General features: G+C 35.3%; 1 protein-coding gene across 1 annotated transcript; it reads right to left on the bottom strand.

Moving 5' to 3' along the window:
- Positions 1–21,906: 21,906 nt before the first annotated feature.
- Smp_166880 (hypothetical protein) lies at positions 21,907–58,179 on the bottom strand (the record flags this gene model as incomplete). Its single annotated transcript, XM_018791854.1, has 16 exons — positions 21,907–21,914; positions 23,292–23,856; positions 26,001–26,435; positions 27,920–29,080; positions 29,333–30,301; positions 31,249–31,538; positions 31,833–32,222; positions 32,361–32,568; positions 34,945–35,822; positions 37,491–37,889; positions 39,746–40,032; positions 47,029–47,892; positions 50,115–50,803; positions 50,954–51,156; positions 56,418–56,509; positions 58,061–58,179. The coding sequence occupies 16 exons, from the start codon at positions 58,177–58,179 to the stop codon at positions 21,907–21,909; spliced, it is 7,557 nt and encodes a 2,518-aa protein (XP_018647285.1).
- Positions 58,180–72,089: the final 13,910 nt, after the last annotated feature.

Here is a 72,089-nt window from a genome sequence, read left to right on the forward strand (position 1 = left end):
CAACATCGAGGTGTACAGGACAAGCTGTGAACCATATGTGGAGAAATTCAAACACTTCATGTCCACTCGAAGTTTGTACTGATGATGTCGTTCAGAAGAACGATGAAAGCTCCACGACCAAACCATCAAGCTTAGAGAACAAAACTCCATCAAAATCATTACTGTGTGAAGGATGTTTATAAATTTGCTACTTCACACTTTCACGTTTCAACAGAATATGTTTTACAATCATATTCAAACATTTTTCTACCAGACAATTCATAATGAACACCCCAAATACATGCAAATATCCAATCAATTCTGGGCTACACTACATTCATGTTTTCACACAACTTACTGTTGATTCGATGAGTAAACACTAGTTGGATTTCAAAGTTACTAGTCTTTTTTCCATTTGATCAATGGCTGCTTAAACCGAAAATGTTCAACAAAACGTTATGTCTCTGGAATATGTGTCTATTAATTACGATTCATAACGTCAACTAAGTATCACGCGTTAAATCCCCATACAGTGTATGGAAAACATTTAAATAGCCTCCCGTGTTGTAATGATCTAATATATTTACAGTGTGTAGTAAATTTCCCAGATTAAGAAAAATATTTTGACAAGGTTTACGTTTTTCAACCACCATTATGTTAAGTGAAATCTGACTAATACCGAAAACTAAGACTGAATGACTTTCTTCTGATTAGATTTTTCATATCGGAATTGAATATAAATGAAATTTCGAAGATATAATGTATGTTGTATACTGAAGATGAAATCGGTGATACACTGGCGTGATCAATTGCAGTCCAGAACATCAATGGGAAGATTCAAACAACCAACACAAAAATGAAAGTCTTTTAATTAGTTTTTCATCGTAGCTCTACACTATCGTACATATATATTTTCAAAGTTGAATTAGCTAGTCAATCTAAGCTAGGCCACCACTGAAAACCCTCAAACACTACACCGTTTGAAAATCAAACTTTTAGCGATCCATTGTTTTGTTTCAAAATAATATCAAGATTATATGATAGCATTATGTAAATTGGAAGTAGTGTGTACATAATCCTACTTTTTTAAGTAAAATAAGTTACCTTCACGAGATTGATCAGAGTGATCGACAGAGTAATGGGAGAAGTGGACAATTGTAAATAAGCATTATATATATATATATATATATATATATATATATATATATATATATATATATATGACTGTACAGTTTGATAATAGATTCGTTGAAAAGAGATCCTTTCGCTGAATTTCGTATTTTTTATTCTAGAAGATGTATTTGTGAATCAAGGAGTTAAGTTAAGATTTAAACTACTAACCCAGTTACATAGAACTGATTCATATTGCAGCTCGGTAAAAGGTAAAGCCAGATTATCAAATCACATTTATTTCCGAAAGTTATAGATCCTACTGTTCGCTTCAACTATTGAGGTTTAAAACTTGTTGAGTAACAATTATATATTTAAATTGACATCGCATGCTTGCTAGTGACTATCTGCGCAGTTTGAGTGTGAAACCGTCAACAGTGGAATTCAACCGTAGTATATATAAGGAAAGTATCCAACGAAGACAATAGGAGATAGTCGCATGACATTGCAGATTGATCAAAGTTAGACTTGCACACCATTAAATCCCTGTTCATTAGTTTGGAGATTCAGCTTTCACGCACTCGACTGAAGGTCCAAGGGTCCAAACTCTGTTCATTTATCATATGCCTGTTTGTTAAAATGCTATTCTTCACAGAATCGGTCTATAAAAGGCAGGCTGTCAAGTGTTAATTTTAGTCACAGTAATCCTACCTAATTCAACATCTAACTCTGAAGAACATTAAGGCGAATATTACAATCAGTGACGTGTAACCTAAAGGTAATGCATTCACATTGAATGTAAATATCTGAAATATAAAAAGAACAATTCATTCGTGTCCATTGAAGAAGACAACAGGATTGTAGAATTCAGCAAGACTTTTTCTTTCCATTTTTATATTAAACAAAAACTAAAAATACAATCAAGTACAATCATTTTTATTAATTCATGAAAAAGACTATCGATAACGGAGCTGAAGTGACATACATAAATACGAATTATTATTCAGTAGACGATGACAATCGTATATTATAAGTTGATTTGAAGTAATTCAATAATAATTGAGCAGTAAATGGTTTGTTTCATATAAAATTAAGCTTTGAAGTACAACATGTGAACATTCTGCATATCATTATAGGGTTGACATTCAACATGCTTTTCGAATTATCTTGTCTCATTCCCACTTTGTGTACTTTGATTTGTAAGTGGGGGAGGTGATGAAGCTGGAAGAAAGTGTAAGAAATACAATAAATATCCCACCAGAAATGATTACTATCATTCAAACTTTAAGATAAATTATTGAAAATTGAAATAACAATATACAATAGATTATTACTACCATTATACATTTTCATGGTGCTTATATGTAGTCAGTCATTTACGATTCATGAGATGAATGGATCCAATGGATGTTTTGCAATAATATAAAGACATTAATGACTGACTATCATGAATGAAAGATGGAGACAAATATGTAACAATGAAGAGCTATTTCACATTAAATTCCAAACGACATGAACTTACAATTACCGACGCTAGAGAAAAGAAGAATTTAACATCGTCAATCAATATGAAGTTGCAGATGAATAAACTGTGAATCTCATGGCTTAATCTAATATTCACATTTTGAACAGTTAACTGAGGTTGAATAATGCTGAATCAATGTACGACAGTTCAAATTTACCATTATTTTTTTTGGGGGAGGGAAGAAACGAAGAACATTGTCTTACTTCTAAAAACCACTATATGATATTGTAAAATAAACATTCTTAAACTGCCATTAAGTAACTTATGCATATGAAACTTGAAATCCTTGAATTTATACGTTTATCCTCTTGTTTATTTGTCGATTGATGGTTGATTAACATCCTTCCTGAATAAAATTGTCAGCTTAGTTGATTTTTTCCTTTTAAATTTCACTGTATCTCTGATCTACGACGTTGTTCTTTTCTAATAAATAGTGGAGTGGGAGATCATGACCATCGAAATATTGAACAGATATTTCGAAACCAACTAATCCGTTGAGTTAGTCTGTTCTATAAACACGGACAATGTTGTATGTATAAAAGGGAAAATGTACATTCACATGGGTTGTGAGATATGAATTTTGACAGAGATGTTCATCACCTACTAAAGTTAATAAATGAATTATTGGAAATCAGATTTTCAATTGTATTTTATATAATAATTATGAATGCAAAGTCTATTCATGCAAATGATTAACAAACGAAGATTTCTGTAGTATCTTTAGGGAGCATGGTTTACAGAAGTATAAGTTATATTATTGGACGAGTATCATGGTGATTAATTACAAAAATAGCTTACAGCTGTACATCATGACTCTCTAACAAGTATGTAAATGAAAACATTATCCTTATCATAAGTATCATTGAAGAAGGAATTTCCAACATTAATTATTCAATGATCGAATCATAATTATTTAAAAATATACTTCACAAGTATTTTTTTTAGGTAGTCAGTATACTCACTTATTCTCAGTCATCATGGTTATCTACCGGTTCAATTGTGATGATTATTTTGATTCCTCCCATCACATATAAAAACTATTAACTGCAATCCATTCGACTCGCTTTTCTTGAAGTGATAAATAACGAAGGAAATATGATAGATAGTACAATATTCTTGGTTGAGTTTCTCGTTGTTGTTTTTTTAATCGTTATAACTTGTACTCATAGTTCACATTCACAGCTATTTAGTTCAGATAAATCTAAAACAGACGACATCATTTACTTAAATTGTACAGTTAGAAAATAGGTGTCCTGAACGTTTAAGTGGTTTTGTAGTATAGTGCGAAAATATGAAATAATCTAAATTTTGTTATACAACCGTAAATGGATAATAAAATTTGTTGAAGTTAGACATTAACACCGTTGGATGCCAGATCAGTGTTCTAGAGGTTAAGCGTTCGAGTGCGAGACTAGTAGGTCTTAGGTTCGAATCCAGCGTGCGAGATCGTGGATGCACAATGATGAGTAGTTCCATATTAGAACGAGACGGACATCCAGTGCTTCCAGGTTCCCCATAGTAGTTTAGCTTTAAGTGACTCATGAATTCAACTATTGAATTACTATAATCTCCACAAAACTCCATTTCTGATAATAAATTTTGATTACTGAAAGTTGATGTTTCATTGCAAAAACTAAACAATGTGACTTCGTAGAATTTATATTTTTAGGCTTATTGATGTATCCACTTGGATAATTTTCCAGATATGTGATTGTTCACGTTAATTTTTTCTAACTTCACTCTCATGTACCAAACATCTGAACTAATTTCCATAGTAGACTAAAATGGTATCTCATACTGGATACTGTAAAAGTAAATTGGCTTGTTCACAGATCAACAAATGATATCGAAACATTATGATATAATAGAAAAAAAATATTCTGACTAATGAAATCAACACACCTCGGCAAATTGAACTATTTACCGCGAATTTACCTATAAAAATAGAAAACAAACACTCATTTCTAACTTATAAACTTTTAATAAATAGAAGTTAAACGTTGTTTTGCTGAACCTGCATAAATGGCAAACAATTTTTAACAAGAAATTTAAACATAATTTTTCAGTTTGATGAAAGAAAATCACCATTCTGACATTCGTTTATACGTGTTCTCAGGGGACATTCTGTATCAGGAGTTTATCACCAGTTTGTAATTTATGGTCATGATCAACATATGCTCACTAGTGACTAGCTTCAAGAGGTATTACCTGGAGTTCTAGTGAGAAGCAGTGACCAATGGAGTTCAACCAGGTCTATTGTGAGATAGTAACACACTGAAGACATTGGTGGATGTGTCGCTCAATTTCGTGGATCGGTTGAAGTTAAACATTAACACCATAGGATGACGGCTAAGTGGTCTAGAGGTTAAGCACTCACGTGCCAGAGTGGGTTCGAATCTCGCGAGGCGGGATCGTCGATGTGCACTTCTGAGGAGCCCCACATTAGGACGAAACGGCCGTCCAGTGCTTCCAGGATTTCCATGGCGGTCCAGCTTCAATTGACTAATGATCTCAACTATTAAAATTACTATTATATTCACAAAAACCCTTCTGATATTATGGTCATTTAATTTAAATGTTGTAGTTTGTAATATGATATTGAGATGATAGTGAATACTTATAGCTAAGGATGAGAATGTCAAGGCTATTGTGATCTCAGATCATAACAATATCCTATTTTGAAAAAGTAGCGATTATCAGTTTTACATATATTTATTGTTTCCTTTCAATAGGATGTTTTGAATACTCCAGATGATTATAATCATAATGAAACATTTCTACAAAGGTTAATAAGATACACTGCTTAATAGTAACACAATCGCAGCTCATGTTGTGTATGATCATATGCAAAAACAGATAATACTTGATTAAACATTGAATTGGCAGTTATCATTTATTTGTCACTACCCTTATTCTGATGAACAACAAATCAGTGTTCATGTATTGAAATAAAGAAGACAAAATCAATCGAAGGTAATCGAAGATCAAAAATAAATGATTTCACACTATAATGTTGTTTTCGCTTTCAGTACATTCATGCTTCATTTGTTCTTTAATAAAACATTCACCTAGTTACTAATTGGCATTTATAGCAACGAATATCATAAAAGACAGCTTCTTAATATTTTTGTTTCCAATGCTTTTCATTAAAACATTATTTCGGACCTATTCACACATTCAAATAATAAATAAAGATACATGGATCGAATATAAACCGTTTGAACTACAGGAAGTTCATAAACTTACAAAACCATTTTAGCAAAAATGATGCTTCAATTGTCTGCAAGTACACCAAATCTAAAAAATAAATAAGTCAAATACGGGGATGGATTATTGAATAAATATATTTTGTACACTCATTGATCTAGACAGAAAATGAAATGAACGAAGCGAACAGAAGAGAGCGAAGATAAATGACGAGCGGTTGAGAAGGCCTGTGTGCCAACTCCACTTAATCAAGCGTTAATCACTATTTTATAGCCAGATAAAAATAAATTACAGATATATGATGAATAGGATAAAAAGTGTACATACACATACGCTCATATAAAAACAGTCAAGGTTGATAAGTGAATAATTAACAAGGTCAAAACATTACTCAAGAAGAATAGATAAATTGCCCTGTTCAGAAACTAGAGTAAGGTACATGGGCTTAACATAGCAACCGACACTACAATATTACTGTAGTCAATCTCTCAGATACTTTCACATAGAATGAAACAATTAAAAAATATGTATATTAATCAATAAATTATGATTCCTTACTTAGGACAAACAATAAAGCTGCCAAATAGAAAATATTCATTGTGATGGTTCAATTTGAGTACAGACTACAATCTTCATATGTTCTATTTATATACCCCTTTTGTTACTCCAAATCTAATTTTGGTATCATCTTAATTGGTCCATTAAAGAAAGTCAACCTTTTTTCATCAACACCCAAGTTCAAATATGCTTAACAAGATTTTATATCTACTGTGAATGGATTTCCATGACATACATCCCTAATATAAATAATAAAATGTTTATTCGAAAATAAAGTTACAAGTTTATTATCTCAATGAAATTATTGCATGTGTGCCTGTGTGCAGTGTGTGTGTGTGTGGTAATATTAATTACTATCATTAGCATTACATTTGTTGTTACACTTTGGACAAGTTTTCATGGTATATGTGTATGTAACATCCTGATGTATGGAACATGATTACATTTTAGCTTACTAGTATATCGGAAATTATTCACCTGCAATCTTCAATCATTACATCAAGTTCTCTTTGATAATCATAAAGAAATTGAATTACTAAAAATACAAACATATACTACTTATAAATGTGATGAAATTAAGAATACTAAATTGTACAGTTTAAGTACAAATACAGTGTGATGGATTTCATGTTCATAAGATATATAATTCAACTCCGCCTGTAGCCCCTCCGGGGACTACTGCCGGTCCCAAGCCCGTATAAAGGAGGAGGGTTGGAATAGACAACACCGAATACGAATAGGTCATGGGACGACATAGACTGGGAGAAAGGAACGAAAATGGTGAGAGATTCGCAAACCTATGCGCCTTCAACAAACTGGACATAGGAGGCACTATATTCCCACACAAACGCATTCACCAAACCACATAGACTTCACCGGATCACACTACACAGAACCAAATCGACCATATCTGCATCAACAAAAAGTTCAGGAGGACGATCGAGGATGAGAGAACCAGAAGAGGAGCTGATATAGCATCCGATCATCATTTGATGGTCGCCAAGATGAAATTAAAACTTAAGAAGAATTGGACAACCGGGTGGACAACATCACAAACGTTTAATACGGCTTTTCTTCGGGATACTGACAAGCTCAACAAATTCAAGTTAGCCCTCAACAATAAGTTCCAGGCCTTTCATGATCTACTCAATCGAGAGGTAACTATTCAAATTATTTGGTTTATAAACAACTTAATTTATGAACAAATATGTTTACACTGGTAGAAATCAAACTTAGAATACGCCGATTTTATGCTTTGATATGTTTATTAAAAAACCACAAGTATTATTCAAGTGAGTCTGCTAACAACGGAGTTCAGTTCAAAGTGATTAAAACGTCTAAATTTGACAGTTTACTAATTACGTTTTACCATATAGTTTGTTAAACTTTCTTCCGACCTTCACAACTAGTGGACATTTTTTCAGACATGCTATGTAGGATTTAATTTGTACTACAGATATACTACTAGAACTGCAAACGCGGTACTGGCGATCTCAGAGTCTATGTGAAAGTTATAGCCAGAACAAGGACAATTTGGCTCTAAACTTTAACTGCTTCTAAACGTAAAAACAATTAGATTTGTACAATAATTAAGAGGATTACAGTCATTAAATGAAATGCACTAACTTACCGAACAGTATTGCGCGTCTCATCGAAATGAATAAAAATTGTAAGCCACCCTAGTATAGTAGGATAATAATGTCCTTCAATTGGTAGGTCACATGCAACAGCGATAGTTTACAGACACATCAGACCTGATTAACATGAGGGGAGCTCAGGCAACAATTTGATTGGTTAGTTATGGACATAACTGACATGCTACTCATTAGACCTTTATTATTATCGAGTTTATTGCTAAATCGATTCATGGAAATGTGCTTCTGATCTCTCAATTAGTTAGGATTTTATCAGTCATTGTGTGAGTAGTAGAAATGAGTAAGGAATTCGTTACACTGTGATACAGTCTATTGAGAAAACTATCATTCACCAAATGTGATTATTATAAAATCAGTTACATGGATAACTCCGCCTGTAGCTCCTCCAGGGGCTACTGCCGGTCCCAAGCCCGGGTAAAGGAGGAGGGTTGGGCATGGGGTTAGCGACCCCATCCCGTAGAAAATCAACTCGCTAAAAAAACGCTAACCAGAAAAAATCATTCAAACCATTCAAACTCTGCCCTGGGACTAGAAGGAAAAATGACGTCTCATGATGAAAGCCGAGTTCCTTCGGAAGTCATGAGGCCGATGCACCTTCTTACAACCAGAGCGACAATTTTTATAGGTACATGGAATGTCCGGACAATGTGGGAGACCGGCAGAGTCTTCCAAATTTCTGCGGAAATGAGGAAATACAACCTGGATGTGCTTGGAATCAGTGAAACACATTGGACGCAGGTTGGACAACAACGACTATCTTCAGGGGAACTTCTGTTATACTCCGGTCATGAAGAAGAAAATGCCCCACATACACAAGGAGTGGCACTGATGCTGTCTAGAAAAGCACAAAATGCACTTATAGGATGGGAATCTCATGGACCGAGGATCATCAAAGCCTCCTTCAAAACAAAGAGAGGGGGCATTACAATGAACATCATCCAATGCTATGCGCCGACCAACGACTACGATGAAGACGCTAAAAACCAATTCTACGATAGGCTGCAGTCAATCTTCGAGAAGTGCCCAACCAAGGACCTGACCATTCTAATGGGAGATTTCAATGCCAAGGTTGGAAAGGACAACACTGGATACGAAGACGTCATGGGACAACATGGACTGGGAGGAAGGAACGAAAACGGTGAGAGATTTGCAAACCTATGTGCCTTCAATAAACTAGTCATAGGTGGGACCATATTCCCACACAAAAACATACACAAAGCCACTTGGATTTCACCGGATCACACTACACAAAATCAAATCGACCATGTCTGCATCAACAAAAAGTTCAGGAGGACGATGGAGGATGTGAGAACCAGAAGAGGAGCTGATATAGCATCCGATCATCATTTGCTGGTCGCCAAGATGAAACTAAAACTCAAGAAGCACTGGACAATGGCGCGGACAACATCACAAAAGTTTAACACGGCCTTTCTTTGAGATGCTGACAAACTCAACGAATTTAACATAGCCCTCAGCAACAGGTTCGAGGCCTTTCATGACCTACTCAATGGAGAGGGAACCACCATAGAGAGCAGCTGGAAAGGTATCAAGGAGGCAATCGTTTCAACATGTCAGGAGGTTCTGGGCCAAAAGAAGCGCCATCACAAGGAATGGATCACTGTTGGTACACTGGATAAAATTGAAGAAAGAAGGAAGAAGAAGGCAGCAATCAATATCAGCCGAACAAGAGCGGAAAAAGCCAAGGCACAAGCCGAATACACAGAGGCAAACAAGCAAGTGAAGAGGAGCATCATAACGACAAACGTAAATATGTGGAAGATTTAGCGATGACAGCGGAAAAGGCTGCAAGAGAGGGAAACATGAGACAACTGTATGATACAACAAAGAAACTTGCTGGAAATTACCGTCAACCAGAAAGACCAGTGAAAAACAAGGAAGGCAAAGTAATCAACGATATTGAAGAACAACGAAACAGGTGGGTAGAACACTTCAAAGAACTCTTGAATCGACCAGCTCCACTGAACCCACCCAACATCGAAGCAGCACCCACAGACCTCCCAATCGATATTGGCCCACCAACAATTGAAGAGATCAGCATGGCCATTAGACAAATCAAGAGTGGCAAAGCAGCGGGACCAGACAACATCCCGGCAGAGGCACTGAAAGCAAATGTAACAGCAACTGCCAAGATACTCCACATCCTCTTCAGTAAGATTTGGGACGAAGAACATGTACCAACAGACTGGAAAGAAGGACTTCTCATCAAGATTCCAAAGAAAGGCGATCTGAGCAAGTGCGACAACTACAGGGGCATCACTCTCCTCTCAATACCAGGAAAAGTCTTCAACAGAGTATTGTTAAACAGGATGAAGTATTCCGTGGACGCTCAACTTCGAGATCAACAAGCTGGATTTCGTAAGGATAGATCGTGCACAGATCAAATCGCAACTCTACGTATCATTGTGGAACAATCAATCGAATGGAATTCATCACTGTACATCAACTTCATCGACTACGAGAAGGCATTTGATAGCGTGGACAGGACGACACTATGGAAGCTTCTTCGACACTACGGCGTGCCTGAGAAGATAGTCAACATCATACGGAACTCCTATGATGGACTAAACTGCCAAATCGTCCACGGAGGACAACTCACCGACTCGTTCGAGGTAAAGACCGGTGTTAGGCAAGGTTGCCTACTCTCACCCTTTCTCTTTCTCCTGGTGATCGACTGGATTATGAAGACGTCAACATCTGGAGGAATGCACGGGATACAGTGGACAGGCAGGATGCAGCTTGACGATTTAGACTTCGCGGATGATCTGGCTCTTCTATCACAAACGCAACAACAAATGCAGGAGAAAACGACCAGTGTAGCAGCAGCCTCAGCAGCAGTAGGTCTCAATATAAACAAAGGGAAAAGCAAGACTCTCCGATACAATACAATATGCACCAATCCAATTACACTTGACGGAGAAGCTTTGGAGGATGTGGAAATCTTTACATATCTGGGCAGCATCATTGATGAACACGGTGGATCAGATGCAGATGTGAGGGCGCGGATCGGCAAAGCAAGAGCAGCATACCTACAGCTGAAAAACATCTGGAGCTCAAAACAATTGTCAACCAACACCAAGGTTAGAATTTTCAATACAAATGTCAAGACAGTTCTTCTGTATGGGGCAGAGACGTGGAGAACTACAAAAGCCATTATCCAGAAGATACATGTGTTTATTAACAGCTGTCTACGCAAGATACTTCGGATCCGATGGCCAGACACTATCAGCAACAAGTTACTGTGGGAGACAACAAACCAGATTCCAGCGGAGGAAGAAATCAGGAAGAAGCGCTGGAAGTGGATTGGGCACACTTTGAGGAAATCACCCAATTGTGTCACAAGACAAGCCCTCACATGGAATCCTGAAGGTCGAAGGAGAAGAGGAAGACCAAAGAACACATTACGCCGAGAAATAGAGACAGACATGAGAAGAATGAACAAGAACTGGAAAGAACTAGAAAAGAAGGCCCAGGACAGAGTGGGTTGGAGAAAGCTGGTCGGCGGCCTATGCTCCATTGGGAGTAACAGGCGTAAGTAAGTAAGTAAGTAAGCAGTTACATGGATATATTATTTCTTAATATTTAATAAATTCCTCTCTCCCTTTCTCTTTCTCCTGGTTATCGACTGGATTATGAAGAAGTCAACATCTGGGGGGGAGCATGGGATACTGTGGACAGCTAAGATGCTGCTGGACGATTTAGACTTCACTGGTGGTCTGGCTCTTACATCACGCACGCAACAACAAATCCAGAAGAAGACGGTCAATGTAGCAGCAGTAAGCCTCCACTTACACAAAGGGAAAAGCAAGACTCTCCGATACAATACAACATGCACCAACTGAATCACACTAGACGGAGAAGATTTGGAGGATGTGAAAACCTTTACATATCTGGGCAGCATCATTGATGAGCACATTGGATCTGATTCAGATGTGAAGGCGCGGATCGGCAAAGCAAGAGCAGCATATTTACAACTGAAGAACATCTGGAAATCAAAACAATTGTCAATCAACACCAAAGTCAGAATTTTCAATACAAACGTCGAGAGAGTTCCACTGTGTGGGGCGGAAACCTGGAGAACTACGAAAGCCATCATCCAGAAGATACAAGTGTTTATTAACAGTTGTCTATACAAAATACTTCGGATCCGTTGGCCAGATACTATCAGCAACATCCTACTGTGGGAGAGGACAAACCAGATTTCAGTGGAGGAAGAAATCAGGAAGAAGTGTGGGAAGTGGATAGGACACACATTGAGGAAAGTTCAGGAACCGACATCTGCATAATGTCCATTCTTTCCAATGAATATTCCTAACCTCTTCGAAGTCTCTGATTATACGTCTTTGTAACTCGTATAGCGAAAGGTCGTAAACATTTCATAAACTCTCCTGAATAGGTTATGCAATTAAGAGATATAATGGTGTGTTAAAACAAACAAAAAAACAGATGACTTGTTGAAATATACAGATGGCAGGAACAGGTAGCCAAGATATTCAAGCAGGCCAACTTGGGGCGAGACTAAACTATATGGACGACCTTTGAACGAATCTTAAATGACCCTGAGAAATATTAGCCAATCAGAAGACAGTTAGTGTACAGCAAAAATTTATTATACAAAACCAAAGAATTAAAGTGGATACACTTCTTTTACATGAGTCAAAAACTTCTCAAGGTCAGATATAGGTTCAGAAGTTCTATAATCATAGTGCATACGGTACAGGAACACATCCATATGGCTCCATAGTAGTCGACCTCCGAAACCATGATAAGGTCTCAAAAATTCTTTTAGCCTCGACCACATAGCTTCAATGTTGTTCGTATATTGGTATGGTTTACGGTTTAGGGTTAGAGTTAAGGTTTAGGGTTAAGGGTGAGACTATTAATTATGGACAACCTTTGAGCGACGCTAGAGTGACCCTGAGAGTGTCAACATAATAACTAAGACCAAATGAGGGTTATAAACCTGTGTGAAGAATTCAAATTATAATTCACAGTTCATGGTTAAGGCTAGGAATTATACTTAGGGTTTTCATCACGAACTGACATCAGCTATAATGCCAAAACTCTATTTCTCCAAATGGATAATTGAATTTCGCGCCAAAATCTTATGATCACTCCTCTTGTAGACGCTGAATTATCACGTCTTCTCTAAAATCCGCTGTAAACCGATCGTACGTAAGCATCAGGTACCGAACTTAGCGCCGTGACCTTGAAAACCGGCGAAAGCTTCTGATTGGCTCGGCAGTATAGTTTAGTCTCGCCTGTTTTCCTAATCCAAGTGCTTTGTATTCCTTCTACTATCCTAATTTGTACTTTGTTTACAAAGAAAATTAAGCAAGATATGAAGGTTACCATAATCTTAAGTGTCACATTGATAAGTTTAAACAAAAGGATCATTACATATTATACATATATAATCGGCATATTACTTGTTTGTCGTTTTGTTCTACTACTGACTGAATTAAAGAGATTGTCTTTAAATGAGAAACAAAACTCTATCTTCTTACATGAGTTTTCTCATTTAGCTAACTGATCGTGCATTCGTTTTACTGAATAAATCTTCTATATTTCATTCAGAACTCAAACGTCTCATCCTTTGTGTTTGTTTTAGCATAATAAGCTACGAGGTAACAAAAATCAAACTCATTGACTTATAAGTTGGTTATTATTACTTTTGTTAAGTATATTTCGTTCTTACCGATAAGATAAACATTGTTCTCATTACAGACTTATGATCATATGAAGACTATTCGCAAAGTTAGTGACTTTGTAAATAAAGTATGATTCTGTTTACATAATCATTTTGAAGCTCATTAGTGAATGACTTTGATTATATTGTTAAGCATATTGTGTATAGATAATCAAAAAGTTCTTTATTAAGTAAGTCTATACTCTAACTAACAGGTCCAAAGTGATATTTTGTTGTTTGGACGAAGTGAATCGATAATGATAGTTTATTACATGTACTTATTTACTTACGCCTGTTACTCCCAATTGAGCATAGGCCGCCAACCAGCATTCTCAAACCCACTCTGTTCAGAGCCTTCCTTGCTAGTTCTATCTAATTCTTGTTCATCCTCCTCATGTCTGTCTCCATTTCTCGACGTAATGTGTTCTTTGGTCTTGCTCTTCTTCTTTGGTCTCCAGGATTCCACGTGAGGTCTTGTGTTGTGACGCAGTTGGGTAATTTCCTCAACGTGTGTCCTATACACTTCCAACGCTTCTTCCTGATTTCTTCCTCCGCTGAAACACGTAGAATAATTAACGTAAAATTATATAGATTCACTTACATTATCATGATTCTAATCAGATGTATACCACCTTATTATCATCGAAATTAAACACAATAGATCATGTACATAGTTCAGAAGATATCAAAAGAGACAGTTTAACTTTTTATCCAAATGTTTTTAGCATTAATTTAAAATGCGTCATGTATATTTAGTCCCAAATAGGACGAAACAGGCGTCCTGGATTCCACTGCTAGCCACTATCTATCTTTGCTTATAATGCTTGTGAATTAAGGAAATATCAAGGCAATACGCACAGTATGCACATATGCCAATAGGAGACTGATCAATTGCAGTTGCAAACATCAATGGGAAGATTCAAACAAACAATATTGAGTGAATATTCAGTTATGTTTATATTTTTAGGAAAGAATAATCATCGTACTATATGAGGTGAAGCATTCTTTCGATGATATCGAAATTTAAACACCTATATCATATTATTCGAACGATCAATGCAAATAGGAACTTAAACCATCATCAAATGTGTATTGATAAAAAGGATTATGAAATGTGGGGTTATTCTTTTATACTACTTACTAATTCTTGAGTAGAACTGTATGTCGCTCAAAATGTTTCACCACATTATCACAGGCTTAAAAACGGATTGAAGAAAAGCAATGACCCTTTTTGAATTTTATGAATTAAAGCGATAGCATTATATCTGTTTTTCTCTGTGACCACACTGACTAGGTGGTCTTATTTAAATCAACGACACACTATTGATCGATCATATCTGTGTGTTTACATATTGAATACCCACACTATCGACTTGGTTATGAGATTCAACTCTAAAGTATTTGTCGATCACATAGAAAGCATCGTTTTTGAAACTTTCATCACAGTGATCCTTAGAAATATTCATTTTCATTCTTAGCTCATCATATTGCTTCACCAAACCTCATCAGCTTTTTTGTTCTGTATTAAAACAATTCATACTGCGCTTCTTGATCAGCTCACAAAACATACAAAAAGCAAACAAAATAAAGGATCATGTTGTTTAGTATTCATTTTGTTTTTGGCTTTATGCAATATCTCTTTGGAACTTTTCAGACATTTAACACTGTTATTTTATTTCTATGATAGTAAGAAAACTGCATCAGCAACGAAGCAGCACCTACAGACCTTCCTATAGATGTCACTCCACCAGCGATGGAAGAAATCAGGATGGCCGGTCATCAGACAAATCAAGAGCGCGAAAGTAGCATAACCTGACAATATACCAGCCGAAACTTTGAAATCAACAGAGAAGCAACTGCGAACATTCTCCACGTTCTCTTTAAGAAGATTGGGGGGGGGGGGAATTACAAGTATATGATGTTTCCTAACAATAATTCAAAATACAATTCTCATCTGAGTTAGATACAACAAAACACGATTTTGAAACATCGTGAGAAATGAAGCTAATGGAATTCCCAGCATCTCACAGGATAATAAGCATTTGTTTGACGATAGTTACAAATACAGGTCTAATAAAAATAGATAACATACAGAATATTATCATGAGTTTATTCAGTTCCACACTACTCGAAGTAATGTGAACTCCAAATAAGTAAACTGTTGATATTAACCGTAAGTCAAAACATTGTCAGGTTACTTGTTGCTGAAGCTATAGATGATATGAAAGAAGAAAAGTTATTCATATCATTCATTTTCCAGAGTCCTTTGTTAGCAATAAGCAGTGTTTCACTAGTAAGGAAAATTTGATCTATGAGATGAACAACTTTGAATAGGTTATGGGACAGTGTACCCGGGATTTGACGCATGTCAAACTGTTAACTTCTTCTGACCATGCTACGGTCTCACTATGACCACTATACGATTAAGTACACTTTAAAGGTCGTCCTAAAGAACGCCCTTAAAGATCTTCTAATGTGACTGCCTTCACACTGATAATACATATAATTAGAAATCTGATCTGACTTAGGCTGATTACTTGTATATTTGCACTGATAAGATTTTCTTTCATAACTGATGGCTATTCAATCAAGGAAAATGAGATCTACATTTCAGTGAACAAAACTACCATTATTATCTTGATATTGTCCAGAACATCCTCTTCTAGAAGTTCAAATAGTGGAATTACATACAAAAGATGAACAAATAGAAGTTTCTGTTCCATAGATCGGAGATGCAATTCCCATAAGGCTTTTTAAATTGTACGACACGATTAAAAGGTGTATGAAACAGTAAATCAAGATCCTACCTACTTCAGTTCTCTAATAATATAGTTATTTTTTATAATCGATGTACTTTAAAAATGTCTACTTGGATTACTGACATATCCTATACGCTACCAAATCTCACATGACGAAACTAGCCAATCAGAACACTGACTTCTATGACCTTGTCCCTGTGCTAAACTATAATGCCTTAACTAACACTAACAGCTTTGAGTCAATAGTTATATCCGCTACAATCATTGATATTCACAAGTTGTCAATTCTTGAAGATTTCCAATTGTTAATAGTGTGTTGAAAAAAAATTGATCAAACTATAATAATTAACAAGTCGAACGTATATGGCATGTGAAATTCCAAATTTAATGGTGGGCTGATATTCATGATTCAATCATAGGAATGTTTATGATCTAAAATTTAGTATCAAACTCTGATCGATCCTTCTAAATAAAAAGAAAATTACAATCAGATTACTGTGCAGATTGTTATTTCATGAGAAATGAGGATACACTTCCTGTGATGACATCATTAAGAGGTCATATGAAATTTACAGTTTATGGATTTTGTCCGAATACACAGTAGTTTATGTGCAGAATCCAAATACATAAGTTTACTATTCTAAATCTATTCACCATCTAGATGTTAAGATATCACTTAGTTCCACTTACTTAAGTAAAATTAGTTTCAGCAATTGGTTGATGAGTAACTTTAATTCATATACGACTTATGAACTAACCTGAACAAATAGCACCCTAATTTAACTGTAAATTTATTTCATAGTTAACATTACCAATTGGTCCTAGTCAAATAACCATTGGAAATTAGAAAGCACTGGACATATGTTTAGTCCTCACGTGGGGGTGAACAGTGGTGCTTATTTACTATCCCATTAGGTGCCGAAGTACGGACGCTCAGGTCTCTCTGTGAGTACTTCTTATTTCAGTAGGTTGTAATGTAGACATTTAAATTCGTAAATCAATAGACCATTGTGTTCCTAATAAACTTGAAATACTGACTCATGTAGGATTGTCTTTCGAAATACCTGACATGGAATGATAAATCATAAATCGGTATGAAAATTTATGTTTAATTGTGAATTTATTACATTTTAAACTTCTGAACATGGGGTTATGAAGTTGACAAATGATCTACCAGTAATTAGACGATTATTTCTGGAAATAATAGATTAGTTTAGACAAGCTTGAAGTTTACAATTACACGTTGAAGCTAATAGCGACCATCATGTGAATTGGAGCAGTTACTGAACTGTTACTTTGAGCCAATCATAAATCGTTAAATAATATTTACACGTGTTCGGCTAAGAAATGCTTTCATCTTCAAGTGATGAGATAAATCACTGATAGGCTTAATTTCCTAATGGATATATAAATATACTTATGTGTAATTAAGTTTTGCCTAATAGATTTCCTTACTCACTGTCCATCTTTTCTCTTGAATAGCCGGGTCCGTGTATACAAAGTGTATCACTATCAACTATCGCATCAAGATCCCTTGTTTCATTTGAGTAAGCGTTTATATTCAGTTAAATATATTGTATTTCACTGAAGTGAAACGTATATGAGTTACCTAGAAGTCCGTTCAGTTCAGTGTTCAAGAATGATTTCCTTGATTACGTTTCCGTTTATCAATAAAAATTGAGACGCATGAAAGATGAAACAATACAACACTATGAATGTCAACATTATACTCTACACTGATATCAAGACGAAACTTATGTCAATCAAATTTTTTGTAGACTACCTCTTAACCACTTAACATTGACTACTTTATTATGTTCTTCATGTTAGATTCCTGACTTGAATTAAGACAACTAGAATTTAATGTCTACGAGTTTATATGTATTAGGCGTTTGCTGTTTCATAGAAGCTAATAACACCTAGTTGTTTAAACAGTAGTAAGTAGAACCAGTTTCAAACTTACAATACATTAGTTGACGACCATAGCATTATAATCCAAGACAAATCATTGAAGTACATATATTATATAGGTACCTTTTTCACCTTATACTGCTTTCCCTAGTATCGTATATGAGTGTGAAATAGTTCGTCACCCATGAAACTGGATAGGATAATTGAGTAAAGCCTCACGTTGGTACTCAACGCTAAAAGACTATTCCTTTGATTGAGATTATTAATCGATCGTTATTAGGTTAATTAGTCCGTTGTAGAAAATCAAACATCGATGTTACTGATTTTGATTGTAACCACTACTAATGCAAAAAAGGAATTCTGAAATTATCCATACATGATAATTACATGAAAATTACCAATGTTTTGGAAAGATATAGTGACCTTTGATTATTGACCTCAAGAATCTATAAAGAATCAACCAACATATCAACGGGAATATGAATTCTAGAATACTTATTTGATTTCTAAAAACTTGTCTATAAATTTAATTGTAAGTCAGAATAAATTTCGGTTTGAATGACTTATAATAGCCGTTTCAACAAAATCTACAGTTACCTATCTTCGTTTCAATATTCTATGATGTTATTTAGGTTGGTACCAGAGTTTACTAACAGTATTCTACCATGACTTTTAATCAGTATCATTTTATAGCTCTGGAAGCTATCAACAGTACAGATGTATCTATGTCCAAGTGTTTATATTCACATTCGGGATCGGAAATCAGTGTCTAAGGGATTCGCACGAGATCCACATGTGTCAACAATGACTGATCAAAATCCAATCCTGGGTAACAACAAAAGGATAATTCAAATTCATACTTATAATGATATCAAATCGTTCAATACTTAAAGACATTTAAGATATTATTGAATAAATCCTCATTCTTAGGTGTCTTTGATATGTTTTCCATGATCTATCATAGCTCTTATACCAGAAATTCTGACTAGTTTATAACACACCGTTACTTATGTTGTTATCAACAATTGTTCATCGAATAATGCAGATTCAGTAAGCTAAATGTGAAACTTAGCCGTTATGTGATAGCTTTTATCTAATAGAACGATCATAGCATTATTATCAATAATCTTATCACTGTTTGGTATTGACTTCTTCCTTCATACGTTTCTCTCAATATATTACCATAAAAGAAATATTCACTTGATAAATGATAAGCAAAGATGGATAGTGGCTAGCAGTGGAATCCAGGACGCACGTTTCATCCTATTTGGGACTCGTCAGCTGGATATACATGCATCTCAAAGTTGATGTTCACTCTAGGACTCGAACCCAGTACCTTTCGCTTTAAACGTCATCGCGTCATCCACTCGGCCACAGAGTCCTGATGATAGCCACTTGCTCGTGCAATGGGGTGAAGTTTAAATTCACTCATTATTGTTTGTTTGGATCTTCCCATTGATGTTTTTAGGACTGTAACTGGTCAGTCTCTAATTGGCATATGTACATATTGTGCATATTGCCTCGATATAGCCTAAATTCATTTAATAAACGTTTTCTCTTTTAAACAAAATGGTTTAATTTAAAGTTTATCCATATAAGTAGTAATAACCGATTATAATAATAATGATAATGTGTAAAACAGAATGATAATAGTAATAATAATAATAAACATAAATTGTAGCAGATTTTCAATGAAAGAAAAGAAAAAAAACTTTTACACAACAGTTAGAAAAAAAAACAAAAAAAAACGAAAGAGAAAAAAAACAGAACTTGTATGAAAACATCGTTGTAAACAAAGAATGCAAATAGACGTTCATAGATGGTAATTATAAATGAATAATAACATTGTCATTAACGCATTAATAGTGAAAGGGGGGCGGGATATACTCTGCAGTTAAAAGAAAATGCTGTTTATTTATTAAAAAGAAAGTATGATCAAATTATATAAAGGATTATGTAATCGTAATAGTAATTGTAATAATATACTAAATTTTCTGTTTATATAAAAAATAATTAGGATAACAATATTCAATATACATGGATATATACACATGAAGAAGAAGAAAAAAATTGAACATTGAATATAGAAATGATTATTGTGGGGGAAAAAACACGACAACAAAAGTTACATGACTTCCCTTGGACGAAAATATTTTTTATTGTGTGTGTGTGTGTGTATGTAGAAAGAATTTCACTGAGTGTTCGGGAGGAGAGGGGAACCAAACCAGTATGCACTGCACATGTAAATCCATTTTCATATTATTCACGAAAAACATTTACATTTCATGGATTATTCACAAATTGAATTATACACATATATATATATATATGGACTACAAGTAGCAGAACACAGGACTGAGGATGTGTATTATATTGAAATGCATAGTGCAACAAGAAATGGAAAGCATATACAATAACTGTGGCAAAAATTATCATCATCATCATCACCATCACACCCTCATCATTGAAATGACAACAACTAAAAACGAAGAAAAATCAATGATTCTCTTTTAAAAAAATCACTTAAAATAACATTCATAAATCGAGGTATATTGTTATTTCTATATAATTTTAATAATATATTAAAAGCAATTTGGACAAATCAGTAGTATGATAATAACATATACATGGAAATAGGGGGGAGGGGGAGGCGGGGGGGGGGAAATAAACAAACAACCACAATAATAAATTAGTAAATAAAATAAGCGATCCATACAATGAAGTACACATAGAACATAAACAGAATCTCTGAATTGTGAAACTATATACACATTAATAATAATAATGAAAATAATTCGGGTAGATATAGTAATTTCAACACACTGAATTATGACTATTGCTTCTAGTCATGTAATAAAAATAAGGAACAATCATAAAATGAATCATTTTTTTAAGTAAAAATGGAGAATACTGCATCCATATGAAAAAACAATCAGTACTATACTACTATTAATACTACTACTAATATCACCACTAAAAGTACTACAATACTCGATCAGAATAGAACTATTCTCATTGTATACAAAACATAGAACAATTAAACTGTATGAAATAATCATTATTATTAATTTGTATAAGAAAACAAAAGGCAACGATATGCATGTTATATTGCTTCATCTTCCTTCTCTTCCTTCCTTCCTTCCTTCCTTCCTTCCTTCCTCTCTCTCTCTCTCTCTCTTGGTCTGCTTATTATGATCAATTCATTAAATCAAATGTATACAAACAGAATTAGTAAAGGTTCTATATCTAGACAAGTGTAATTCTGAAAATCATAGATATCAAATGAATGATTGAAAATTAAATAAGCTGAACAAGTAAACATGAAATATTTGTGTATATATGGAATGAATAAAATATGTGAGAGGTGATCTGCAGTATGTATATACTGACTGTGAATTAAGCTGGTACTGTTAACTGATAGTTGAAGTATACAATACTTCTTTCGGCTTCAATATAGTCATTGAACTAGGCAGTATATTTACATTATTGCCAATATTAGGATCCTATAAAAACAATTTTAAGAAAAAAGTTAGTCATAAAACAGATATAAAGTAATCAATTAATAAAACAGTTGTAAATTTGGAAACGAGATTTGAAACAGGGGAAACTGTTATAAACAGAGTTTTATTATTTATTTAAACACATAAATATTGGTACAAGGAAGCACCAGATACATATGCGCCGCACAAATTTCATTCGATTTGTGTGAGGACTGTGATACTGTCCAGCTGCCCAGACTGAAGCAGGTGGTTTTCACACAGGGCCACACCCGGAGCCTTTGACCTGAAGGTCTAGTCCACAAGGCAGTGGAGCATCTTAAGGAGATGCATTCCCATGGTAGCCGGTGACCGACAATTGGTTCATACGCCATTTGTTCCTTCAGGATACTGGAGCCTATGTGCACCATTGGTTTGGAATCAGGGTTTTCCAACTCCCCTAGGTGAACTTTCCGTGTCCACCAACCCGGTTGAAGCGCCGGACATTCGCTTTTCGTCCTCTCAATTTCGTAAACAACACCTCCGCTACGATAAGGCAGTGAGTAGGACTTCCCTGGCAGAGGCTATATATTCGCGTGGCCATGATTATAAACAGAGATGATGGTGGCTAGCAGTGGAATCCAAAGACGCGCGATTCGTCCTATTTGGGACTCAACAGCTAGATGTACCTGCATCCCAGCGTTGATGTTGACTCGGAGACTGGAACCCAGTACCGTTCGCTTCCAACGACACTATGTTTTGCACTTAGCTATTGAGTCCAATTAGACGCTAGCTTACGCAATGGGGTGAAGTTCAAATTATCTTTGTATTGGTTTTGAACAGTGTAAAAGAGAAATCCAGGAATTAATTTACATATGCAGATTTTATTCAGTTTTTAAAAGCACAACGAGTGTTCAGCCACTTTTAACATTTCAAATAGCTACAAATCACTTGGAAAAAGCATAATCAAGAATAACCAGTTACAAACAAAATATACAACAGCCGGGAAAACTGTTAAATATGATAGTAGTATCATGGTCCCTAATGTAGGTAATTATTTTAACTATTTAATTATGAATAAGTAGTATTCTAGTTCCAACTGAATTGATCAATTGTTATGGCCTAAATCATGCATAAATATTTGATCTAAACTATACTTAAGATGGTCCTTCCAACTTTCTTTGATAACTTTGTCCAATAACACAACATTCGGTTATTCTATGATACATTACCACATGTCAAATTAACTTATAAATGCGATTGTACAGTTTAATTGACAACGATAAGAAGTATGTTATCATCACTGAGATCCCTCTACAACGATATTGTTTGTTCAAGTAATAGGTTTGTTTTTGCTTTTTCAAATAAAGATAAATTTATATTGATCAAACCAATGTGAATTACTTGCCTTTTGATCAACAGTCATCATCATTGTTGTATTCATTGTTTCATTATTCGTTGTCACTATTGTTGACACCATTGCCGTTGTCGACGTAGTTGTCGTGTTCGAAGTCGTTCTTGAAACTACATCTTTAACTGAATTCATTAGTCGTCTACGTTTGGTCTCTGTATGTGTACTACTAGTCATTTCTTTATTCTCCTTAGATGTAATAATCGCATGTTCTGCATTGTCTTCCATAGTGCCAGTATTAGATTTGTACAAATTTGTATCACTATCAATATTGCTGTCAGTTTTATGAAAATATTGATTATGATGATGAAGATTGCCTAAAGCACCGATACCGGAACCTCCACCACCAGGGAAAAAATTTCTTGATCTATGTTTACGTAACCAGATTGTTGGTAAACCACCAAGTTTTGATGCTTCAGCGAATAGACCACCAAGTTTATTTTTACCCCATGCATGTTCCGTGAACCAATTACTATTAGCTGGTAATAAATGACATTTTTGAACTTTGTCGTGTATTTCTTCAATATCATTCGCATCAGGGCATTCAACATTACGAGGCTATATTATTTGAATCAGGAAAACATAGGAAAAATATACATGAAGAAAAAACTAATAACTATTCAATCATTAAACTTAAGGTAGAAATAACCAATTAAATTAATATTACAAGCAAAGATGGATGGTGTCTAGCAGTGGAACTCAGGACGCGCGTTCTGTCATATTTGGGAATCGTCAGCTGGAAGTACTTCCATTTCAGAGATAAATGTGATGACGTTCGAAGCGAACGGAACTGGACTTTAGTCTCAAAGTGAACATCAACATCGGGATGCAAGTACACCAGGTGAGTATCAATACGACGCAAAAGCGTGTCCTAGATTTCATGATAGCCCCCCCATCCAATCAACGGACAATGGATAAGCTGGACTAAGGCAATATCGAGCAATCCGCACAGGATGCACATATAGCCATAAGAGACTGATCAATTGCACTCGCAAACATCAATGGGAAGATTCAAATAAATAACATAAAAGAAATTAATTAAATTAATAGTTAATTAATCTTAGTTGAACAACTGTTGTAAACACGAAATTCAGTGAAGAGATCACTTTCTGAATAATCCATTATTAGACTGTACAACTATATATATATACCTGCACTAGGCAGGTATTTCATCGTAGTATAAGATCCAGAACATCGATTATATAGTCAAAATCACATTTGGTATGCTTCATATTTGACTTTGGTTTGGTGATCTGATCATGTTTAATGTGTTTAACTAACAAATTGATCAGTGATCGTGAGATAGTAACTATCAGTGAAACAGCAACAAAATGATATCAATATCGCTGTTGCATTCGGTCACTTTCTCACTATTACCTCTAAACCTTGAGTTATATGTAATTGTTCAATTTTAAAATCCTCCTATGAGCCAGTATTTCTCAGATTTAAGCTATGATAACGATTACATTGCTTTTTTTTACTATCACCTTGACTTCTTTTTTCATCAGATTGATATTATTACGTGTGGTAACTCTGACCAATACAAATTAATCCCAGATCCTACATCGATAGAGACTGACTGATTAATATCGTAAAACAATTTTTGAAAAACTCGATATTGAGTGGAAATCACCAAAATTCTTTAGGTAAGGAAATTTTACCGCAGTAGTAAGTAATCTCAAAGCCAGTCACCGACTTGCGAGCGACATAATGGCTACGAAAATGTAGAAAGTAATTAATAAAACTAAACAGATTCAGAAACTACAGAGTGTAGAGATGTCAAATAAATGTTATTACAGCTTTGAGAATGGCTATAGGCTATTTTAATGTTGATTATTATCATTTCAACACATAAATATTGGTACAAAGGGGCACCAGATACACATGCGCCGCACAAATCTCACTTGATTTGTGTGAGGGCTGTGATACTGCCCAGGTGCCCAAACCGAACCAGGTGGTTTTCATAGGTGGTCACACCCAGAGCCTTCGACCTAAAGGTCTGATCCACAAGGCAGTGGAGCATCGTGAGGAGATGCAGTCCCATGGTAGCCGGTGGCCAACCATTGATTCATACGCCATTCGTTCCCTCAGGATACTGGAGCCCATGGGCACCATTAATTTGGAATCAGGGTTTTCTAACTCCCTAGGTGCACGCGCTGTGTCCACCAACCTGGTTAAAGCGCCGGACATTCGCTTTTCGTCCTCTAAATTTTGTAAACAACACCCCTGCCACGAGAAGGCAGTGAGTAGGACTTCCCTGTCGGAGGCTATATACGCGTACTCTGCCCACTCTCGGCCGTACCAGGGCATTTGGGGGCTTATAAGTCTAGTGTCAGGAGTGGGATTTTTAATGACTATCGTTAAACAGTGAATGAGCTGTATATCACAGATCCTGTTTCATTCAAATTAATAATTGTTAAGTTCATTAGTTGCTTGGAGTTTAACATAACAGTTCATTGTAATTCCAATTTTCTTAGTCGCCTACACGATTCATCTTTATCCATAAACAAAAAATTAATGAAAAGGATGTATAAAATATCAGAAGTCATAACGAAACACAAAAACTAACTAGTCCGGATAATTTAAACTTATAAACAAACCAAATGAAGTCAGTTAAAACTCATAATCCAAATGATTGAAACATACAATTCAAGGAAATGACATCAATAATCATAGTAGTAATAATAGAAAATTGAACACACTTGTAAGTAAAATTTTGAATAAGGATCCAAACAACCACTAGGTCGCCTATTTCTTAATTCTTTGAATATAGCTACAGGACAAGGACATCGAACAGGTGGTTCATGTATTGACTTCATATCGAATTCGCTTTTTTTATAACCCAAAGCACAATATGATGTTGGTGATCCAGCTAAGTAATAACGTTTGTTTGTAATTCGATTAATAAAATAAATATATTCTGTTTGTCTATCTGCAGTTTGGCACAGGCGAAAATCACCCCAACGTAGACTGACATGTTCTGTACGATTTTCTACTTCAAAAACTAACGTATTGATAAACCATGCAGTAAAATTTAAACACCATGGTCTTCGACCACCCAATATACCTTTACGAAATAACTGTTCAACATATGCAGGAAAATCTGAACATTGGAAGGCACTGGCAGAATTAATAACCTGAACGAAATGAGGGGGAAAAGAGAAAAAAATTAACAATAAAATGAATAAACAAATTGTTTACCTAATATTTTCGGTAAACAACCTGAAAGGTGATCACTCCAACAAACTTACTTACTTAGTACGTCTGTTACCTCTCATGGAGTAGCATAGGCCGCACACCATCACTCTACATCCAACTCTGTCCTGGGCATTCCTTTCCAGTTCTTTCCAGTTAACATTCATTCTTTTCATATCTGCTTCTATTTCCCGGAGTAATGTGTTCTTCAGCCTTCCTCTTTTCCGCTTCCCTTCACCATTCCAAGTTAGGGCTTGCCTCGTGATGCAGTTCGGTGATTTCCTCAATGTACGTCCTATCCACTTCCAGAGTCTGTTGCTGATAGTATTCGGCCAGTGAATGTCGAGTATTTTGCGTAGACAACTGTTTATAAATATTTGTACCTTCTTGATGATGGAAATAGTTCTCCATGTTTTAGCTCCGTACAGTAGGACTGTCTTGACGTTCGGATTGAAGATTTTCACTTTGAAGTTAGTTGACAGTTGTTTTGAGTTCCATATGTTCTTCAACTGTAGGAATGCTGTTGTTGCTTTGCCAATACTTGCCTTTACGTCTGCATCCGATCCTCTTTGTTCATGGATGATGCTTCATAGGTACATGAAATATTCCACACCTTCCACAGTTTCCCCCATTAAGTGTGATTGGGTTGGTGTTCTCTGTGTTGTATTTGAGGATCGTATGTTTCCCTTTGTGTATGTAGAGGCCCACAGTTGCAGAGGCTATTGCTACACTCGTTTTTTCATCTATATTTGCTCGTGTGTATGGGATAGAAAGGCCAGATCATCGGCGAAATCCGAATCTTCTAATTGATTGTGAGATGTCCACTGTATTCCGTGCTTCCCCTCGGATGTCGAGGTCATCATAATCCAGTCGACCACCAAAAGAAAGAGGAACGAGGAGAGTAGACAGCCTTGTCTGACTACGGTTCTTACTTGGAATGCATCTGTCAGCTGTCCTCCTCTCCGGCACACGTTGACACATTAGCCATATAGCTAGTGTAGATCTTGGAGAAAACTGTGAGAATGTTTCAAGCTAAGTATATGGCTAGCAGTACGTTTTGGTTGGATTTAGACCCGGATATACTTACACCCATGTTGAGATTCACGATGAAGGACTCGGACCCAGTACCTTTCACTACAAATACCAAACCCATTATCCACTTACCTACCTACTGAGTTCTTTAGTGTAAGCCAACAAATGAAAAACCCAAACAATAACTAATATGTATTCATAATTTAAGTTGAATGATTATTTTATAAAACAACCAATTAATTGATTCAATGTTACCAAGGTCAACGTTTGAGCTACTGGAAGTAACATAATGATATAACAATTTTCAATATTCAATAAATAAAATCCGTATACGAAAACATTAATCATAAGCATATTAAGAAAACCTGGATAACAGGTAATAAATACAACTCACAGATTGTAAAGTTCTCAATTGATCAGGTTTCGGTTCCACTGGGATTAAATGACATGTCATACTTGACAAAGAAGGGAGAGTTAGCAACGAGTTATTTCGAACATTCTTATTAGTAGTATTATTACTATTGTTGTTATTATTGTGCATATTGTGATGTCCTTTAGACATCATCGGATTTGCTGCAGTTGTCATGACGGAAGATGATGAACAACGATTATCTTCCATTTTAATTTGGTGATGATAATCTGATATCGACTGATTACCATCATCAAAACTGATATTTGTAGCATTTCTGGCAGTAGCAGTTGTAGTAGTATTAATGGTAGTAGCAGTAGTACCAGTATTGGACATACCATTCATAAAATCAACATGGATTTCATCAGGATTATTATTAATATTAAGATTAATATGTTCGTTTGGTGTTTGTAATCGATTTTTCACATTCGATGTAGTAACCGATGAATGTTTAGATTGTTGTAGTTTCAACGCTGTTGATGATAATGTCAACGTATTGCCGATGGACAATAAAGGCACGGATAAAGTTGACGCTGTTGTTAACGTTGATGTTGACGATACTGATGAAAATCCTACAGAGGAACCAGGTATCGGCCGAAGTTGGCGATTAATAATGTTCGGAAGATGATCAATAGTGTAGTGATCAGTTGATGAAGAAGCGCAGGAAGAAGAGTGGTAGGGTGAGTACTCAGTCCCAAGTATACTCATTGCATTCAACACATTATTACTATTATTCTCACTACTGACACCATGATTATCATTGTTATTATTATTGCTGTCATTATTGATAATAACAAGATTACCGGCTTCATTAATCAACGCTGTCTCATTGGTGATTATCGTTCGACCAGAATTGTCAGTATATAACAAACGATAAACTGTTTGAACTGAGCTAGACAAGTCTCTATTGCTAATGGGAATTTCAAAATAAATATCCGGTTTATTATTATTATTTGTAGTTGTAGTTCTAGACATTGTTGAACCGATTTCATGAGCAATAGTAGAAGTAATAGTACCAGTAATCGCCGTTGTAGTAGTAGCCGTAGAAGTAAGAGTATTACCAGAGTTATTGAATAAATAATTATTATTTAATGGAAGAAAAGTGATTATCGGTTGACTATGCTTGGAATTCGATGAAGTTACAAGCTAAGGACAAAAACAAAATATAGAAATAGTACAAGAAAATTTATAAAAATTAGTGAATATTCGATTGAATCCATCCAGATTTAACTGACGATCAATAACACACATAGCAGAAACTTATTTATATAATTAGTTTCTCTGTCTCACATAAGAAAAATCTCAGTCCTGAGGAAACATTTTGTATTTCGATGTATATAAAATGAGAAACAAACCCTAAGAATGTGAAACATATAAATATATTCTGTTTTAACTCACATGATTATTTTGTTGTAGAAGGCTATGAGAATTATTTATTGATGGTTCCAATTTCGTTTCAATTAATGGTGAAAACTGTGATTGTGTAACGCCATTGCGATCACCGACACCGGCGACATTATCAGGTTGTGTAATAGTTGTCGGTTGTCTATCAGCAGTATATGAAAGAGCTTGAACAATACTACCATTCTGTGCATTATAATTTGATTTCAATGAACTAACTTGGATTAAAGCTGACGTCGTAGATGTACCTTCAACATTTGAAGATGTCAAATTTTGGTGGTCTGACATTTCATAAACTTGAAGTGGAGATTGTAATTGTTGGTGTCGTAATGAATTACGACCATAAAATATTTGATTACAAGCTGGAAGTATGGTGGTAGTAGTAGTCGTAATACAAGTTGTTGTGGTAGGTGCCGAACTGGTGCTTACTTGGGATAATTTCATTCTACAATTATCATTAATATTATTATTATTGCTATTACTGTCGTTGGTTCTATTTGTCGGATTCATTGAATTCATTAAATTGATTGTTCGACGAACAGGTGTATCATCACTACTTGTATTCAAAACAATTGTAGCTATATTGGAATCATTTCTTTGAATAACTAATGGTTGAAATGAATCCATGAATATACCACCATCTCTACTAGCAGAGTGTAGACTGAAATCAAAATCACACTGACGATTGTCTGACTGATAAACTGTTTGTAAATTACAAGATTGTGACTGCTCTTGATGATGTTGAATTTGAGGTTGTAAAGTTGTATTCAATACAATTGGAGCAGAACAGAAACCAGGTGAAGTTGAGGCAGATAAGAGAATTAAATTCACCGGTACTGCATTAGTGCTATTATTATTATTACTACTTGGATGTGATATAAGATGACATGCCACAGGTTGATTAAATGCTCGTGATGTGTTTGCAGCTGGTGAAGATGCCGTAGGATTGGTTGTTGTCGTTGTCAACTAAGATGATAATTTGTACAGAAAACAAGTAAACATTTTTTTAGGAAAACAATTGCACAAAATTTGGATTTCAAAGCAAACAAAAGAAAAAACATTCACCAAGACAATAAAGCGAAAAATTTGTGACGATAATAGTTGAATCCATATGAGCACAGATTGGAAGATGATAACAGTCTCCAGCTATCCTCCAATTACCCACAATTCCAAAACAATCAGAATAGGAAATTAAAAAAAGCCTCCGCGCTTGACTTCCAGTAGGGTGGAAAAAACTATGGTTAAACAAAAGCGAAGGAGAGCAAAAGCTAATGATGGAATGACCCTAGAAATATTTAAGGAAAGTGGTTAAACTAAGTCTGGGAACTGTACGTAATACCATCACATAGATCCCGGTCGCAGAACACACGTATTTATGAGGAAGGGCAAAAATCCTCTAGAGATAACCATAGGGGAATCAATTTGACTATATATTGTCTAAGATATTCACTTTAATAACCATCCATAGCTTAATTAGGGCTCGTGAATAACAAATACAGGAAAATCCGGCTGGTTTTGAATCTATATGGATGTCAATGAATACATGTACTATGTTCTATGTTACTTATGACTAACCGACTAACGATAAAAGAGATTAGCTCCAGTGAATAGAATGTAGTCATTGACATTTGAAAATAGAGAACTATGCTGAATGCGATGATCATTCTACGGTGTCCGAACACCACCGCCCTCGACTACAATTAAAGGTTTATTAGAATTTTATAATGAGTGGTATAAAAGGTGTTTTATCATAATTTATCTTTCTGATTCCCAATGCCTTGCTGTCTCTCTGAAGTAATTGTTTCATTGAAGTGATCACAGAAAATTGAAAGAATCTCTAAAAAAATGAAATTTAAGAAATAACAGTATAACAAACGGATAATATTTAAAGAGAAAATACACAGAAAACTTACTGAATTTTGTGTTTTTAAAGTTGGATTGCTTGAACTCGACAGGAGAAATGTACTTTGTTGCAATGAATTGAGATTAGTTTGATGAGACTGAAGTTGTAGAGGATCGAATTGTTCCAATTGTTGTAAAGATAGATTAGTTGTATTAAATGCAGTATTAGTTCCATTGGATATGGATGCTGTTGAATTAGGCATCAAGATATAACTATTCGATTGATTAGTCGCTATTGTTGTCGTTGCTGTTGAGGTTGGTGGATAAATACTACTACTAGGTGCTAAAAATGTATGCCCATCTACGGTAGTTAATAGGATAAAACTATTTGCATTCAATGGATTGACTGGATTAACAATAATTCGATCATTATCATGAACAAAAGTTTGTTGTTGTTGTTGCTGTTGCTGTTGAACTGGTGAGGTTTCGTATAACATTTGATTACGAAAGTCAGCTAATGTTGATGATGACGATGATGATGTTTGTGCTGGGGGCGGTGGTGCTGGTGGTGACAATTTACCGGATAGTGGAGTAATCATAGATGATAAAGATTTATTATTATTATCATTATTATTTGTATTCATCAGTGGATTACTACTACAAGATGATACAATTGACGATGGTAATGATGATACTGACTGTTGCATTAATTTCGGTAGTTTTAATAAAAATTGATTATTTGAATTGCACATCTCTTCTGTACGTGATGAATGTAGTAGTGTCGGTGTTGATGAAAGAAGTATACTCGTGGTTTCAGGATTATCTAAACGCGAAAGCATCACTATGTTGGGATTATTATTATTACCAATAGTAGTAGTATTGTTGCTACCAGTATTAATTGTTCGACTGATATTCATGTTATTGATAATCGTAGGTGACGATGATGTAGACGGAATATCATTACTTGTATTAGCTGTACCAGACATATTAGTGCCTAGTAAACAGGATAATTTATCAACTAATGATCGTTGACGATAATTTAAATCTGAAGTATTATTATTATCATTATTATTATTACTACTGTTACTAGTAATAGCATTATGATTAACAATAATTGTAGAAGTGGAAGTAGTATTAGTAGTAGTAGCACAGCGATTAGCCATAACACAGTTAAATTTCTCACGTTGATTTAAAGCTAATGCAGCTCTATCCGCAGCTATAACACACGCAGTAGTGGCCGCTGACAGAGCAGCTGTTGCAATTCTTTGCATATCTGGACGAACAACTTTCTCAACAATATTACGCATTAATGCACCAATACGATTTTTGCCTAATGCACCAACACTAAACCAGGCAATTGCAGATTTTGATTGAAGAGCTGAAGTTGAACTCTGTAATAGATAGATTAGATGAATACAAGTGGAAAGAAATACAATATCGTTGAGATGATCAGCAGTTGGTTATAATATAATATGGTAGAAAACAGTAAGTGTAAAAATAGTCAACTGGAAACATGTTTTGTTTATTACGGTAATGTTGGAAATGGATCACATTAAGAAATAATTATCACAACTAGACGAAAAAACTATATCGAACCAGTACTTTTGAAAACATAGTAAGGTTTAAATTCTATCAATCATATGCAGAGCAGTGGCTTAGAGGTAAAGCATTCGATTTTTAGCCACCAATTTGACGGTTTGAAATCAATTCCAACTATTTTGATCCGATCAATTGAGTGATATCGCTACCCTTCATATTTAAAGTGTGACTTGAAGACAAATGGATGAACTATAAAATTGAATGAGTGGATTTTTTTAATTTAACTTCACAATTGAAATTAATTCATGACCGAATGAATCGATAAGAATACGCCCTACTTGTCTAAGCACCTAAGTAACAAGGATGAACCGTTCAGTGTAGCAATGTAGCAATGATATACGCAACTTCGGATCTATATAATAGTAAGCAGAACTACACAATCGTCTCTGTTGGAATAATCCTAACAACATTACCAAATGCCTCGAGACTTAATGGTAATATCGAAGCCATCCGAACAGTATGCACATATCCTAAAAGAGGCTGATCAATTTCAGTCCTTAATCTATCGACAGAGGGATTCAAACAACTCTTACATATACATTGGTAATACCCCCATTGCACAAGCTAGTGGTTTTCTGAACTTATTAGCTGAGTGAATACTGAGTTGGGTGTTTGAAGCTAAAGGTACATAATTCGACTCGAAGTGTGAAAGTCGACATCCAACCAACGAACCGTTAAAAAGAACGAAACACATGTGTGTTGATTCAACTACCCGCCACTACACAAATCCACCTGAAAACGCGTCATTATTTACTCAACTTTATTATTATTATTAATGGCTTTATTCATGTAATCATTTGACAATGGTAATATCGCAAAAGATATTAGCAATCAATAAAAATTAAAAACACGCAGTTCAGCGAAAGAATCTCTTTTCAACAACTTTATTATCAAGCTGTACAATCGTATATATATATATGAAAATGTTTTGTTAAAGTACTAATTCCATGAAGATATATGAACACTAATAACCAAGTTGACGTAATAGAAAGATTAGAATACTAGATTACGTAACACAAAGAATAACAAACCAGGACTATGCATACCAAAGAAGTACACCCTGTCGTTATCGTTACCTTGGCCTTTATTATTATTATTATTATTATTATTATTATTACTGTGTACCCCTTTACTTATGTCTTATATTTTCATAGTTGAAAGCGTGAGTCAATTGAAGCTAGACCGCCATGGAAAACCTGGAAGCACTGGATGGCCGTTTCGTCCTATTGTGGGACTTCTCAGCAGTGCGCATCCACGACCTCGCCTCGTGGGATTCGAACCCAGGACCTACCAGTCTCGCGCCAGAGCAATGACCAGTGGAGTTCAAACCACGTCTGTTGTGAGATATCAACTCAATGAAGACAATTGGTGAAAGGTTGCTCAACTTCGTGGATTGGTTGGAGTTAGACATAAACACCGTTGGATCCCGGCCGGCTCAGTGGTCTATCGGTTAAGTGCTCTGGCGAGAGACTGGTAGGTCCTGGGTTCGAATCCCACGAGGCGAGGTCGTGGGTGCGCACTGCTAAGGAATCCCACAATAGGACAAAACGGCCATCCAGTGCTTCCATGTTTTCCCTGGTGGTCTAGCTTCAATTGACTCACGCTTTCAACTATGAAAATACTAAATCTCCACAAAAACCCCTTCTTATATTTTCATTATTTTATTCATAAATCTTCAACATATCACCTTATTTATTTTTACACCTTTAATTATTGTAACTAAAGTCATTTTAATACTTTTTAATCATCTAATTATATTTACTAAATCTATTGTTATTATTTGTGTTACGTAATCTAGTATTCTAATCTTTCTATTACGTCATCTTGGTTATTAGTGTTCACATATCCCCATGGAATTAGTACTTTAACAAAAAAATTTCATATATATATACGATTGTACAGCTTGATAATAAAATTGTTGAAAAGAGATTCCTTCGCTGAACTTCGTGTTTTTAATTTGTAATCAATGAAAGTTCACTTTTTCAAGTCAGTTATGCTGAATGTAACAGCAAGTAAATTGTAAAGTCTGATTAGTTACTATCATAACGACTATTACATCACAGTTTAGGATTCTAAATAAATTCTCAATAAGTCAGCAAACTTATGAAACTGACCTTGAAATTGACATGAATCACAAAACAGAATAGTACTCACACATAACCACTAACCTGTAAAGGTTGGACATAAAATGGTGCTTCTGGAAGTAAAGATGCTTGTTGTCTATGTCTAGCAAATGATTTATACAAAGATACGAAATCAGGACCAGAACGAGCAGGAACGGGGGGTACAGTTGGATCGATTTCAAGAGGACGAACCCTTGGACGATTAGCGCTGTTTTCAGAAGCCAAGGCTGAAGCAACTGCAATCTCAGCTTCTCCCCAACCTGAAGAAGGATAAACACGACGAACAGGTTGATCTTTTGACGATGAATTAGATTCAAGTAGGGCACATGCTTTAACTGTAGTGAATGTTGACGGACCAACATATTCAATTGCTTCACATAACTCTCCAGTAAGAGGATCAATAACATTAGATACTAATCTTAAATGTCCCCAACGTAACCGTACATGATGCATTCGGCTACCAATACCAAAATAGTGTTGCATTAACCACCACATAGAAAAAGTTAAAATCCATGGTCCACGATCGTCTAGAGCACGAGCACGCCAAAGTAATTGAGTAACTAGACCGACTGGAGGACGTTGTGATGTACCAGGAAGTGGAGAATAAATCTTACCACTATCTGCTAAAACTAAAGAATTCGGTGTATTAGCTGCAGCAGCTAATACAAGATCTAATAATTCACGTAATTCCAATTTAACTGAACGACCGGAACCACCACCAGTTTTACGCAGATCAATACGTATATCATCATTAGGTTGACAACGAATTATTGTATCATTTCGATCAGACGATAAATCAGATTTTGTAGTCAGCTCTGGCTGTAAACAATGTGATACAATAGCTTCCGGTGATGACTGTTTAAGTGGTGTACTTGATGAAATCATAGCCGTAGGTATTAGATTTTCAATACCACCAAGACGAGCTTGAATAAATATGGAATATTAAAAGAATGAGGTGAGTTGAGAAAAAATATCTGAGAGAGTTTCATGTATAATAAATTATTCAATAATAACAGAAGTTATAAGATTATAACAGCGAAACGAAACAGTAGTTCATCTATTAGTCATTTTTAGTGTACATTTTAAGGAAGAAAACAAAATCATACATAAACAATTAAAACGAAAAACACCTCCGAACACTGGAAACGAAATAAAACACTATTACAGATCTGCTAGATTATGTTAGAGCCATCAGATGAACAATGTTGAGGCCTGATCCAAAGTACCAGCTAAAGACGACAAATTAGTTGTTCAGATAATGAATCTTTATCAAATAAAGTGGATGGATTATTTATTACGTACGTTCAACAATCACCCACCTCTATACGCGATGTTTGCTAGTGTACGAATAGGTTTAAAGACAAGCCTTTAGTCCATGAATTCACTGATTGTTGAACTGGGTCATGTCGCTATATACAGACTATCTGGTTGGGCGTTCGCTCGAAGTTTGTAACCAATAATAAGCAGCATGGCTCAGAATCGGTCGTAATGTTGAAGATGTATTCATTTTTCATTTCTTGTTATATATTAACTCTAAGAATTATCATGTACTGTTTATTTCGCCAATTCATTCTTTCTTCACGAAACGTAATGTTCATACCTCATTGTTTCTACCATCGATAATATTTCTACTACTCCTACTACTCTGGTATTGGCTATGATTATTTCAATTTGGTGTGCTCGTATATTGTGGAAATTTGAACAGACGAAGATATGTATAGGATTCTACGTCTCTTATGACTGATTGACTGGAATATCCTATGGACTGCCATTGAATCAAATAAAAAATCAAAAATGTCTATTTCGAAGAGTATCAATTAGCCACTGGTGGTAATTTCCATTTAACCAAGGTTGATAAAAGACTGTAACTATGAGTCTATGTGAGAGAATTTTTTTAAAACAATGTTTCTTAATAACTTCCTGTCCAATTTTAGCCAGGTAGCGTGAATTAAATATAAATCATATTTTGTTTAATCTGTCCGAGACTTTCCGAAATTTAATTGCAACGGGTTTATGCAGATTGTTGAATTACAAAGTCTGCATCATGAAGTGACTTTAATTATACAACCACTGAAAACCATGAAGTGCTGGACAGTTGACTCAGCCTAGAATGGGACTTCTCAGTACTGCCGATTCACAGAACCATCCAATAGGCGCCGAATAAGTGGTCTAGAGAGTTAAGCACTCGAAGCTAAATTTATAGCTTCTGGGTTCAGTCCCGGATGGAGGGTTGTGGACGTTCACTCACAAGGATTCCCATACTAGGACGAAATAGCTGTCCAATAGTTCGCCGTTTTCAATAATTGAATAACTATTGGTTAGTTCGTGATGTAAACTATGAAAAATATAAAAAATCTTGTGAATGAACCGTTGTTGTTGGATTATCACAGCCTACAAATGATGACCAATCAAAAATCAAACAGTTCTGTTACTTATTTTTACTATTGATGAATGTATGCATTACGAAAAAAACGAAGACCATAACTACAATACAGAAAGGTGATAATGACAAATAACGACATCTGAAAATAGCTTGTTAAATACCATAACATCATAGATGTGTGAACAGAACTTTACAAATACTAACTTACAGATATCAATCATATTCTCATCTAATGGTAATGCAGCAGATATCGATGAACAGATGCCTAAATTAGGCGATATCGTCAATGAAGAAGCAACAACAGATGAATCAGATACATCAACACCAGTGCCGCCGGGACCAGCTACAAATTCCATACGATCATGACCGGTCGCTGTTGTATATGAAGCTGGTACAAATATTACGGCAGGAGAAAATGAGGAAATATTTACATTGGCATTAGGAGGATATGATAAAGGTGTAAAAAGAAATTCCGTCGGATTATTCAACGGTTGTTGTTGTGGAAAATGAGAATATTGGAGTTGATGATGTTGTGAATTTACCAGTTGACTACTATTTATATCGAGTAACGTCTGTCCACCACCACCTTGTGCTTGAATAATATTGCCTACAATTAAAATGGCAACATGGAAAACAGATTATTGAAGATTACTACAACATAACAGTTTATTCCAATTTCATTTGTGCCTGTGAAATGTGACCTTTAAAAATAGAAGAATGACGCTGCATAAAGATAACAAATTGGTTGTTGATGTAGTGGATCTTCATCAGCTAAGGTGGTTGGAGTATGCATTAAGTATGTCCAACAATCTCCTTCAACGACCAATGTTTTTTTAATGTAGGAGTAGGTTGAAAGAAAACTAGATGTGTTCAAAGATTGGCATTATTCTATGAAGAGATTGACTATTAATAAAACCCAGAACATCTGCTTCATTTTATTTGGGACTCACTGGTTGTTAACACAGGAATACTTCAAAATCCTTACAAATTTTGATACAAAGATAATATTCATTCGTTTTTATTTATTTGAACACAAATATTGGTACAAAGGGGCACCAAATACACATGCGCCACACAAGTCACTTGATTTTGTATGGGCTGTGATATTGACCAGGTGCCCAGACTGAAACAGGTGATTTTCTCAGGGGACCACACCCCGAACCTTTGACCTGAAGGTCTGATTCAAAGGCAGTGGAGCATTGTAAGGAGATGCAGTCCCATGGTAGCCGGTGACAAACGATTGGTTCATACGCCATTTGTTCCCTCTGGATACTGGAGCCCTTGTGCACCTTTGGTTTGGAATCAGGGTTTTCCAACTCCCCTACTTGGGTCCTCCGTGTCCATCAACCCGGTTGAAGCGCCGGACACTCACTTTTCGTCCTCTCAATTTCGTAAACAACACCCCTGGTGCGAGAAGGCGGTGAGTAAGACTTTCCTGGCAGTGGCTGTATAAGCGTGGTTATGTGATGGGATTTCGAGAGGGAGAGTTTACCCTCCCCATCCTCGGACGTACCAGGGCACCTGTTTCATTCTATTTGAGATTCGTTAGATGTTAACACAGGAATACTTCAAAATCCTTACTAATTTTGATACAAAGATAATACCTATTGAAAAAGTTATTGCCTAACTGGACTCACTAGCCGCTTGATGCATAACTTGTTGGTGTTTGAAGCGAAAGGTAGTGGATTCGAAGTTAACACTAGCATTCAGGTACATCCATACAGGACGAAACGCGAGTCCTGAATTTCATCGTCAGTCGCGGCCAACTTATTCTATAAAACTTGATAAGTAGATTGGTGTTGAGCAAGATATCATGTTCAGTACTCAACCTCAAATTCAACTCTAATGTTCAAAATAGTAACCTAATAAAGAATTAAAACCAATTACTTCACGTGCATACATGCTCATTATCAATCGAGTATTCCACATAGCCACTCACTAAAAATCGGATCAATTATCACGAATTGTTGTGATAAATAATACATAGAAGTAATAATAGGAATTGAAAAACTTATTGTATACGAGTGTCGTACCCCGATTTGATCATTATCAAGCAATATCACATGTTGAAGTAAGCAGCAATGCAATAAGTAATACACATATCATATTCTCAAACTTACCAACCGGCTAACAACATGACAACTGTTCATGTAACTCATTTGTTAGCTAAACGTTTGTGTGCTCAGCCTTAACCTACACTATTTGTATCTCAGGTTTAACGATACTGCCCGATAGCTTAAACGTACTTAGATAAAACAGGACTCCAAAAACTGAAGCTTATTAGTTGAAAGTCAATTGTTTTAACCAAAGGGTCATCACTCTTCTTGTAATCACCTAACCATAATAAAAGTCCATGAAGGAAATAGTAATTGAGTCAGATTTCACCTTATCTCTAACAATTCAAAATATTCTCATTATTTATAACATAAAACAATTCAATCTATTTTTATAGAGATAAATTACCGAAAGGATATGTTTGTGAAATGTCCACATTCAAATTTTCTTGACTTGAAGATAATTTGACTTTAGGCAAACAATTTAATAATTCATCATTACCACTGTTGTTGTTATTGTTATTGTTAATTGTGCCAATTCCAGTTCTGACATGACTATCATGTAAATGTTGATGTACTGAATGTAACCCGCCAGTAGTGGGATTATTAATTGATGAATTGGAGTTGTCCAAATCAAATGAATCAATCGCTACGTCGTCTACATCATCATCTTCATCATCCAAAGAGTGATGGTTACTAAGTTTAGTGCAAAGCAGATATGATGGAAAAAGAATTTAACATTACCACAGTAAATGGAATTAACCAATCAAGGGAAACGGGGTTGAGAAACTAGAGTCACAAACAGACACTTATTCTCATATTGAATTTAACTGCCCTTTTAAAAAACTGACAAAGGAAATATAATCTTATCTGAATCAGATCAATATGAGTTGGGACCGTGGGACTTATAGGGAATTGCCAATCAGGGCTGTATATACATCATCCATTTACACTGTTATCGGTCACAACATTTAGTGATTGGGAAAAAATTGACAAATAATTAATAGTTTTACATCTCGACTTTTGAATAAAAAAGGTCTCTGTGAGATTATCATTGTGAATCCTTCTGTAATCAAGATATTTTTTTTTGATTGAATTCAATCTTTGTCCCTGAATAAATATAAAACAGTGTCTTTTTCATTTAAATCTAAATCTCTGGTTCAATGTAAAATCAAAGGTTTCTTCAATAGTTAATAATAAGTAGAACTTGGGACATCTAGGTAGTATCACCTATTAATTGTCGGTATTTCACAGTGAATAAAAGTGGTACTCACTAGATTGGATGAATTGAACGTTGAATGATGAAGTTATTTGAAAATATTATCGAACTATCCATAATATATACACATTTTTAGATTCTGAATTAGACGCAAGATAGAAATAATACAAAAATAGCTTATGCTGAAAGTGAACGTGAGTTTCACGAATATTCTGGAAAATGTGCTACATTTAGTAACGAGCCAAAAAGACGTGATAATATTTTTGAAAAATTAAAAAACTACAAAGTAATGTACAAAGCCTGATAGTACTTCAAACACAATGACCGCCAAACTTTCATCTAGAAAATATTCACAGCTATTAACACTTGTAATTAGTAACTAGCAGGAAGCAATTTAATATGAAGAAACGAAATTCAAGCCATTGAAAAAACTTAACGACTTATATTTATTCCTCTGAAAAGTTGCAGTAAAGCAGTGACAATTCGGAAATGTAATTTCATTTCTATCTGTAAAGTAATGAAATATGAGAAAAGTTGTGTGTTAGTCAGTTAGTTAGATAGCATCTTCCACATAATCCCTTATCGATTTAATTTTTCATACCTTTGGTCAGAAATTGTAACTCATCCATTCAACCTAGAGAAATTACAGTATTGAAGATGTACCACCAGTTGTAAATAAAAGGTGTGTAGTCCATAATTAAGTACAAAAATGTACTAAGTTACAGACCAGGTGTCTTTATTCTTTTAGTTTCTTATAATGTGACGCGTTGGAGGTGATTAATGAGCATTCTTGAGGAGTCAAGGTCATATATATAAAAACATCAGTTTACGTAACTCAGTTAGATGATATTGTTAGTTACAGTAGGAGAGTTCGCGGAGCTTATTAGATTTTATAGATCATATCACGGACTGGTTTTAGTTAAACAATCACAAAGTACCAACTCTGATAGAGAAAACATATAATTTCCATGGTGGTCTAGCTTCAATTGACTCATAATTTCAACTATGAAAACATATAATTATTGAAAAAACCATTTCCCAACATTACACGCCATTGAAACAATAAATGTTCAAAATACACAATAAACACGTAGTCAAGAAAAACGCTACACGTACGTATCCGTTTCATGACTGTCATGACGATAAAAAAAATAATCGAAATTTGAACTAATATTCAAGAAATCAATAGATACAGTTAAATGACACATAAAATTTAAACAAACAAATAAATGAATTTATCGACTATCCAATAACATACACACATGTTTTACATGTAAATATGTTAGTTTATTTGGACTTTTTACACACGTTGATGAATGTAATTTCAGTCAGTCACAACGTAGAACTTCGTACGTACGTACATCAGTTCGAGTTGCCATAACACATTAGTACAGAGATGCAGTTATCGATTCAAATCCCATAGTGGTAGAAGTAGTAAGAGTATAAGCAGTACACCGAAAGATTAGGGTTTGAAGAATGTAATTTCAGTTCATTATTATTTTTATACTGACTGTAGTTAATTTATTAAGGTAACCAAGTGTTTACTTATGTACTCCATTTTGAAACAAATATTTTTGTGTAATGAGCAAGAAACCATGGACCAAGAAGTTTCATGCTATCTGACATTTTTTAGAAAGAAATACCTGTAATTTTGAGAGAGTTGGTTCTCCCTGACGAATTCGATCTCACACCACTCAGCTTCACAATCTGAAACGTTAACACTGAGCTATTCAGGCCGCGATTAACCTTTATTATAGGACTGAGGGGATTTACAATTGATTAGTCACTGACAGAATGAAAAAGTATGTATGAAGGGATACTGGAACTTGATACGAATGGAAGTTAAAGAATGAATCTACTTGCGACAGTGTGACCCATTCTGACTCATTTTATCCAACGTCTCCAACTAGTGACCAAAATTATCATGTAGACTCCAATAAGGTAGTCTGCATCTATCAATCTTAGAGATGTTACATCAAGTGAATAATCCAAAAATTCCAATGTACTAATATTCCGATTAGAACTTGAAACGAATCTCTATCATGCACCCTGAATACGACTGAGAGAAGTGAGAACACAAAATCTGATGATATGAATTTATTTAACACAATACATAAATGAAAAAACCCAGAAATCTCGGCTATTTTCCAATTTATTCAACGGATAGGTATTACATATCAAATGTTTTATTTTAAACGATTTTATTCAAGTTTAGTATTGTTTGTTACTGGGTTCGAGTCCCAGAGTGAACATCAACTCTGAGATGCAGGTACATCCAGCTGACGAGTCCCAAATAGGACGAAACGCGCGTCCTGGATTCCACTGCTAGCCACTATCCATTTTCGATTTTATTCAAAGTTTTGACTTTCACCATTTGTATGTCTTTCATTAAGTATACTGAGCTGTGCCCTATTGACTGTTCATAGGCGACAATCATAATAAACGTTCGAAATGAAATCTTTGGTTAAGATTACACCCCAATATACAGAAATAACTCACTAAATGGATGGTGAAGTGACCTAACTAGTGGATATAATAACGCACTTATTGGACACTGAGGATGTTCAGGACAACCACAGCAAGAAGAGAGTCATTGAGAACTCTTTTTTGTAAGACAGGTATACAATCCAATTTAGGAAATTTGAACGATTTACCAAAGCACGCTAAGCAAATTTGGTCATATAATGAAAATTTTAAATCGAAGTTGCTTGTGACCATTGGAAAACAACTAGCAGGCATAAACAAACATACAAATGTAAATAATCACATGCAGATTATGTACTTTTAACGTATGAATCATCCCATATGAATGATAAGTATGTTCTATGTAAGTATGGTCTAAAAAGCAAAATCGACACGAAAATGAAAATGAAGTAAATAGTCAATAGTGAATATTTCGTGTGAAATTCATGGGACAGGTTACGTGTCTATGAATTTGTAGCGCGTCCGATTTCTAATGTTTAATATGTTTCCATTACTTCACACTATTCCGTTCATATTTAGTGAGTGAATGCTGCATAAAGGCGCATAATTTTCACTGAAGATTTCATTTCAAGCTCTAACTTTTAGTTTATTTGCTTTTTTAATCTAGGGAAGTTGGGATGTGCTACGGTAGCGTGTTCACAAAAGACATAAGCAGAAATGAAATCCTGAGTGAAAATAACCCTCTTGTATGCAATAGAGATTCATTAAATAAACAGGAAAACGCTTGGAAAAAAAGTTATTTTTATTCAATATTGAAAAAGGATGATTATCCTCATATGAACTTTATTCCCATTCACATTTAACAAACAACAGCTTCAATTCTTTGAGTATATTTAAATGTCCAATGGTCACTAAACTATCACAAATCTTCTTGTGTGTTTAAGGGTCAGTGATATGTTAAACATCTACAGTTGACAGTTTTAAAAGATCACATCCCTAATTAGAGCATATAATTGATAAACTGTCGTGCACTGAACGGAATATCTAGACCTAAATTTTGATCAACTTATAAAAACACGATGTACCATACTTTACAGCACTACAAGATACTTTTGAACAGTGATGTTAGAATAAGTGTAAATCTGTGATCTATGGATTGACAACAAATTCATTAAATTATATACACCTCTCTACCTAATAGTATATTCATCGAATGATGTTTAAGCAAATAAAGCAATCAAACGTCTAATGATTACACCGTAGTATTTTTCAGTATTACATGATCTGTTAGATTAAGCGTGACAAGAATACTTTTCATTGTCTATTGTAAGATATACTTCGGTTATTAGTGTATTTTACAACTGGATTGCCTTGTGAGATTTAATGAATTTCAATGTTATTTCTTGTATTAGCAGTTACTCTATGAAGCAAATTATCCCTAATTTTGTCTTCATTTCAAAGGTGTGATTAATTACATTTGGCTCATTCTTTTAAATAACCAGTCAGTCAGTCAATTAATCAATAAGTTCACTTTCTATCTTACTGGTTACTATATTAAAAGACAGACAAACAAGTCGTAAACTTTTTACTAGCTAAACATTAGGATAGTTCAAAAATCAGACGGAAGTAAACATTTGAAACATGATAAAAAGAAGGATGCGATAAAGACGATCTTGACATTTTACTTCTTCCAATTAAAAATAAATAAATTTATGATTATGAGGAGGTGATGAGCGTCTGGACATTGTGTATCAGACCTAATTAATTGAGAGATACATTTACAAGAGTATAAAATACAAGAGAGAGGAGGAGGATGGAGAGAGGGAGGGAGATCTAACAGCATAATAAAGGTTATTTTATAAACTAGAGAGATTTGATTATGTGATTCACACAATATACTGATTTTCTGATCATTAATAGTGGTGTGAGAATAACTTTATGGTATTGTTTAGTTGTCTGAGCTATACCACCCAGTGGGACTCCACCCAAATCATCTGCACCATCATAAAAAAAAATAGTGATGAGGTTTTTTATGAATGGTGGTCTAGATTAGATCGACCAATGAACACGACTATTAAAAAAAACAGAAACACTGAAACATGTAATTTAATAGTTGAATTCAGGAATCAATTAAAGCTAGACCACCACGGAAAACTTGGAAGCACTGAACAGTCAGGTCTATCTTTAACTGACTCATGAAATCAACTGTTAAATTACTACAATCTCCAAAAAACCCTTTTCTGATTAAAACATGTTTTTGTGTTTGTACGGAAGATCTACGTGACTTGAATAGATTTAAAGAAAATCCACAATCATTTCTAACTGCTGAATAACAAATCCACTGGGAATAATAGAGATCAACTGTTCACAATCGTACTTTATAGGGAGGAGAGAAGAAATTCTTAATGGCATACAAGACTAAAAGTACAACCATTATTACTATTATTGTGAATGTTTGACTGTTAGTCACTTTGTAACACAATCATCAACCAGGTGCAGATTCGTACACTTGACTTTTAGTCACACTAAGTGTGAGGGCTAATGTTATTACCTGGTTGTCAATACCTTAAATACTGATCTGTCATTCTACTAACTCAAAAACATTGATTTCTGATGGATCTATGAATTTAAAAGTATTTTTCTTCGTATACCATCAAAAACACTGGATGTAAACGCTAAATAGTTAGTACATAGGGAAAACATTGAAAAAAAACGGTCTCCAATCCAATAACTAGATTTATGATATGGATCTGAGGATAAAGAATGAAATCCGGAATCCCACTTGAAAGAAATAACAAGAAATTAAGAGAAATTTCCAAAACTTAATTTTTCACAAAAATTGCTGTAAACAAAAAAGAAAACGGTATTGTGATATAACAACATCGAACGGATTAAGTAGATAAAGGAAGTCACATTGTACCTTAGGACTTGCTTATCCAATTAAATTAATTAATTTTAATTGACTCATTCATCAGGTAGTTGGTTATGAGTCACATTTTAAGTCTGATGATACTACCCCGTTGATTCAGTTGTCTAGACATCTAGCATTCACCTGGAACACCTAAGGTACCGAGTTTGTTTCCCAGATATTGGGTGGTGGATAAGCACTGATGAGGAGTCACATAGCTTCCTCATCGCATTTATCTGAATTTCATTGGCAATATTCAATATTAAATTATCCAATTATGTAGTCAATGCTAATAATAACGATTTGAAGTATGAAATGAATTAACTATTTGGAATTTTCGGAATCGATATTGTCATACTTAGTAGATACTTAGACAAAAAACAAGTTTATTGTGTAGGTTTTAAATATAATACCCGTAATGAAGTAGATTAAGTGGACTTTGAGTACGTAAGGTACGATTGTTGATAGTGTGTTAATTATACTTAAAAATCTATGAGTCATAACTCCACATATTATAGTAATTTGTAAACTAGATTCAAGACTGTTCGTTCATTGAACTCCACATATGTGCCATGTCCTATAAAGATTTAGACAATTTAGTAAACTGCCAAGTCAATAAGTGACTAGAAACGTAGAAACTGTCAAACACGCGCATCGATCTAAACTATCATATCATATCAAGACAAAGATTCACGAGTAATATAAGTAGTAACAATATCAGTGACAGCAGAAAAATTTAGGTTTAGATAATATAGTTCGAGAAGATGAAATGAATTAGTGAGAAATATATATATCAGATAATTTTAAAACTCAAAATCTAAAGAAAGAGTGAATCCATCTGCGCCATTGCAACCGATTCTGAACTGTCACTCAAAGTCTGAAGCCATTAGTTAAGGTGATCGGACAAGCTTTAACCAGGTAATCAGAACCTAGCAACAAAACTCTATCTAATAGTCAATGACTCCATGAACTGGAATACCATATCTCTCTAATGAATAAAATTTTAGTCAGTCATAGAGAATTTATGAATTTATGACTTGATATGGAATGTCTCTGCTTTCAGGAATGTCGACACAAAAATAACAGTAAAACAACTTGGTATTATTATACATAGACATGCAAAAACATTACCAATACATACTTGTAACAAATAGTTGTCCGTTTCGAATTAATACAAACATTTCCTTCAGTAGGAGTAGATGATAATGGATTCAAATGATTCACACCGACTCTATCAATACAAGTATGATTTGTCGTAGAAGTTACAGGTAAATTACTAGTGACATTGGTTGAATGATTATTACCATCATTATTATCATTAACATCATGGTCATTATTTTTAGGATTAACGCTTACGGAATACGATAGTTTCGACGGAATTTTCGCTAGTTTTATACTAGTTTTCTTAACATTTTTCACAGCTTTTACTGAACATATCTTAGTTAAATATGTATAAACTGGTGAATTCGGTGTTGTTGACATTTGTACAATATTCTCTGCATACGATGCAATACTTGGTAATAATGATTCTGGTATATGATGATTCGGTCGACAATTTAAGAATAATAAACTACGTAATGCTTCACCGACATTACCACCACCGGATTGTGAAAATGCTGCAGCGATTAATGAATCACAAAATCGGCCTAAATTAACTTGTCGACCAACAGGCATACCGATATTTTGTAATGCACCATTCAACATTGAACCAATTTTGTTTTTACCAAGAGCATTCGATGTAAACCAAGTTGGATTATTCATTGATGCATGAATTATGGAATTACATCGTTCAGGTTGTAAATAGAATGGAGATTCAACAGAGTTTGACGAGCATGGACGATGTGAGCAGAAAGCTTCAAATAAACGAACTGGGCAACGATCAGGTTTGGTGAGACATTCAGGAAGAAGATTATCTGGTTGACGTGGTTTTACCGGTGGTGCAAACTCTTTAGTACTCTTTGATACTTTTCTTAATGTTCCTACTGAAACAGCTCCATGTGGAAGGCTATAATATAAACATACAGTAATAATAGTAACTACAAGTAGTTAGTAAGGATTTCTAAGTATGAAAATAAATCAGTTATATAAATAATGAGGATTATGAAATGTTAAGTTACTTATTCAATATATATGTGCAACAAAACATAAGTATTTCAGTCAGTCAGTTATAATCATAGTACGATTAAGTACAAATAATGTATTTAAATAAGTTGCCGAATACAATGTCCAAAGAGTGAGATGAAACTAACAATATGAACAACAAAAGAAAATTATGGTCTCGCCGAAATCGACTATCCGAATCTTTGAATAAGACCTTTCATCCAACTGAACTACGAATTGTATTCTACAGCGGATACCTGACACAAAAATGTGATAAGAATAAACCGCCACTTTGGACCACAACAATGTATATCTACCGGTTTAATTGCTTTTGTGAAGTTTGCTATAATAACCGCTCTTATAAAGCGTGCTCTTCTTAATCGTATTTTTGAGCACTATCCAGTATGATTATCGAAAGGTGAATTAAATAGCTTGATTATTGAACATCTAATCAATTTTGGTCATCTATCTCCGCCAGAATCATTACTCAAAATCATTCCCTAAGTAAGACGAACTAGTTCTAAGTGAATCTAGATAAGAAGATTGTGCATAATTGAGGTTTTGGCGATCTATCAACTTGAGCCAGATGTTTATGTTCAAAAGAGGTATTTCCAACCCCTTAGTTTAACATGGTCCTAACATACTTTAGCATTTTATCAGTTATTTCTTGACACATGTTTGCTTTTTCTTCGTCTTCTTATATTCTTCAAGTCAGTCAGTCAGTCAACTACAACGTAGGACCAGGCACATTTATGCATCGGTTCAAGTTGTCATACCTCGTTAGCACAACAAGATGAACACCGGCTTCATAGAAATAGATAATTTAGTGGTGGTAATATATAAAAGATAGGTTGTATGTAAGGATATAGTAAAAGAAGGAAGTTATGAAGCAATTTTAATCTCAAGGTTTAAGGGAAGATAAAGAGTGTATACACCGACGCCATTGTGATCGATTCTGAGCCATGTCACACAGTCTCCAACCGTTGGTTACGATAGTCACGCGGACCCCAACCAGGTAGTCTGCATCTGCCAACATGGCTCAGACTAGAAGTTAGTGACTTCAAGCTCTGATGCCACGTTTTGGTTTGGCCGCCCCTAACTCTTTTCCAACCATCCCCTACACTAGTCAGCATAGCGCGTCGTGGTAATCGGTGTTCAGGCATACGTAACACGTGGCCTAACCATCTCAAGTGGACAGTTATCTTTCATATCTCTGTCATAGATCCTATTTTGACATACTTTTGTTCCTAATTTTACTTTCTTTTTAATCATCACTAGGATAATTTTCCAAATCTCATTTCTTATGACCCACGGACTCTTAAGTAACATTAAATTTTGATTGACTTTTAGTACCTTAATTAATCACGCAATCTATCGCTATTTTTATAGACCACTTCATGTAAAAATAACTATAAACACGGGTGTACAGCTCTAATAAAATGATATCGTCGAAAAAAGAATTTTCCTTGATGGAATTTCTTCATATTATTTAATGACTCATTGAAATTCTTTCACTGAAATAAAACGATCTTCAATGTGATTATCAACGATGATACGGCTTCCTCTTATATAAAAGTCTTTATCAGCGTATATATAGGTCTCAACCATCTAAAGATAGAGGATATAATTGTAAATCCTTAGTCGTATCTAAGATTAAGATTGTTAACATGCTGTAGTTTACATGGTAATACGACTCTTTCGAACGAAGTAACAGGAACGTATAGATGTAATGTGACACAAAATTATTTCATAATCGAGGATATATGGTAAAAAGGAGTTTTTTTTACCTTCATCCTTAATCTATTATCAACCAAACGGTGTAAAATCGTGTATTTAGTCAATTGACTAATGGTTCTGTTCTCTGAAATATTTCACGTTGACATCCGAAGATCAGTTCTGTGAACAAATTATAAGTATAGCCTTCCCAGTAATTTCAATATTTACAAATCGATGGTTCAAATAAACAGAAAACTGGGAAGAAATGACAGCACATCCCATTGAATATTCACTACTTAATCCTAAAATATGTAGACCTAAGATGACAATAATGCCATTTAATAAAGCTTCATTATGCTCCACTTATATATATATATATATATATATATATATATATATATATATACTTACCTAGTAAACTGTAAATGACGTTCACCAGTTGTTGAATTCACACCTATAACAATATTGCCGTATGCAAGTTTAGCATGATCTGTACGACATCCAATACCGAAATGACGTGAAATATAAAACCACATTGATAGTAATAAAGAGTGTGGATTTGAAGACCCCAATTCCCCACTAGTCCATAACCGTTCAATTAAAGCTTTCTCAAATATTGGACGTAATAGTAAACGCCAACTTGATTGAACCGAACTCATGGAACGTGATGATGAGGTTGTCATTAATGACGGTACAATATGACTGATACAATTATTAGATCCCAGTTCAGTTGGATCTGGCTTTCCAACCACATTTTCATTTTCATGTATATATTGATTCTCATCAACTTTTTGATCGGCAGTATCACATTTAAATTGATTTGTAGCGTCAGTACCAATTGCGGTTGTAGTGGTGATAGGAATATTTGCAAATAGTGGATGCGTCATTAAATGACATGGTGATGATGATGACGATATTGAGTGGAATGTTGTGATAGCTGGGACACTATTCCTCAGTGATTGTAACTGTTGTACTGCTGATGATGATGACATAACATTGGAGGCTACCACTCCTCTCTCATCATCATCACAGCAAACTCCATCAATTTCATCAATATCATTATCACACGCAGAGTTTAAACGACTCGCTTCATTGATTGCCTCGATTGCAGCAGATAAATCATCAAACAAATTATCGTCATTGTCGTCACCAACAACAACATCATTATCATTACCGACACTAATATTGTGATCAACATCTTGCTCATCGAGTAAAACATTATTATTACAATCACTTTGTAAATTAGCTACATGTTGTAAGTTGTGTGTGATAACATTACCTAAAACATTTGTAGTAAAATATGTTGTTCCAGTGAAATCATTGCAATTACTGACATGTGTAGATACAGTACTGTTGGAATGAGAATGATGATTAGAAATTCTGGTTAGCTGATCATCTAATTCTGACGCCAATATATTATCTGACAAACTAATATCCATTTCGATGAACAAAACTGATATGAAAATTTTAAAAAAGCAGAAATAACATAAAACGAATTGAATATGACACATTACTTGGAGAATAATTGACCAAATAGATTCAATACACATACTTCTCAACCACAACAACCAGATCAAGGAGCGAACCCTGGAAATTGGGGTCACATGGCGAACGCTTAATCAGTAAAATTAGAGTCACAGTTCAATGGTATAATTTCAACTGCAATCATTTTGCGATATCGTGCAACGTACATCAAGTGCCACTAATGAAAACGTGTTTTAATTATATTTCTGAACTCCATCAGTTGACTTCTCACTAGGACTTCAGGAATATCTCGACGTAAATACTGGAGGAGTTGACCATGTTAGGGCGAAAGATTTTTGTCCAATGCTTCCTGATTTTCAATAATGAGATCAGTTTGTGATGAATACAATCTATAAATTTAACCCCTTCAACTAGGATACAACACTACTTCGAAACATTATTGAGTTATTTAGAAAGTAGAGTGATCTAGACAGTTTGCATGTATTCAGTTAATTAATAAAACGCTAATTTCACAAAACTCTGATAAGAACACTGGGAATTTCGTTAATTTAGAACATTACGTTGAATCTATATATAGAAAGTGGAAATATAGTAGGTAACTGTTCATTTAGTGAATTCGGGTTCTATATATCTGACTTTGGGCTACAAATATTGTGTGAAGTCTGGTGATGCCATCCAAGTTGATCGAACGATAGGGGCTGGACTGAGATTTAAACAGGCTATTCAATGTTGTACACAAATACCTTGATAATACATATAGGGAAGCAGATTGACGATTACTAAGCCATGGATAAGGGATCGTGGCACTTGGTTTTTCATACTGTTACCAAAGCTTACTACCTTAATTATACTTGTCCCCTCTCTACTTCCGATACTTCTATGTTGATTGTTCTGTGTATTATGAGATTTAATAATGTGTACTCAGTGTTAAAGTTAGTTCTAAGTCGATTCAAATGATTGAACACACCAAATCCAATTACACGGTTATGCGTGTCTAATACAAATACATTTCCGCAGCTTTACAATCGATTGAAATATGGCATAAACTTAAATAGTGCAGATGCCCTTAAAATAATCCCCACTTTAAAGATTATACAACAGTTTACTAATGAAATGGTAAGGATATTAAATGTTTTAACATTGTCGTAATAATGCTTAGTGTGGGGAGAGTCCGCTCTCCCTCTCCAAATGCTCTCACATGGCCACGCGTATATAGCCTCTAACAGGGAAGTCATACTCAACTCCTTCTCGTGGCATTACTGTTGTTTACGAAATTGAGAGGAAGAAAAGCGAATGCCTGGAGCTTTAACCGGGTTGGTGGACACTGCGAGTTCACCTAGAGAAGTTGGAAAACCATCATTCCAAACCAATTGTGTACATGGGATCCAGTATCCTGAGGGAACAAATGGTGTATGAAACAATCGTTGGTCACCGGCTACCATGGGAATGCATCTCCTCACGATTCTCCACTGCCTTGTGGATTAGACCTTTAGGTCAAAGGCTCCGGGTGTGGCCCTGTATGAAAACCACCTGTTTCAGTTTGGGCACCTGGGCAGTATCCCAGCCCTCACACAAATCGAATGAGATTTGTGCGGCGTATATGTATCTGGTGCTTCCTTGTACCAATATTTATGTGTTTAAATAAATAAAATAATACCAAACTGATATACACTATGTAATAGTAGGTGCCCACAATTGCTATCAATGAAACATTTAAACTGATTTAGCAGTAAATAATTGTAGGCTAACCATCTAATTAATAAAATAAAATCATGATAAAATTACGAAACCAGTTTGAACATGTCAAGACTATGAAAAATCAGAAGCATAAGACAATTGAATGTTATCATACCAGCCATTTTAATACATATGGCTGTAACTAATGCCGGTTGTACATATATTAGTGTACATTTTATAGATTGTATTAATTGACATTCCAATTAGTTGGATATCTGGCTGTCCGAATACAACTGTAGTTCTCACTGGGTTTATATGTACGCGATTTCTAAGTTCAATTACAAGTATGAATCATTGCAAAGTGTAAAAATAATTCCCGAGAGCAGTTAGTCATTTGCGAGTCTTTAGAGCAACGGATTGGTGTGTGGTTATCAATGATTATATAGTAAAGAACTGTTTGGTGAGATCATTAATTTATCATTTATATCAGAGAATGTTTAAAACAAGCAAAATAATATAAACTCGCTATAGTGAGATGACTTGGCTAAACTTTATATTTCCGGTTACCGTTAAATAAGGCAGTTTATAATATATCAATGAATTCAAGTTGAAACCACACTTGAATTCAACAGCCAACGACTTCATGTCATATTGTTACACCTAGCCAGTTTTTACCCACTTGTATGCTACCACGCCTAAGTAAGCGACAAGTGAGTAGACATGAAGCACCAACAACTACTGATGAAGATTAGCAGTGTTATCAATAGACTGATTACCTCCTAGGCGTTACCATAACGTTTCCTATTCGGTTTTTCGACGATATGCTTCAAAGACACTGATGACCATATACTACGTATGTCTTCAACCTTAATTGGGTATAGTTCACAGCCGTAAAGCAAAGTAGAGCAGATTACTGCTCAGTGAACAAACATGTAAAAATGATACTATTCAGTAGTCATGTAACGGCTCATCTAGTGATCTTCGAACTCTATAGTTGTTTTGTGACAACTCAAGATTGCCGACGAGATAAGTATTGATTATTCGTTCAAAGTTGGTAAGAATGTTCAAGGTTCTTCTGCTCTTCTTAATAATATACTCAAAAAATTGGAATCATAAGCCAGCAATACGTTCTTAGTGTTGTATATCACTGGAAAATTTGATATCTTATTCATTTACTTCTTCTATCCCTATCCTTATGAAAATAGAATCCACTTTAATGTGTCACCATCTAAAACTCCGAACAGTAATAAACCATGGTATACATGAAATTAATGATGTAAACAAGTACAGCATTAATGAATATTTTCAACAAGTGGATTTAGCAGTTGAGCCATAAAAACCATCTGATAAGTGGTTAAACCACTGAACGACATCAGCACCAACTTCGGGTAGAAGAACGATGAAAGCTCCATGACCAAACCATCCAGCTCAGAGAACAAAACTCCAAAATGATCCACCTGAGCTACAAATCTTCACCATTTCATAGAACTTGTACACTTGTCCATCAGTGGTTGATCTGTAGTGAACCTATTGTTGATGTATGGTGAAAATTTCATCTATTATCTTCTCTTCTCTTATATATAGATCCATAACAATTTTTGTTCGCCTATGACAAGTAGCCATGCCGATGGTCTTTCTTGACTTAAAAGCAGTATTCGACTCTGTGGACCGAGAGGTTCTGTGGTAGTGTCTGTCATTGAAAGTTGAACCTCAGAAGTACATAAACCTTGCGAAGGCTCTTTAGTCGAACACCACTAGTAGAGTCAGATCTAATGGCGAACTGTCATCTAATTTCGCAACCTTAGGTGGTGTCCATCAAGGCTGTCCACTATCTCCACTTTTGTTCAACTTCATCATCGACCTACCACTCGAAATAACGCTTTTGTTATCTGAATTTTCAGGAATTGATCTCCTACCAGGAGGTCCACTTATCGATTTAGAATACAGATGACATAGTCCAGTTGGTTGAAGATGCTGATAAAAGGCAGTCTTTTGTTAGCACTGAGCAACAACGCCAGAATGTTTGGAATGAGTTTCTCTCCCTCGAAATGCAAGTTGTTCCAGGACTGACTGACTTATGTCAACATTTGAACATATGTCACCTATGGCAAAGATGAGATATCCGTCTATCAATTAAAGGACGAGTATACTGAGCAGCAGTTCGCTCTGTTCTACTTTACGGCTGAAAAACGAGACCATTATGGGTAGAAGATATTCGTAAGTTACTAGTATTTGATCACAGATGTCTTAGAAGTATTGCCAGCATATGCTGGGATCACTATGTAATTAATAGTGAGGTTGGACTCAGAGTATTAGGGTATTATGGTAAATCAGTTGATGAGGTCTTGAATCTACATTGATTGAGATGATTGGGCCACGTGTTACATATGCCTGAACACCGATCAACAAGACGTGCGATGCTGACTAGTGTTGGGAATGGTTGGAAGAAAGTTAGGGGCGGTCAAACCAAAACATGGCACCAGTCCTTGAAGCCACTAACTGTAACATTAAAATTTCTTCATACCTTTTTTTATTCCTGTATTATATCATTATACACAATCTTTCTTCTATATATGACTATCATTGAAGTAACTACTTCCATGAATCTGGTGTTCATCTTGTTGTGCTAATGAGGTGTGGCAACATGGACCGATGCATATATCAAAGTTACTGAATGGTTAGAAAACACAGCATAGAAGACTTAATGTTTGGGGGCGATGTATATAGAAAAAGAACCAGTGACACCGTTGATTTTATAAATATGCAAAGCTAATATAGCTTGATTGGTAGGCATCACTTAGTGTCAAACTCGAAATTTCTGAACGGAAGCAGATATTAGTGAAGTCCTAAAGCCAAAGTAGTTCATGTTATTGTATTACAATTCAAGTATACTTCAACTATCTACAACTCACAAAAGACGATGTGTATTCTGTCATCCAATTACAAAAAGACAAACCGTATGGATGTGAACCACCCGTCCTCGCTATAACATTATTATCAACAGATTAGTATATTATAAGAAGGGGGGTTTGTGGAGATTTCAGTAATTTCATTTACTTGAGATCATGAGTCAATTGAAGCTAGATCACCATGGAAAACCTGGAAGCACTGGACTAGTATATTATCTTGGAAACTGAGGGCTTTAGACCACATGAGTCCCACTTAATAACAATAAACTAATCAACCGTCTGGTATATCAAATTTTATATTATGGAGAAAAATCATGTTCTGTAGAATGAAACATGGATATTTTCAGTGTCTTAACAATCGGATAATATTCCCATTCGTCCTTATTGGAAAGTTTTTCCGAGAATTATTTGTTTGATCTGACACACATATCAAAAGAATAGTGGGCAGTAGTGTTTTTGAGCTTATTCAGATTAAATGACCAATCTGAGATATTTCCCATCCGCATGACTAGTAATACATTTAACAACTGCAGTGAGTCAGTGACTGTGCGGCTAGCGTTACTCGTTTTCAGGACTGAGTAGTGTGAGGGTCAGTAATATTATTTGAATCTACAAACCGGAGAAAAACAAGTTTTCGACATACGACGTCCTGCTTCAAAGTCGATTATGTTAACCACTAGCCACTGCAGATGACAGTCGGCACAAAGAGCATTTATTGCCCTGGCAACTAATGAACTATAAGATAAAGAACCATGACAAATCTTCACATGTCGCATCGTTAATTTAACCTGCAATTTAGACATTTTTGCACAGGTTTGATGACTATTGGATGTAAGATAATCTTTTAGGAACAGCTTGCTTTGTGGTATATTATTCAAAGCTATCAGAAAAGTGGGAAATCTGATAAAAACTGTTCCAAATGTATACGCCTGAACCTCTCAGCGAAATGTGAAATCGATACTGGCACATGAATCAAAGTTGATTCATTTTACACCCGTAAACTGAATAATTATACGTAGGGAGCATGGATTAACATACTCAACAAAATACCTTACAGTGAGGCAAGGTAGCTAAAAGTATAAATTCAGACGCTTGTTGCTCTCGAAGTGCAAACGAAACTGCCAGTTAACAAAAAACCAAGAGCGCAAACACAAAATGTAGCAAAGAATATTACAAATGAGATCACTCATGCAAAAACTTAATTACGCCATTTTCGGCTTCAAAACTAACTGGTATATTGGAGCAGAATATTTAGTTATACTCGAGAGTATATCTGGGCGGATGCGGACGAGATTAATACACGGACTATAACCTTGTTTTCAAACCCTTTGTTCAAGTAAGTGTACTGTGACGCTTAGTAATTGGCTAGACACTGCATATATGAGGTAACTAACCTGACTCCTACTTGAATCCAAAAAAGGATCACTGGTGAACTAATAAATAAATTAAATAAGCGAGGATTCACTAGAATATATGGCACATGACAGCTAACACAATATTCTTGTGGCGGTAGTAATTAACAGGACACTATACAGCAAATGAACTTTATTTCGCTATCGTTATTTTCAAACATAACAGGTTTATAAATAAGGAGTAGGACATATCAAATGTTCAATGGAAAGCAGTCAGTTACAAAAAAAACAAAGTAGGATTTCGAATTCGAATAATTCCTTGAATTCCAAAAAAATTCATCAGATATTCTCCTGTTTACAAGCAGCTGTGTGAGATGCATACTGCATACCCGGGTTATAGTACCAATAGAAGTCACATGTTATTTCCGCATAAAATATAAACTAACATCCAATTATCACAAATTGTTTATCCGTAAATTATGTTGTTGAGTTGTGGCATACAGTATCCATGATTATGTAAAAACGTTTTCGTGAATATCACGCTACACCGGTATATTGTAGGGCCACTGGTTTTTACACCGAGTCGTTTACATATACTTTCCACATCACTTGGTAGGTAGAATAAGCCTTGTTTTGAAACTACTTACAATGAATATTCCAAAACTCAATCAGTTGAGTGAAAATTTACATATTATGGTTAAGCAGGAATATACACAGAATACATAACCCTCCAAACCATGATAAATTTGAGAATTTAACTAGCATATCCAGTACATATGAATATTCTTTTCGCATACATTGATTGTAAATTGTAAAAATACAAAATATCCAATATAAATCAAAAACAACGGCCTAAGTCTCTTGTGCCGCAATAAACATGAGACTTTAAAACATGTCAATAAACACAAGGCCAGCACAAAGTTAAAATGCTTACTTTGTTACCTTGGCGCGTGACAGCTCGGCACAAGGCGGTCGACAGGAGCGGGCGGCCTGAAAATTGACGGGCACAAGGTGAATACAGACCCGACGAATCGGACCATGAGACTGAGGCATTAAAACACTAACTTATCTTCAGTAAGTTACTTCAAGGCAGGAGTATCGACCGGTCTACAATTAACCAATGAACATAAAGTTAGGCTAAATTAAGCCAATCATTTATAGAATTCGTCTTGTGATAGGTTAATTTAATAAGCTGTCTTTTTGGACAAATAATTCGATTGGTTCCTAGGCAATGGTATTGTTATAACGTGTTTGTACTTATAATGATTGAACCCATGTCAAAATTTTTCTTCCCTGACTTTAATCGAATATTCCTTCTACTGGTTTCTAATTCGTCAAAATTACATGTTTGTTTATCAAAATTTAGGGTGGATGAAATTGTACCTTAAATAAATATGCTTGATATTCACTCTAGCTATTGTGTGGCTGTTTGGAAAGGCTGGTTTTTATTAAATAAACACAGTGATTTATAAGGCTTAGGACAAAGTCACTTTTCTTGTATATGGGGTGGTGTGTATCGTACAGTCTGGCTTAGTGAATTATAGGATTGCATTGTTAAAACATCTCTGTATGCAATTCTGATGTACCACTTTTTGAAAGAGATGAGAAAATATCAATTGAAGACAGGATTAGTTGGAATATTCCATGGAATGAAATTCTATGATGTAATCTAACTTGAAAGATAAATCTTGGATGTAATAATATTTAATTATATGTCCTTACATTGAGAAATAAAGTTAAGGTAGGAAGGTGCATTAATATACTCCATATCATGGACGGTGACATGTAAGATGTGGAGAGAATAATGCTTTCCCACACTTACATCTTATAGTAGAAAATACGAGTCATGTACTGATACTCACAGGTCCCCAAATGTAATCTTGAGTGTAATGTAGAGACTCATGGCTCGGACATATAAACACTGGGATTTCGGACTATATTCGTCCGTATTTGAGATCAGTCATGGTTCTATCAAAACTTGATCTGGTTATCCTCTGGGAAACTAAATTCCATGTTACAAGTCGAGTCTGTAGATATGCCTTGCTATAAAATAAACTTCGTATATGAGGCGAGTAAAATTTCCCGATAGTATTTTTGTAGAGGACTTCTTGGAATTTCAGTCTAATCCGAGGCTGAATAATCTTAAACTTCCTACTTAATGTAGAGAAGAGATGTACCATTGCCTTAATTTCTAATCGATAACTTTAGTTTGGAAACCAGAGAACTCGTTCCTAAAAATTACGACGCTTCTACCAAGTTGCGACCAATCGAAAATAGACTTAAATTGGGACATCTGATACACTATCACTACAATTTCAGATGACCTATATTTTAACTCACAATATTCCCAATAATTATGCTAACTTCAACCAATGTGGAAGTAGATGTTATTCTGTATACACTGATATCTCAGTGTGTCACAAACATGAAGAGTCCTCTGCACATGCTAGTTAAATAACTAAGTAGTGGGTTATGACAGATAGTCAAGTGAGCATTATTGATTCATGAAGACTATAGAATAAAGGATCCCATAGAAAATATTTTGAACAAGTAGTGAGTAAGGCAACTTGTCACATCTCTTACTCGTCGACTAACACAAAATCCTCATAATTCCGAGTTTTCAGTTATCATCAACTAGTTTATCTTTTAGTTAGGAGACGTTATGTTTTGAAATCGGATGGTTGGTGTCAATCAACTGGAAGCCCTATTCAATCTTGGTCTCACGATAATTGACTTTCGTTAACAATGCATACCTGCACTGTACCTCTGATCGTTTGATAAGTGTAGGTGAGATCCGAGATAATGTAAGCCATATAGACAGACGTAGAACAAAAATTTTCTCAAATCACTTTCGCTAAGACAAGTTTGTAAAATGTTACTAACTTTATCTTTGTTCAATATGAAATCCGCTCCGACAAGAGAATACTATAAGCTTCCAATATTAAGCTAACCGTTTAATTGTAAAACGGAAAATACGTAATGAAAATATTTTTCTTCAAGAACAACATTGACTTACAAGAACCTTCGTTTAAATGTGAACTAATAGTTTCACAGTTGTCGAGCGCCTAGTTAACGCAATAGATAAAGTAGGAAAATAATATCTGTGAAAATCTCACCGATTGAGCTATTAGTAAATCCAACGTTTTGCTCGGCAATCTGATGCAAGTTTTTTTCAAGGAAATAACACTATGACGAGTTCCAAATAGGACGAAACGCGCGTCCTGTATTCCACTGCTAGCCACTCTCCATCTTTGCTTATAACAACACTATGTGTTCATAAAACTGCTATTCTTTTATCATTTCTAATATCAGAATAATATGCTTCTAATTTTGGCAGAAAATCCATGAACTCTCAGTGTTAGTAAAGACCAATGATGGAAATCGTTCATAACAGAATGACGTTGGTTAGACGATCACTGAATGTTATAAAGCTCTGAAAAGTTGTTTCTTCCCAGTTTGAGACTCATTGAATTTGCTCTTCCAGAATACAGAATAATATCAAACACAGATATTGCAGGCCTCATGTATCACCGATCACAATCAATAATAACCACGTAATTTTGAGAATCGACTGAAATTAGAAAAGTGAACAGTTAGATCTCAACGCAGTGGATTGACTCTTAAACTTTTGCTGTAAAACTTGAAAGTTGTATGTCTCTTTCTGGTGGGTTAATGCGTATATATTGTTGAGGAGTCTTATATTAAGATCGAATAACTCTCCAATGATTCAGGCAGAAGAGTTGTGAGACTTGGAAAACCAATTTAGATGGATAGTTTTGTATATTTCTTATTTCTATTAACTAAACAAATAGTTTATTGGATTTTATTTTAGATACTGCAAGCTTTTTATTTGACTTATACACTTCTGATATATATTTCATAGCGTTCATAAATTTCAGGTAACTCATTATATACCTTGTAAGCAAAGATGGATAGTGGCTAGCAGTAGAATCCAGTTTGACACGCGTCAAGTCCAATTTGGGACTCGTCAGCTGGATGTACCTGTATCTCAGAGTTGATGTTCACTCTAGGACTCGAACTCATTATCTTTCGCTTCAAACGCCATCGCTTTATCCACTCAGCTACTGAGTCCTGACAGCCACTTGCTTATGCAATGGGGTGAAGTTTAAATTCATTTAGTATTGTTTGTTTGAATCTTCCCATTGATTTTTAGGACTGCAAATGATCAGCCTCTTATTGGCGTCCTGTATTCCACTGATAGCCACTATCCATCTTTGCTTATAATACTTATGAATTAAAGCTATATCGAGGCAATACGCACAGTATGCACATATGCCAATTAGAGACTGACCAGTTGCAGTCCTAAACATCAATGGGAAGATTCAAACAAACAATACCAATACATATACTTAAGAAAGATAACACTCTAATCATGAGCAAGCCTGACAAAGGAGGAGGTCTAGTTCTAATGGACAAAGCCGACTACATCGATAAAATGAACTCGATTTTGAATGACACCAAGCTATTAAATTCACATGTGAAGAGGAAATAGATAATAAATTAAATTTCCTTGACGTATTGTTAATAAAAAAAGCGAACGGTTCCATCAGTAGAAGTGTGTTTAGGAAAAGCTCTTCATCTAGCCAGTACACACACTTCTTAAGCTTCGTACCTATCTACTATAAAAGGGACTTAGTCAAATGTCTGGCAAATAGAGCTAGGAAGATTTGCTCAGTCGATTCTATCAACAATGAGTTAGAGGTTATCCATAATATGTTGATTGAAAGGGGTTATCCACAAGGATTCCTGAAGAAACATTTGCAGTTAACAAATAAGAAAATAAAGATATCAACAGCTGCGTAGAAACCACTCTTCCTGAAACTACAATTCAACGGCGATTTAGCTGATGATGTACAACGGGATAGACTGACTAAAGCAGTTAAGAGAACGTTTAATGCAGCCGACCTCTTTCTTTCTTACTCGACACGATCTGTGGTGATTCCCCAACTAAAGGATAAGTTGCCTGGTTATGCCACTTCTATGTGTATCTATAAATTCAGCTGCTCCTGTGGAGAAAGCTATATTGGGCGCACTACCAGACAATTGAACCAAAGAGTTAGTGAACACCTCCCTTCGTGGTTAAGAAAAGGTATGGTCAAGTCGATACGGAGCTCGATTCTTTCATACTTGATTGATAGCGGTCATGAAGTTGACAGAAACCAGTCTTTTAAAGTTATTTATCGTATTCCTACTACTTTTCCTTATAGGGTTCGATCTCGTCTCCTACACATAGTAGAAGCTATAGGAATTCGATCCAACAACCCAAGTCTTTGTGTTCATAAGAAATTTGTAACACCCTTATCCCTCTCTTGGCCTTAATAAATAATTTTATTTTCCATACTCTTTCTTCGTTTATTTTTCTTCACCCCCCTATCAATTATTTACTTATAATTTTTCTAATATTCGCTTCCAATTATCTGAACACTTCTTATTACGTAATCTTATAATTTCTATGAATGTTATTGAATGTTATTTCAGTGTCTATATTTTTCTAATCATTGACCTATTTTCCTATTATGTAACATTGATTCAAGTCTTTTATTATTCTTATCACAACTAGTACACTATCAATTTGTACTTTTTACTTATTATTAATTTTGATTATGTAATCTATTCCACTGTTATCACTGACTCATAAACTGCCTTGATTGGTTAAATAATTTCATATATGCATATAAATATTACTGTATATTAGAGTAAAGCCTGATGAGGATCTAGTCGAAAACAATATTGTTCGCTTATATATGTTGTTCTAAATACCAAGTGAATTCATTATATACCTGTTATTAAGTTTTGTACTACAATTGTTTGATTCATGTATCTATTTGAAAGTTATTGTATTGTCTCGTGGTTTTACAATTTGTTTATAAATATTCATATTTTCAAGTCTGAAATTTACAGTAATGCAAGATTCACGAGGTTCTTGACCAGTCTTTCACGTGTTCTGATTGGTAATTTGGGAATGAGGAAATTTTCCTTGAAAAGTTGATAGCTGGAGTTTATAGTATCAGATTTAGTAGCAGAAACACAATAAAGTTTTTCCAGCTAAAGTCATTCATTGACTTCGATTGTTGTATTTTTACGATAAATAGATCTCATATTACCGAAACCCCTAGTTAGCTCAGTAGTGGGTCTGATGACTGACCGTAAGCAATTTCATTACTTTATTCCATTAATCATATGATAAAACAAGCTGAGTAGTGAATCACAGTTTGTTTCAGCCTTAGACGTGCTAAAATTGGAATGACAAAAAGAAGGTATGAATAGCCCCTGCTCAAGGGTGATACACAAAATCGAGAACTGCCCCATAACCTTTTTAGTCTATCAGGGTTCATGGTACTTGTATGATTGCATTAGATGAATGAGCTGAGATGTTCAAGTTGTAAATACCCTAGATGATGTCTGGTTCTAACGCGTTTTTAATTAGTTTTTTTTTCATCAGCTAAAGGATAATAATATTGATTAATAAGTCAAAAGAGGATACATAATTAGGAAAAAAAATAGTTACAAAGCAACTCATTAGGAATGACTTTTATCATGAATAGACAGTATTTGAAAAGACGTATTGAAATTAGTAGAATACAAAGCGTTCACAATGGATTAACAAAAAGAAGTTATAACCTTGTAGGCACATGTTAAACTCCGCCTGTAGCTCTTCTAGAGTTACTGCCGGTCCCAAGCCCGGGTAAAGGAGGAGGGTTGGGCATAGGGTTAGCGACCCCATCCCGTAGAAAAGCTAACTCGCTAAAAAAACGCTAACCAGAAAAAATAATTCAAACCATTTAAACTCTGCCCTGGGAGTTGAAGGAATAATTATGACGTCTCATGATGAAAGCCAAAATTCTTCGGAAGTTACGAGACCGATGCACCTTCTAACAACCAGAGCAACACTCTTTATAGGTACATGGAACGTCCGGACAATGTGGGAGACAGGAAAGACCAGCCAAATAGCAATGGAAATGAGGAGATACAACTTGGCAGTGCTCGGAATCAGCGAAACCCATTGGACACAAACTGGACAACAAAGGCTAGGTACACGAGAGATACTGCTGTACTCCGGTCACGAAGGGGAAAATGCTCCACACACTCAGGGAGTTGCTCTAATGCTGTCCAAAGAAGCATGAAATGCACTTGTGGGATGGGAATCTCATGGACCCAGGATAATCAAAGCATCATTCAGAACGAAGAAGCAAGGGATCACAATGAACGTTATCCAATGTTATGCACCCACCAATGATAGCAACGACGATGATAAAGATCAGTTCTATGAAAGGCTGCAATCAATTATAGAGAAGTGCTCACGAAAGGACCTCACCATCCTGATGGGAGATCTAAATGCTAAAGTTGGAGTGGACAACACAGGATATGAAGATATAATTGGACGACATGGATTAGGAGAGAGAAATGAAAATGGGGAGAGACTTGCAAACCTATGTGCATTCAACAAATTGGTTATAGGCGGCACAATATTTCCACACAAGCGCATACACAAAGCTACATGGATCTCGCCGGATCACACCACAGAGAACCAGATAGATCACATCTGTATCAACGAAAAATTCCGAAGATCAATGGAAAATGTGAGAACCAGGAGATGAGCTGATATAGCTTCAGATCACCACCTGGTTGTGGCCAAGATGAGACTGAAGCTAAAGAAACACTGGACAACTGGACAAACAGCACTACAAAGGTTCAATACAGCCTTCCTTCGAGATACTGACAAGCTCCATGAATTCAAGATAACTCTCAACATCAGGTTTCAAGCTCTACAGGATCTACTGAAAGAACAAGAAACTACTTTGGAGGACAACTGGAAAGGGATAAAAGAAGCACTAAATTCAACGTGTCAGGAGGTTCTTGGTCCTAAGAAGCATCATCACAAGGAATGGATCTCTATGGGAACCCTGGACAAAATTCAAGAAAGGAAGAACAAGAAACTAGCAATTAACAACAGCCGAACACGAGCAGAGAAAGTCAAAGCACAAGCAGACTACGCAGAAGCAAACAGGGAAGTGAAGAAAAGTATTAAAGCCGACAAGCAGAAATACATGGGAGAACTAGCAACGACAGCGGAAAAAGCTGCAAGAGAAGGGAATATGAGACAACTATATGATACAACGAAGAAATTGGCAGGGAGATATAGCAAACCAGAGAGACCAGTCAAGGACAAAGAAGGAAAGACAATCACTGAGATTCAAGAACAGAGGGAAAGATGGGCAGAATACTTCGAGGAACTGCTGAATAGACCAGCCCCATTGAATCCACCGAACATCGAAGCAGCACACACTGACCTTCCTATAGATGTCACTCCACCAACGATCGAAGAAGTCAAAATGGACATCCGACAAATCAAAAGTGGGAAGATGGCAGGACCTGATAATATACCACCTGAAGCACTGAAGTCAGACATTGAAATAACTGCAAACATGTTTCACCTTCTATTCAAGAAGATTTGGGAAGAGGAACAAGTGCCAATGGACTGGAAAGAAGGATATCTCATCAAGATACCAAAGAAATGAGATCTGAGCAAATGTGAAAATTACAGAGGCATCAGTTTGTTATCAGTACTAGGAAAAGTTTTCAACAGAGTGCTGCTGAATCGGATGAAAGACGCAGTAGACGCCGAACTTAGGGATCAACAGGCTGGATTCCGTAAGAATAGGTCGTGCACAGACCAGATTGCGACACTACGGATCATCGTTGAACAATCAGTTGAGTGGAACTCATCACTATATGTCAACTTCATTGACTATGAGAAGGCGTTTGACAGCGTGGACAGGAGAACATTATGGAAACTTCTTCGACACTATGGAGTTCCTGAAAAGATTGTCAACATTATCCAAAACTCATACGATGGACTACAGTGCAAAGTCATGCATGGAGGACAGCTAACAGATGCATTTCCAGTAAGGACCGGAGTCAGACAAGGTTGTCTACTCTCCCCATTCCTCTTCCTTCTAGTGATTGACTGGATTATGAAGAATTCGACATCTGACGGGAAATACGGAATACAATGGACAGCTCAGAATCAATTAGATGATTTGGACTTCGCAGATGACCTAGCCCTCCTCTCTCATACACACGAACAAATGCAGATGAAGACCGCAAATGTAGCAGCAGCCTCCGCATCGATAGGCCTCCACATTCACAAAGGAAAAAGCAAGATTCTCAAATGCAACACGGAGAACACCAACCCAATCACACTTGATGGCGAAACTCTGGAAGAGGTGGAAACATTCAAGTACCTGGGGAGCATCGTTGATAAACAAGGAGGATCGGATGCAGATGTAAAGGTGAGGATTGGCAAAGCAAGGGCAGCATTTCTACAATTGAAGAACATATGGAACTCAAAACAACTCTCAACCAATTTCAAGGTCAGAATCTTTAATACGAACGTCAAGACAGTCCTACTGTATGGAGCTGAAACGTGGAGAACTACTACGACCATCATCAGGAAGGTACAAGTATTTATAAATAGTTGTCTACGCAAAATACTCAACATCCATTGGCCGGATACTATCAGCAACAGCGTTTTATGGAAGAGGACAAACCAGCTTCCAGCTGAAGAGGAAATTAGGAAAAGACGTTGGAAGTGGATAGGACATACATTAAGGAAATCACCAATGTGCATCACGACTCAATCCCTAACTTGGAATGGTGAAGGGAAGTGGAAAAGAGGAAGGCCAAAGAACACACTACGCCGGGAAATAGAAGCAGATATGAAAAGGATGAATGTTAACTACAAAGAACTGGAAAGGAAGGCTCAGGACAGAGTTGGATGGAGAATGCTGGTGAGCGGCCTATGCTCCTCGACGAGGGGTAACAGGCATAAGTAAGTAAGTAAGGCACATGTTAATCACATCATAATTAGTGTTAAAGTACGAAAAATGTGATGTAGATTCCTTAACCGTATTCATTTATCTTCTTGCCTATTTCCCTAGTCAAATTGGATAGGGACTTTGGTATGTACATGCAATCCAAATCTTGAGGGCAATCGATATAACGACTGAGTACAAGCTTAAATTAATGTAACTTGATAAATTGAATTAACATTTTTGTTTTGTATGTCAACACTTATTTCTAACTTTCTAGATAGTGATTTATTATGTTTCGGTCTATTTTAATAGATTATGTATTTATGATACTCTAATAACTGTACTGAAACGTGAAATAGCTTATTTCAACTGAGAATTATTCAGTTTTTAATTATATGAACAGCTCCCGAATGCCCTGATACGGCCGAGAGTGTGGACTGTCCTCTCTCCCTCTCCAAATGCTCTCACATGGCCACGCGTATATAGCCTCTGACAGGGAAGTCCTACTCACTGCCTTCTCGTGCCACTGGTGTTGTTTACGAAATTGAGAGAACGAAAAGTGAGGGTCCGGCGCTTTAACCGGGTTTTTGTACACGGAGGACCCAACTAGGGGAGTTGGAAAACCCTGATTCCAAACCAATGGTGCACATGGGCTCCAGTATCCTGGTTGAACAAATGGCGTATGAATCAATCGTTGGTCACCGGCTACCATGGGACTGCATCTCCTTACGATGCTCCACTGCCTTGTGGATCAGACCTTTAGGTCAAAGGCTCCGGGTGTGGCCCACTATTGTTAACATTTGATACAGTGAATTTTATATATTCAGATTTCCTTTTACAACATGTACAGTAAATATAGTTTGAAACTATGGTTGAAAGAAAAAAAGAGTAAAATACAAATGATGAAATTAATACTGAATCTAATCCATTCCTTAGCCACATACTTTCATTAGTTTATCTCTATTTAACACATGTTAGAATAAATGTATAAACATATATAGTTACATATTTCATTTCAGTTATATATATACATGAATAATGGTTTGAACGATCAATAAAAGGGTTTTATAAATTGATTTTCATACAATTATAGGTAATAACGTGACTCAAAAATTTATTTGAATTTTGTTTTGTTGATAGTGTGAGATTCATGTGACCTAGCAAGGTTATAATGAATAGATCGATTAGATTTGACCTTAAACAACTTTAAATATAACATAGGTTAAGGTTATTTTATTTAGATTAAATTATTTAAATCATAAATGAGATTCTAAATAAGGCAAAAATAATTGAAGTTTTAGTAGTTTTATAGTTGAGATTATGAGTCAATTAAAGCTAGACCATCATGGAAAACCTGGAACCACTGGATGGCCGTTTCGTCCTGTTATGGAACTCTTCAGCAGTGAGCATTCACGATCCCGCCTCGCGAGATTCTAACCCACGACCTATCAGCCTCGCGCGTGAGCGCTTAACCGCTAAACCACTGAACCGGTATCCAACGGTGTTGATGTCTAACTTTAACCAATCCACGGAATTGAGTGACACATCCATCAATGTCTTCGGTGAGTTACTATCTCACAACAGACCTGGTTGAACTCCATTGGTTACTGTTTCTCACTAAAACTCCATGAAATACCTGATGGAGCCAGTCACTAGTGAGCATATGTCGATTATTAACAGAAGGGGTTTTGTGGATATTATGGTAATTTTAATAGTGGAGAACATGAATCAATTGAAGCTAGAACCTGTAAATCAAAATGAAGTTGATTTTAACTCGAGAAATCTACGCAAACATAGAATTAATTCTAGAAGCCTTGATTCAAAGATTTTAGGCTACAGCTCTACCACTGATTAAATCAAGTACTTGAATATGTTATGTTGATGATGCAGTAGCGAACAGAACACTGGTTGAGAATGTATGTAAGCGAATATTACAGACTATCTCAGTAAATTCTGATAACCATACAATGAACAGTTAATTTGCAAATTACCAAGCAATTGTCTCAACCTTCACTGTTTCTTCTCTAATTCCATTGTTCATGCATCTTCGTACCGATTGCGCTTCATTTCAGTTCTTTCCTCATCGGTCTTCTGCCAAAATACATTCCATGTCTGACCAACACCATATACTACTTATATGGATATAAGTAGACCACACCACAATGAGTTCGTTATTCTTTAGAAACGAACTTGAAAATGCTTATAAGTTGATTCACAGCATTTTCAACTGTATCAAGTTTTCTAATGAAGCAGCAGAGAACAAATCCTTGTACTTAAAATTTTTAGTCAACTTTGATAAACAATATACAGAAAACTGAGTTACACGAATCAAATATTAAAGTACTATAGTAACACCTCAGCAGTACACAAAAAGGAGTTGTTCCCAGACACTATTCAGAAGAACGAAGACTTGCTGCAGTACTATCACTCAATGGAAAATTGAATGAACTCATCTACAGTTCTTCTTCGGTAAGAATAACTATCCGAAGAAATTCATCAAAAAGTCTCTAACCAATCATCATACTGTCAAAATACCAACCTCGGATACTAAGAAGCAGATAGTCCTGTTGTATGTCAGAAATGTCTCAGAAACCATTGCAAGGGTGTCGAAGCCCTTCAAAATCAACGTCACCTACAAACTAACACAATCACCTTGTTACATCCTATGTATACCGAAGGATGCAGAGATAAAATGAAGACAAATCTAGCATCGCCTATAAAATAATTTGGACCAACCACGAGGAATATTAGGCGAAGAGGATTTCCCCCCTTTATCTATGCATATACAAACATAGATTAACAATGAGGTGAGATGATATATTGTCCTGATATTAATAAATAGAAACAGCCACAGACAGTAAGTCGATTGGAGGAACATCGGGATTGGGGAAACTCAAAAAACATCAGAGAATTTCTTAAAGCATAACATTCAGATCAATTATCAATTAACAGACACATTGGAATAGCCATAATCTACGGAACCCATAAGAAAAAGGTCAACCAGCAAAGACAGCCAACGTGATAACAAAGGTAAATGAGGACAACAAAACCTGCTAAGACAGCTAATCACAAACAAGTAATCGGGATGAACTGACATAACACTTATAGAATAATTAGAAAGTTCACTGAAGATGTTATCCAGAATGTAAATGAAAGTTCCTCAATCAAGCCATCTAGTTCAAAGAACTCAACACCACCTTCAGTAGATTTACAACAACTATTAACAATGAACAAATGAAGTATGCTACCATCGGTGCAATAAAACACGATATAAAGTACATTATTATGTCATCATTATTATGTCAGATGAGTCATGTGTTAGGAATTATCGAAACAGTCAAATAAAGTTTACCATTACTCACAGAACAGAGTTGTTTCTGGAAAGGGTTAACTTGTCTTACTGATATTTCATGAATCAAGTGAAAATATTTCGTATACTGAGTCAATCTCAATGCGACAGACATTGTAATGAAAAGATTTATGTTTTTGTGGAAAAAGTACTTTTAAAGTAGATGACACCATACAGTGCTGTGAAGTTTTGAAATCTCTATCTGTCTGTACACTAGTGGAACAATTGTTATGTATAATGTTCATCAATATATTATCTACATACCATTACCACATCATAACATCATTTCTGTCATTATTCCATAGAGCATTGAACAATGTCATGAAATAAGTAGCTTGATAATTATTGAATACTTAACTCTGTTACTATTAGTTTTAATTGTTATTAAAACCTTAAAGTGAGTAGTTTCTGTCGATAAGTGTAAAATTCTTCATGTAAAGATAACCACAATAGCATTTCTCTGATATTAAGCTTTTTCTGAACTCCTATCTTATTCCTGAGCTCCATCGTTTGAATCATTTTTGTGCTTAAGTCGCTCTACTATCGAGTCCTTATTGACTTCCAGTCATATGAAACGAATCTCAGTCGTTCGTAATTAGAGAATTATCGTAGGCCGATCGAACTGTTTATCAATATTTCACAATTAAACTAACTTTTAATGTAAGTGATTATTTTCTTAAACCAATATTCCCTTAATACTTAAACTAATAGGTCATCCCCAACCAATACTGTTTCATTTCTTATCAACGATCCACCATGTACATTTGAGTTATTAGTTTACAGTACATTGAGATATTAATATCAGGCTCGTCAGATTTTATCGTATCAAGCTTACCGTTCACATGGTTGATGTTTAAACATTACTTACTTACTTACTTACTTACATACTTACTTACTTACTTACATACTTACTTACTTACTTACATACTTACTTACATACTTACTTACTTGCTTACTTACTTACTTACTTACTTACTTACTTACATACATACTTACTTACTTACTTACTTACGCCTGTTACCCCTCGTGGAGGAGCATAGGCCGCTCATAGTAGGTAAATAATAATGAGAGAACTGACGCCTAACAAATTTGTTTGAGATATTCTTACCAATGTATTCTATACCTTCCACAAAGATTTCTTATATAATTTGCTTTCACTCTTATAGCAAATACAGATTAAATTACCACTGAACGAACATCAGACTTTATAAAAATGGTCAGGAATACATGAAACCGTGTTGGTAAAATTACGTTTAAAGTACATTCCGAAAAGATTTGATTAAAGTACAAAGGTCTACACGGTCTATGGAATAAGTCATATTTAACATGTTTACTTATTTGGACATTTCACAGTAACAGTGAATTATAACCGACTACTATATTAAGATGATAATGGTTGTTTAATTTGACCATTCCCACACTGAACTTCATTTAATTGGTAGTCAGCCAGTTTTATAGTGAATTTCCTTTTTATTCCAACGGAAGAATTTTATTGTTTCATAACAATGGATTTATCTAGGGTGTAAGAACTGGAATATACAAATAAACGTTGTAAGTTGTATTAAGAAAAGCTGAATTGGGAATTACTCCCCTTTAATCTAATCCATAAAGCTCTATGCATAAAATCTCAAATGCAAGTAACAGCAAATTTGTCACATTATTTAGACGTATTTCTACTATTCTCAATTATCAGGTTAGTGTTGTTGTTAATGACATTGATCGGAAGACTGATCCAAGTTATGTTCTAAATATCAACAAAAAGACTATTCAAAACCTTT

Source organism: Schistosoma mansoni, assembly GCF_000237925.1.
Source record: "Schistosoma mansoni, WGS project CABG00000000 data, supercontig 0224, strain Puerto Rico, whole genome shotgun sequence".
Lineage (NCBI taxonomy): Eukaryota > Metazoa > Platyhelminthes > Trematoda > Strigeidida > Schistosomatidae > Schistosoma > Schistosoma mansoni.